This window comes from Protomyctophum bolini, assembly GCF_963924005.1.
Source record: "Protomyctophum bolini genome assembly, chromosome: 2".
NCBI lineage: Eukaryota > Metazoa > Chordata > Actinopteri > Myctophiformes > Myctophidae > Protomyctophum > Protomyctophum bolini.
The window spans coordinates 14,221,394-14,288,893 of NC_137863.1; the positions used below are offsets into that span (position 1 = coordinate 14,221,394).

At 43.4% G+C, this 67,500-nt stretch overlaps 3 protein-coding genes across 4 annotated transcripts; 2 read left to right on the forward strand and 1 right to left on the reverse strand.

Annotated features, from left to right (window-relative positions):
* The first annotated feature begins 14,898 nt into the window (after positions 1–14,898).
* snrpe (small nuclear ribonucleoprotein polypeptide E) lies at positions 14,899–17,809 on the forward strand. Its single transcript, XM_080779779.1, has 5 exons — positions 14,899–15,074; positions 15,675–15,701; positions 15,808–15,870; positions 17,177–17,255; positions 17,566–17,809. The coding sequence occupies exons 1-5, from the start codon at positions 15,021–15,023 to the stop codon at positions 17,628–17,630; spliced, it is 288 nt and encodes a 95-aa protein (XP_080635905.1). The 5' UTR covers positions 14,899–15,020; the 3' UTR covers positions 17,631–17,809.
* Positions 17,810–18,640: 831 nt separating this feature from the next.
* cdc42 (cell division cycle 42) lies at positions 18,641–35,701 on the forward strand. 2 transcript variants are annotated; one of them, XM_080782615.1, is made up of 6 exons: positions 18,641–18,722; positions 27,738–27,871; positions 28,054–28,126; positions 28,457–28,566; positions 28,896–29,093; positions 33,894–35,701. In XM_080782615.1, exons 2-6 carry the CDS (start codon positions 27,767–27,769, stop codon positions 33,981–33,983), a joined length of 576 nt encoding a protein of 191 aa, XP_080638741.1. In that variant the 5' UTR covers positions 18,641–18,722; positions 27,738–27,766; the 3' UTR covers positions 33,984–35,701. The 2 variants fall into 2 exon arrangements, with proteins under 2 accessions (XP_080638741.1, XP_080638742.1); XM_080782616.1 differs by lacking the exon at positions 33,894–35,701 and adding an exon at positions 31,337–33,870.
* Positions 35,702–45,755: 10,054 nt separating this feature from the next.
* On the reverse strand, positions 45,756–67,245 carry wnt4 (wingless-type MMTV integration site family, member 4). The gene is made up of 6 exons (XM_080780779.1): positions 66,612–67,245; positions 49,225–49,306; positions 48,735–48,888; positions 48,278–48,409; positions 47,709–47,851; positions 45,756–46,579 (listed from the first exon to the last, which is right to left on the reverse strand). Exons 1-6 carry the CDS (start codon positions 66,686–66,688, stop codon positions 46,109–46,111), a joined length of 1,059 nt encoding a protein of 352 aa, XP_080636905.1. The 5' UTR covers positions 66,689–67,245; the 3' UTR covers positions 45,756–46,108.
* Between the last annotated feature and the right edge of the window lie 255 nt (positions 67,246–67,500).

Below are 67,500 nucleotides of genomic sequence, written 5' to 3' on the forward strand. Positions count from 1 at the left end.
TGTGTATGTGTGTGTTGAAAAACTGTTGTTGAAAACTCTATTTTCGTGCTCGGACACAGCCAGGGACCCAGCCAGCCAGCCAGGGGGACACATAGCTGTCTATAGGAGTGGTTGCACCACTCAATAATATTTACAGCGGTCAACATGGTCAAGTATGCATATATTCTGCATCACTGCTCAGCATTAGCTTGGTGTTGTCGGGGCGACCCCAGGCTACAACCACCATGTCATTGTACAATGTGAAGTTTGTGTGGCTCATGGGAGGCCACTAGCCAATATAGTTGTTTTAGCGTGGGCCCAGTACTGGCATTCATGAATCATGGGCACTACAGCAATGATACCTCCTCTGGCAGCAGTGGCAGTTGTGGTCTATTTTTTTTGCCATGCATCAGCAGCCTCACCTATACACATAATGTCTTAACTAAGGAAACCGCAACTGAAGTCAATTACCCACACTCAGTTCCTGTGCGCCTCTCTTCTGAGGTTGTCAGTTCCTGGTGGTGCAGATTGGAATCAGAGCACTCGGTTGCTTTCTCTCTCCCCCTCGCCCATTAGATGCCTATCTGCTGCATGGGGCCCACTGCACACTCCAACCATCTGACTCACCCTGCCTGCCACTCCACTTTCTTTCTGACCCTTTTCTCTCTGTCTCTCTCTCAGTCTCTGTCATCCCTTTGACTCCCTGTCCCACTCAAACTCTCTCTCCTTTTCTCGATCTCCTATACCTCCTTGTCTTTTTCCACAACCACAACCCCTCTGTCTGTTTCTATCTCTCTCCCTCTCTCGAACATATTCTCAATCTCTATTACTCTGTTTTTCTTGGTCTCTGTATCTTGCACGGTATCTGTCACTTTGTCTTTAGTACTCTCCTCACTGTTAGTCTCTCTCTCTCTCTTACCCCGCTCCCCCTCTCATTCTGTCTCTCTCATTCTTTCACTCACAAACACGTCCTCGTTAACACACTCTTTTACACAGCAAGCTCTCATTGGCATTCTATGTCCCAACATAAAACAAAATAAGAATACAAGACATAACACAAATGAATACAATGAAAGTTAAAATATGTATGAAATTGAAAGTTTGCAGTACCTCAATACACAGTTTCTTCCTGCTAAAAATAATTCTCACCTGGGCTAAGGACAATATTTTAAACAACGTTTGCAGATCACACAGGTCACTGCATGAGAGTATACATACATGTTTGGGCTCCATCTTGCAACACCCTTATCCCTAAACTTATTTGCCATTTTTTACTATTTTGAAAAACATTTTAAAATAGTTCAACTAGCCGATCTACATCGAGGCATTGTGAGCTTGTAGATCAGCTATTTGAACTATTTTAAAAGGTTTTCAAAAATAGTAAAAAATAGCAAATTAGTTTTGGGATAAGGGTTAAGGGGTGGCGCAAGATATAGCCCTGGCCTGTATACATACAGGATGTGCAAAATTGGCCTTCTCCATGATCAGATTTGTAGAGCAGATACCAGTATGCAAATAGCAGTCAGGGTTTTATTAAAAACAACAACAGAAACAATGAAGATTGTCTTAGTGAATATGTTGCCAATAGCGGTACATGGTTGTGTATAGCCTTATATGAACAATCACTCTCACTATGACATTTGCAGTCATACTATCTTATGACTGCAAATAAGCATCTTTATTCATAATGATAAGGTCACAAGGTTTAATTCCAGCATGAGATAGCCCTTTCAGTTCAGTTCAGTTCAAACTCATTACTGCCCCGCTAGAAGGGAACATTTTCTTTTCCTTTTTTTCTTTTTTTTGCAGTCATAATCAGGGTCAAGTTCAGATTAAACCAACAGAATACAGTCATTGTAAAAAATAAATAAATAAAACATAACAATCTTGACTTTAATCATTTAATGTCTTTTGAGTTTGTTATTTGAGTCGTTTAAAATATACTATCATTTGTTGTAAAATAACCCTTGTTTCTCTGTCTTCAAAGGTTTACAACCTTTAGATCAATCAACAAATGAAGCCAACCGATCAGCAAACAAAAGGTTTGAAAATAAATGTTGATTGAGTTGAGTTGTTAGGGCTTGACAGTTGTAAACCAACAATTTGACAGTTGCAAGCAGCCTGGACCTGAGGATAAACCGCTTCAGATCCAGAGATAAGATGTTTGTGTTGATGCAGAGGAAGTCAAGATCGCAGAAGATGTGCTGGGGAAGTCGGTCAAGCAGCTCAAAAAAGAGAGGACCATTGCAAAAATCAGCTTCACCAGACAAGCCAACTTCATTGCAAGAGGAGCAAGCAGCATGCTTCAAGCGGAGTTAAAGGGGGAGTTCACTAAAGGCCTATTCATAATCCAGTTTTAGGTGATAAGGTGACCACCGCTTAGTAAAAACATCGAGATGTGTTTGGGTGAGCGGTGAGTCGGTTACCACCGCGGCTTGACGTCATGTTGTAGTTTTCTTTCAGACCGTTTAAGAACAATCCCACTGAACCATAGTCAGGCATAGTCATTGATAGTGCCTTCATTTTGCAGGAAAATGGTCTATTACACATTTTATGCCTCTATTTCATTCTTCTTAATGTACAGCAAAAGTCATAATAAACATTTGAATGTGTATTATGCTGAACCTTGAAGCACCTCTCTCCAATAAGGCCTCTGTTACTTCAAGAGTTCAAGGGGCCAAAAATCCAATCAGGACTATTGACAGATGACTTGGATTGGGAGAAAGGAAAACTTAATCGGGACAACCATATAGATTATCACTCATAAACCCACTTGAGGGAACAAAGCACCAAAAAGGCAGTAAAAAACTAAAAGTAGCCGACTAGGGTGTCAGTCAGTGCTCAGGCAGCCTACCAAAGCCATCATGCACCACATGGAAGTTTAACCACTCCAATCAGAAGACTGTCCGCACGTCTCCGACCCAGACCCACAGTACTGTATGTGCCTGAAAGCTCTGGTCTTGGGCAGTAAGTGCGCCATCGTAATTATAGTTATTAGTTATCCACCAGTTTGACTTTGGCACTTTCTTGACAGTTAGATTATGGATAAATTAATATTTATTAAAGTGTCTTTGGTTTGTGTTATCAGACATGACGTAAACGGATCCACCATTGACAAAATAAAAAAAGTTATTTTCACATTGAATATGTCTATTTGTTTGTCTATTGTTTATTCTATATATTATAGTGTGTCTAGTTTCTATTTGATTATCTTCATATTTGAGCAAAACTATATTCCTGTGTACTTCCTGTAAGTCCTTGTAGAATTAAAGGTATAGCTTATACCTTTGTGATTCTGAAGTGATTCTGAAGTTATTGAATATTTAGATTTTTGTTCTAAAATACTAAATAACCATGTTCAGAATTTATTTATTTATGTTTGGGGGTTTTTGTATGTTTTGTTTTAACTTTTTTTAAACTTTTTCTTTTAAATAACCATGAGTGGTAACAATGTCACTTATGTCACGAACCAAAGAGAGATATGGAATCGAGCATGCACACCAAAGGAAGAGCCCATCACAGTCAAGATAAAAACCAACAGTGGAAAAAAACCTCATGCAGATTATTCTGCTTAGCTGACACAATTATGAGAGTGATAAGGCGCAGATCTGCCGATGTGTGCATTTAGATAAGATAACCAATGTGTCTTTACCAACAAGTAAGATGGGAGCCAGTACACAGTGCATACATCCTGACATGGGGCAACCGCATAGAAGAAATAAGGTGAGAATACAAATGACAACTGTCAAAACTGCCGTTGTGTGCACACATCAACATGCATACTATACAAATGTAAGTGTTATAGATGCCCGTGTCCGATAAGAGAAGTTTTCGCATTATTTCTGAGAAGCGGCCTGGACTGCAACACCCCACCCCTGCCATTTTCCAAGCCCTCATCCGCCGAAAGCGAAACAACGCATCTGCACCCATTTTATCGTAAACACGTCGAGCTGAAAGCGTGCAAGCCCCAGATCACAAACACTTCTCTGTACATAACTACAGATAGACCACAATAACCTGATTGAACCGATAGCTTTATGCACTATGTTCAACAGAAATTCTCTTGAAAGCATGAGGCTGTGCTGATCTCAGTGTGACAAACTAGAAGTCGATGGCCGTCTGGGCCACCGAGATGTGGAGCGAGGTGGCCATGGGTCAAAGCAGGTAGAGGCCCTGTTGGCTACGCCTACTACCCCATCCCCCATGCTCCTCACCTTCCACCCACCCTCGTGTTTTCATCCCATCTCTCCGAGTGGCTGGGGTCCACCCTCTAGTAGCCACCCACAATCTGCCCTGGACTGATGGAAAGCAAATAGCAGGCCACATAAAAGGCCTGCTCTCTTTCCATAGGCACACACTCATGCACATCCACATCGCACACACATGCACGAACACATGCACGCACGAATATACACACACAAGAGGGAACGGGCCCTCTGCGGGGGCGAGGGGGTAGAGGTAGTTGAGGGGAGGAGAGGAGGCGAGGGGGGGGGGGGGGGGGCAGTGCCCCACACAAAGGCAGCCCTGAAATAGCCCCCCTCACACAATGAGACCTGCCACTCTGTCTATGAGATAATGTCTAATTGAAAACACTGCAGCCATTGTGCTCCTGTCATCGCTTCTATTGTCCAGATACCCCCACCCCCACCCCCACCTCTCTTTTTCCATTGACGCGGCACGATTGTTCCTTGCCATTGTGGCACCCGCACCCTACTCACTCTCTTGCTCTCTCTCTCTTTCTCTCTCTCTCTCTTTCTCTCTCTCTTTACCTCTCCCTCTCTCCGTATTGTTATAATTTCATTACTTGTTTGTTTTTTGTTCCGCTTCTCCTTTCGCTCCCCTGCATATCTTTTGTTCACCATATTTAGGCACTTTATTTGGATCCACTTCCAGTGTGAGTGTGTGTGTGTGTGTGTGTGTGTGTGTGTGTGTGTGTGTGTGTGTGTGCGTGCGTGCGTGCGTGCGTGCGTGCGTGCATGCGTGCGTGCGTGTGTGTGTGTGTGTGTGTGTGTGTGTGTGTGTGTGTGTGTGTGCGCGCACGGTGTGTGTATTCACCTGCTTTTGTGTCTTGTGTGTGAGCAGGTGTCAGTTTCATGGAAAGATAAAAACAGGAAGCAAGATAAAATAGTTCTATGAGATGAAATAATTCCCTCTCAGTCTCAAACATCACAGAAGGCTCGTTTTATTCCACGCAGCTCTTGATTCTGGTAATGTGAAACATGCCCTTGTGTTTCATTGTCCTGAGACAAGCGGCTGGGAGGGGAAAGAAGCACTGCCATATAAGTGAATTACAGACTGTGCAGAAACAGGGACCTTTGTTGGCATTGTTGAGCCACTGTAACTCAATGGTCTCTGCACACGCGCATGCTTCAACCCAAGCCTATCCACGGACAAGTTGTCATTTAATTAAAATGCATAAGAAATATCATCATCTGTTGAATGGAAACTTTGACTAACCATATTTTGTTTTTGTTTTATAGATTCATGCTATTGGTCACACATTACGTCTCTCGAGGCGGTTACAAATGTTATTAAGCTGAAGGCATGCCCCTCCGGTTATGCAATACCTATTGTACCCATTGTCAGAGTACCCGTTGTACCCGTCTGTCTGTCTCTTTCATGCCCATACATAGAGATCTCTGTCTGCCTGCCTGCCTGCCTGCCTATATCCGTTTCAAACATAGCAAATCCAACCGGCAAGACTGTGGATTGTGTGATATTGACTGCACTTGCCTATTATGGCTGTTATTCTTGTGCTTCCAAACATAAACACATTTCCTATAGTGTTCTGAATGTTACAGGTACACAGTGGTTCCCAAACTTTTTAACTTGAAATCTGATGTCTCCCTGGGACCCAAACTAGCTATTTTTACTACTTAACTGTAATTGTCAAGTATACTGTTGTGGACAACATCCGAGTCCATGTTGTACTTGACAGCCACATCCAACACTGTGGAATTCACTGTAAATTGCTGAGGACAAGCCATGATTGGCACAATGGTGAACTTCATTATGGAGTGGATTCAAACATCTGCAACAATGGTTTGCCATTTCAGTGTACAAGCCCTGACTGATTTTTTTGTATCTGTTTTGTAGACATGGTTGAACCACAAAGTCTCACACTGAGATAAACAAGACAAAATGATTGAGGACAGTAATGTTATCTAGAATATAGAGTTCCCAAAGAAACAGTGTGGGTTTGAGTAGCTCTCTACTCGATAATGATGTATTGACCCACGTGGCGTCACAGCCCGTCACAGGCCTTCAGAGCAGGCCTCCAGAGCAGATCTGCTGTAAAGGCCGGTGACCAGTGTTGCCAAGAGAAATAAGCCAACCCACATCCGAAAAAAAGCCAAAAACATGCCAACTTTTGCGAGAGAAATATCTCCCCTCGAAAAACAAGCGAAAACAAGCCCAATAATATCGCCATATAATCATAAAACGATTTCATGCATTTATCATTATAAATATGTATGTAATAATTAATGTTTTGGTCATTTATTATACTATTACACACATACTTTAGCCAGGGCTTAATAAGTCCCAGATCGATTCTGTCACTCAGGGCCGGCCCTGTCATCAGGCAAGTCAGGCAATAGCCTGGGGCATCAGGAGGGGACGGGGGCAGCAGAGCCCAGTCACAGATACTTTCGCTTTCAAGCGCTGCGCGCAGCAAAACAGCTGAGCTGACGCTGTTTCTGTGGCTGTTCTGCTCTGCTGCCTGCCCCCCCACCCCTGCTACTAAATCCAGCCAGCCAGGGGTGGGGGGTGTGGCCGGTGGAATGCCCCCTCCCCCGCCCCCAGCCTAACCTACAGGGCAAACGGCATGGTGCACTGATGGGGAAAATAAACAAATAAAGTACTGTGTTGTCCACTCGTCGTGGTGTTTTTTTTGTTGGCCAACCCTCTGGTCATCAGGGAAGAAAGAAAAAAAAAGAATTGGATGAAAAACGGGAGGTATGAATGTGATTACTAAACAGTGAATCATGAATAAACTGTCTAGTTATTTGAGCTAAACAAGTAGCAACAAGCTAGCTGCTACTGCATGTTGTGTTGTCATTGTCACTTGTCAGACTTGCTATTAGCTAGCTTATTTAGTTGAGAATGAGTAAATATATGGGCATATAATGTCAAATAAGTTAATTTGATAATTTCCCAAGAGCCCAACTTTATTTGTCCCCCTGAGGGCAAATGGTTTTGTTTACTTTTAGCCAGTAAGCAAAGCCAGCCCATTGATTCAATTTCAATCTCAACAAATTGTACACTCAAAGTAAAAGTAGTAACTTTGAATTTAAATTAGTCCTGTAAGGGTTCATTTGGTGGTTGGATTAATTATTATATATATTTTTTACAGTGATTAAAATTATATGCTATGATACTGATATTATTTTTTAGAATTGAGAGAGGATCACAATAGAGAACCATTTTGTGGAACACTCTCCTATTTAATACTACCACCAATTTATAATCTGTTCAGTACATATTACATTTGTATTATTTAAAAAAAATACCTGTTTTTAATGGATAACAATATAGAAGCTTTAGTCTGTGTCCATTGCATATGTCTGCTGTTACTATATAGAAGTGTCTATTTGTATGTCTCTAAATGTTTTGATGAATTGAACAAGGTGGACCCTGTTGTAAACAAGTGTAATGCTTATTTGGGTCGTCCACTCACAGTTAACAGTCTTTGTATTGAGTTTGTGCTTGAAATGTACTGTAATTCTGCAAACTGTTAATAAATATTTCAATCAATCAATCTGTCGGGAAGAGCCTAGTTGCCATCCCAACAGAAACAATATGTATTTTTAACATTACAGTCTCAGGTCAGGTCAACAAACTGGTAAGAATTTGAAGCGTCAAAATTTGAAGAGTGCATCATGGCACCATGGCGGCGGCGGCGGGGGGCATCAGGAAATATATAGCCTGGGGCAGTATTTTAGTCAGGGCCGGCCCTGCTGTCACTCAATGTGATTCACACTCCCCCAAACCAATGAGTATTTATAGTATATACATTAAAGAAATGTTGGCTTGTTCAATTTTCAAAACAAGCCACGAATTTTTTAAACAAGCCCAAAAAACCACAACTCGCAACTTGGGGAAAGAAACCTTCCGACTCTTCCAAAAACCAAACTTCCAACTTCCGGGAAATAAGCGGACTTGGCAACCCAGCCGGTGATTTCCAAAGTTGTTCTGCCCATCTATCCTGCCTTCTGGTCATCCTCCAGGGTGATTATGGCGCCAGTCTCCAGTGAGGCTCCACCCATCTGGTTGTCCTCCTGTTCATCTTACTGAGTGGCTGGGCATGTCTGGCCATCCTCCTGTCCTCCTGTCTGTCCTCCAGATCAGTTACGTTGGGCCACTGTACTGCCTCCAGGTCATCTGTGTGAAGTCTCCTGCATGCATTGCCCCTGTCCAGCCTCCAGCCAGGCTGTCGGCTTGAGGCCCATAGCTACGGTCTCCATCTCCCATGTCATTTATCTCTGAATCCCTCCCACCCTCCACCCATCCTCCTCACTGTTCCTGATTGGCTTGGTAGGATATCTGGAGAGCTGTCCCCTGAGAAGGGGTAAGTGTCACAATCTGTCTCTGTCTTTTCCTTCCATATCTCTCTCACAAATCAGTACAGTCAGAATGATGCTGTCTGGTCCGGGCAGCTGGCGTAGTGGTCCAGGCACCTAGGCCCTGGCAGAATGTTGTGGGTTCGAATCCCAATCCCGACGACCTTTGCTGAGAGTCACTCCCCATCTCTCTGCATTTCCTGTCAATAAAGGCACAAAAAAACCCAAAAATAAATCATGCTGTCTGTTGCATGCATTGCAGACGTTAGGGGGGAATGGAAGTGAGCCGATGGAACTCTGGGCTCAACCTGAGCTTTCCACCTTCAAGGTCACCTACAGTACAACTACTGTTCTAACAACGCAGCATCCATCAATCTTCAACCGCTTATCCGTAGTCGGATCACGGGGGCAACAACTCCACCAAAGAGCTCCAGACTTCCCTCTCCTGAGCAACATTAGTAACTTCATTCTCTGGGATCCCGAGGTGGTAGCGGCAGATATTAAAGATATAAACCCTCCAACTCGTCCTTGGTCTGCCCCGGGGTCCTCTTCCAGCGAGACGTGCATCGAGGACCTCCCTAGGGAGACGCTCGAGAGGCATCCTAACCAGATGCCCGAACCACCTAAGCTAGCTCCTTAATTCCAAGCCAATTCCGAGTCTCTCCCGTGTGACTGAAATTCTCACCCTATCTCTAAAGTTGCGTTCAGACTTGGCATGATTACATACAAAGTCAATGCAAAGATGAGAATTGCGCGAGCGCGACCTGGCGCGGTACAAACGGGTTGAACCGAGGGCGAATATATAATTATATATATTCAGGTCTGAATGCAGCTTAAGGGAGATGCCAGCCACAAGTCTGGCTGGAGATGCCAGCCACACGTGGCTGGGGAAAACTCATTTTGGCCGCTTGTATCCGCAATCTAACAATGCAGATAACTGTAAAGTATATGGCTACTGGTTTGTTCCAATGGTTAATGCCTTGGCCATGGGCAGTGCATTGTTTAGTGCATGCACCTTTTTCCTGAAAGCTGCAAGCCACCCCATGCCCCCGCAGCCCCGCCCCCTCAGTCCCTCTGCTTTCTGACCCCTCAACCTCGGGAGCAGCACTGGCCAGCGTGTTCATCAGATCCCCAGCGCCACAGCCAAACAACCTCACAATGAAAAATGCCTCCACGTTTCCTAGTTTTCACAAACAGCGGTTCAAACAAAAAGCCCTTATCGGACCTGCATATTATTCACGGTGTTAATTGGAGGGAAAATAAATGTATTGTGCATCTCAGCGGTCCTGTTAAAACAAGATAAGGGCCGCATGAGCAAGTCCAAGGCGATGGCTATTGAATGGATTGTTTTATAGAAAAAAGTATGAACTTGTTGAAAACAGTTTCTCTCTCTCTCTCTCTCTCTCTCTCTCTCTCTCTCTCTCTCTCTCTCTCTCAAATGATGTGACCAATCTGGAAATCCCCCAGTAAAGTTCTCAGAGTGTGTTCAATAAAATCTGTCACTTGTTGATGCTGACATTACTCATGCAATGCATGGAAGCCACAGGTTACAAGACACAATGGGATCATATGGACATAAATAACATTTCGCATGCACGCCATCACGCACGCACGCACACACACACACACACACACACACACACACACACACACACACACACACACACACACACACACACACACACGCACCATATTCTTCTTTAACTACAACGTTTATAACCCTAAAAAGACAAAGATGTCAGGTGGTTTGGATTCTCCAGTACATCATTTGATGCAGCCTACATCTGCTCAACTGCCATAGATACGGATGATAGCTAACTGGTTAAGTGAATTTGGATGTGTATGAGCTTATGCTTTGTTTCATTTACATGTCAGACACTCTCAAGCTTTTTGTTTTCACAGAAAAGCCCACAACGAACTTCACCTTCCCTGATTACCAATTGTCTGTTGCTGCAGCCTCCTGTTCCTGACAATTAGAGTTTTACAATTGCAATTCTTGCTTGGAAGAATAGAGAGTATAAATGCAGAGCAGTTGGATGAAAACTACTCATTACAATGGGTAAGAATTTGACAGTCTGTCCCTCGCCTTTGCCCAATTTTATAGCATTTATTTTAGGGTCGCTAGCCCCTCCTATGCCCAGCTTTGCAGATGAGTAAGGCTGGGACTGAGGCTACCAGGGTGATCAGCTGATTTTATTAGCTGATCACCCCATAGCGATGATTTGATTGGCTGAGCAAAGTACATATTGAGGATAAAAAGTGAGGGCAGAAAAGTGAAGACGCCAATTGTGATTGGCCGGAATGACAGAAAAGTGAGGGCCGGAATGTGATGATGTATGATGAAAAGAGCGCCCCTCACTTCACACGAGTGTGATTTATTGACATTAATTTATACAGTTGGCTGGATTTACCCAGTGACTCGCACAAATAAGCGCAGCATTTGGAAAGATTATGGCAGACTTCGCAGACATGATTACACATGTTTCTATAATTGTTTGAGAACACAGGTTAGAGCAATAACGAGGCACCCCACCCTCTACAGAGGCAAATCCAATTGTCTGCTTTGAATAAACATGTCAGCAACCGTAGAGGTTCTGAATGGCCTTTCACCATGTCATAAGTTGATACCATTCAACCATTGAGGAAGACGAGACAAGACGCCTTCACACAGAAAATAGCACCATAAACAGGTTACCTTACACAGGAGTGTGAATTGATAAATGCTTTACACGGCTTGAAACAACACTATCACAATAGCCTCATAAGATTGTAATCACAGGGCTCTGTTTATCAATGTCCACACATCTACTGCCCCCCCAAAAAATTAAACAAAAGAACAGAACAGAACAGAACAGAACAGAACAGAAGTAGTACTATGCTGTGCAACATAAACTGACAATTGACAAATTTGAGATTGTAAGCATTTGGCAAGGTACAGTGAATTATGTCTGTGCTCTGCGCATACTATGAATATCCTGTCAGTCAGAAAGGCAGCGGCGGAGGCAGGAAAGAGACAGAGAGTGTTTGCTGGCTGGCTGGCTGTACCAGGCCCACAGGGGGGTCAGGTCTGTCAGGTGGGGGTCAAGCAGGTGAGCCCAGACATAAGGGAACAAAGAACCCACCCCCCTCCCTGTCCCCTTCCCCTCAGAACAATCAGTACCAACAGGAACAGGAAGTGATGTAAAGAGGAGGTTGATTTAACCGGGGCAGTTCCTTTTGGCTGGCCCGGTTTAGAGTGGTGGGGGACGGTCGAGTCGAGGGTTAGACGAGGAGAAGGAAGGTTGGAAGGATAGGAAAAGAGTAAAATATATATTAAAAAAATAAACACTGTACACTGGCCATCTGTGTGTGTGTGTGTGTGGGTGTGTGTGTGTGCACGCGCACGCATGTGGGCGTGCTTGGAACCTGTGTGTATTACAGGGGGGTGACATAATATGATAGGCTACAACATGCTGGACAAGGGGAGATATTTTGTGAACCGCTACGCACAAACACGCACGCACGCACACGCACCCACACACACTAAAACACGCACGCACGCACACGCACCCACACACACTAAAACATGCACGCACGCATGCACGTGCGCTCGCACACACACACACACACACACACACACACACACACACACACACACACACACACACACACACAGAGACACACACACAGACACCACCCAACCTCCTGAGCAAATTGAACCCTGACATGATGAGGACATATTATATGAGCTCATAATTCCGGCATCCCATTATTCCAACCATTAGGCTAGTGTAAGGTTAGGTTAGGTTAGGTTAGGTTAGGTTAGGTTAGGTTAGTCGGACCAACGGGATGTCGGACTGCAACCGAAGTGAGCATCCACTCCATACACTGACTAGGGGTCAACCCCATTCCTATTTTAAATAAATGGGATTCGAGCTCATCCCAGCTATAAACTTTGCTTTTAATACTGATATGAACATGGTAGTATGTTGCATATAACACACTACTCACTACAGCCGCCAAACCGCACCAATGATTCGCCATGCAACTCCTTGCAACCAAACAGTTACGAGTAGTTGCATATGTACGTAGTAGTAGTTGCATGTGCAGCCAATAGCCATCCCTGATTATCCCCAGTGGCAGTTGCAAGGATCATTGGTGTCCTCATTTTAAAACTGTTTCGTTGCAAGGAGTTGCGACTAGTTGCATTGGTGTGGTTTGGGCCTTAGCCTAGGCCCTATTTGATTGAAGGTCTCAGGCCTGTGTTGATAAACTAAACAGTCTCATGGTCTGCAGACAGTATCTGCCTGACCTGCACTGTTCCTTGAGAATATGAGCAGGTGTGTGGCTGTAGCCCATTAATCTACCCACAGCACAAAGACAAGCATGTGACACTTGGCAGCCATGCTTGATGAGCGATGTATGTATGCTACCATAAGCCATAGCAGCACCCCTTCCTTTTAAGATTAGGCAGAGAGGGGCTCCTGCTCTGAAACACGACACCTTGGCCTGCTCCACCATGGCTCCTTGCTTCTTTTCTTCCCCCCACTTGCGTCTGTCCTCGGCTGCTAATTCCCCATCACACTTTCTATGTGGATAGCTGTACTGGCCGATGTTGTGTATTAATACTATTGTTAAATGCACACTCAAGGCTGCCGTCCCTGACTTATTACAAGACTATTGTGCACAACAGAGAAATTGTCAATATTCTATTTAGCCAATTATGGGTAGATGATGGCTGATTGTCCTGATGAGGCCAGAATCTACCAATGATTTTCCAGTCATAGAGAAGTAAATACTGACAGGGTAATGATTAACATGTTAAAAATCTGTTAAAATGGAAATCATAAACTTTTGGTTTATTCTCTCTATGTTGTTATGCTTTATGGTGAATGGTGACTGACATCCGTTGACTGTTAATACATTGATGAAAGGCAAGTGCAGAATGTCAATATGCCAGACTAGTGATGTTTTAATCAGTTTGTTATGGGACTGCACTGCCCTCTAATGGACAATATAGTCCTTCTAGTTCTAGTAATAAAATCAACACAGTCAACTGCCAAAGATATTGGAAAACAGTCAGTCACTGCTGCGATCAGTGGAAGCACACTAGCCCAGAATATAGAATATATTGGAAGTGAGCTGCGATGAAGAAGAGAGCAAATTAAGTTAGGCTTTTATAATTACCAGCTACGCCGTGCAGATTTCTGCAATGGGTGTCATCACTTACCTGATGTTTTCTGAGGCTGCTTTGAAAACTGTCAAGTGGCATTTCTTCCTCAGCCTATTGTGGGAATAGGCATGCACGGCTTGGGAAGCCGTGGATATGCACGGCTTGGGATATCCGTGGATATGCATTTCTTTCATGTGGATTCCAAGGGATTCGATTTCCCAAAAGTTGCGTAACTGATCTGACAGTGCCTGTTCCTCTCCGACGCTGATGCGCATCACTTCAATGTCCACAACTTCAGTTATGATATTGTGGTGACTTCTCCTTGCACCAGCCATCCAAATACACTTTCCAGTGCAACTAGTCCTTCATTCAGTCTCTCTATTTTTCCTGTGACCATTTTCCAATATTGGTCTCCGCCAATTATAGGACTCCTATAATTCCACTGCATCCATCCCTATGATTTCCATTAAATGGATCATTGACCATCAATCATTTGATTGAAATGCATTCTGAGAAGGAAGACATGGCAGCATGGATAGCCGGAAATTAATTTGAATTTCATATTTGAGAAATGAAATTTCAGATATTGAACCATTTCAGTGAGTGAGTGATGGATCTCTATTTGCATTCAGAATGAGCCAGAGTCAACCAAATTAAATCGCTCGTGTACGGACAATGTAGCCTATGCAGCAAATATAGGACATGCTGCAACACCTGAACAAATGAATGTGTTGAGATTAGAATGTTGGGCTTAATTTCTGAAGGGAAAAAAAGAAGATGGTTCAATGGAAGAACGAGCTATGTGACAAAGCCAAAGGAAAAGTCAAAAAGTGAACCATTAATTGCGCTTTATAGTTCTAAGATTGAGTTTATATTTCCTGTAGTAAAATCATTTTTGGATTGGAAATGTTAATTGAGAACTTTATAATATAGAGGCCAACGTCTAGAATATATTACACCTTGATTTAGAGAATGTATCTGTACTTTATTTTTTATGTAGGCCTACAGTACTTACCAATATACATACCGGTAATACTGTATGTAGTCAACTGTCAGCTCACCAAATTAGGCCTAATTTGTTTCTGTCTGAAAACAAAACGGCCAGTTGCGCGACCTCCTACCTCCAAGCGACGCTGGTTGTCCAATTCCACTACGGAAGCTCCTGCTTACTACGCGTGGGTTGATGCGCATGCGCATGCGGAAGAAACCGACCCCGCCATTGAAGCAAACATCAACGTGCAGCTTTCGTTGTTACGGGAATTGAATTCAACAGAATAATCTAAAAACGTATTACTGTACTCGTATATACGTGCTACTCAGCGGGAGGGATGGCGTACAGAGGACAAGGACAGAAGGTCCAGAAGGTTATGGTGCAGCCAATTGTATCCTTTCTGGTTTAAAAACGCTACGGACTATTGAATTGCTAGCAACGATAGCAGAGTTAGCTTGTCATTCATCGTCCAACGGAGAAAACCTCACGAGATAAAACTCATCTGGAGTGGAGTCAATTGCTGTGGTGGATTAATGTTCATATTATGTTATATCGTAACGTTTATGTACCTAAATACGTATGATCCGATTCCGGACCTTTCTAAGAAATTAAGAAGTGACTTGTTGATTCAGAAAACATTTAGTCAACGGCAAGAATAAGAATAATATATAACCTGACCATTCGTGGAATTTGGCAACGTCTTGTGCAATGCCTTTACTAAATAAAAAACATTAAAAAAATATATCGATAGGCCATCAGGTCTGTATACAACATACACTGTGTATGTAGTCATTTGTCTTGGTTTCCTGGTTATACAAGCACTTAGCACAACATGGCCTATTGTCAAGACGTGCTGTGCAACAGCTCTCCCTTGAATTATACGAATAGTATGAACAAGCATGGATAATATTGTGTGAGTGTGACTATAGCAACATCTGTGCTATTTGCTTTGATATGCCACATTTTCCCTTGACTCCTTTTTTTTCACCAGAATCTAATTTTCAGGTATTTACAAAATGTAAGTATTCTTATATTTTACTTAATACTTTAATTATGTTTCGTGTCTGTAATTGTCTATTTGAAGTTGATCTGGCGTTAATCTTTTCCTCTTGTCTTTGTTGCAGCGCTCACGGATCCAGGTGTGGTTGTATGAACAGGTGAACATGCGGATAGAAGGCTGCATCATTGTAAGTTCAAATAAAAATGTGTTTAACATTTGGGATAGTGATATTATATAATTGTTGTGTTATTATTCCTGTGTAATTTACAGTGCTCAAAATAATATCACTGAATCAATCCTGATTTTAACATTCCAGACTAGAAAATAAGTAATAACAATAAGTGTGCCACCTGCCAGATATCAGACAGCATGGAGAGACTTAAATATGTGCTCTATCAGGATCGGTTTTTATGATGGTTGATCGGGAGTGGAAAAATCGTGATTGAGGCATCCCTAATGAAAATAGCCTCCACTGCATTATCCACCCTGTGGCTTGTTCAATACATCTCTTCATTGAGACAAAGGCAGCATCAGACGTCTTTTGTGATCTCTACACTGATTCCAACAGATCTTCAACTTTTTTTGTGCACTTTCAGAGCCCATTGATTGTAGAGTAAATATCAACCTAAATAGCATTTTCATTCATTTAAATGGATAGTATTTAACCTAATGTTTACATTTATGTAAGACCCAAAGTCCATTCATTCACTGAACTAGCTGTATTAGGCTGAGGCGCGCCGGTACATTGAGTCTATTCCCAGCAGTTGAGTAGTGTGGTGGTGTTTACCTGAAGAAATGCTTTGCTCACTCGCTATATTTTGGTGTTTTCACTGTTTGTTTTGGTAGACAGGGGTGTTTTTGTATGTAATTATACTGAATCTATTCAGTCAGACTCTGTTTAGCCAGGCCTGGCGTCATGGGGGGCAACTGGACCATCTCGCCCAAGACGGCCAGTTAAAAAAACAATCCTGTAGTTTTTAATTAATAACGTTTCGGCGTCTTAAGAAAGTGGTCAGTGATTATGTGTGGGACTGATGTCGGGAGGGCCTTCAGCTGTATATATAATAATAAATAAACGTTTACGTTTTACCAACAATTCCAATCCAAACAGTGTTTAGATCGCTTTCTTCCCCATGTCTGGTTGTGATTGTTTACCTCCAATATAATTTTGTATTGATTAATGGCCCCTAGGAGTTGTCGGCGAGTCATCAGATCGTTATGTATTTCACACTACAGGAGTCTTTATTTTTATCGACTGTCATATCTGTGTGGCTTTGACACTAAACGATTGATAGCCGACTAGGCATCACACACTGCAAGAGTTCTGTAGTGCAGTCTGCTCGAGTTGACTGGCTGAAGCTATGAGTAAAGATGACATGTAGGCTATTTAATAGACCTGCATTTAACCACAAATGATCAGTTTATGCATGTCTTTAAATCAAGTATCAATTTTGGAGAAGAAAGCTTATGCTCACATTTCTTTCTCATCTTAGGGCTTTGACGAGTACATGAACCTGGTTCTAGATGATTCTGAGGAAGTCCACATGAAGACAAAGAACAGAAAGCCCCTGGGTGAGATGCATGCAGTCTAAAGCTGTCTGTCCTAAACTTTAGTTAACCAAGATTAGAAGATCCCTTGATTTAACTACCGGTAGTTCAACCTATCCCAATTGATCTATTCGTTGATTTATTTATTTTATTTAATTATTCCTTGCAACTAATTTAGTCAGAATGACAGTAAATTGAAAGCTGTCATCATGACAACGAATGTATATTATGTATGAATTGTATATGAATATTCACTCCTTTATGGCCATTAATTTGTTGAATTTCTCTGCCTGTCTTATCCTAACAGTTTTCTCTTTCTGCCTATGTATTTCAGGGAGGATCATGCTAAAAGGAGACAACATCACTTTGCTGCAGAGCGTGGCCACTACTACTACCTAACCTGGTGTGGAAGTTTCACAACTGATGTTTGCGACGCTAAATTTTCTATACTTTTTTTTTGTTTAGTTTTGTTTTGCAAATTAAATGGACATTCTTGTTTATGTAACATGGATGATGTAATCAATGGTTAGTTTTCCTAGAGGTTTCTCAAAAATAAAGCCCTTTGTTTTTGTTTCTTACAGATGTTATCATTATTCCAGTATTTTGCACCTCTTTTTGAGATTTTTGATTGTATAGAGCTACACTGCCATCTAATGGTAGGCAGTAAAATAGCATTCTAATAATGTAGGTCAAACAAAGCTGCAGATTAATCGAGACAACTTAAGATACAATTTGTGATTTTGTTGTATTAAGTTCACAGAGATGGCACAACCTTTAAGAGTGCTTTTAGGAAAAGCCATAGACCATTACAATAAAACTAGCTGAAACCTAAATATTGAAAGCACTGTTTGAAGTTTCAAGTTCTTTAGCTTAGTCCAGTTACCCTGGGTAAACATGGTAACTTTGCTTTGCTTTGAAAAGTGTGGTGAAATGTCCCAATTAAGTTTAATTCTGGCACATAGTTTGTGGGTACAGTTGAACCAAAAACACTGTAAATTGAAGTATTGAACGATAAATGTATGAGATGGAAAACTTAACCCCAAATAAATTATTTCCAAATGTTAAAGAAATTAGCAATTCTTACAGAAAGTCTTACGGTCATAGTGTAAACCATGCTATATAAAATGTTACAATATCTGTCAATGGGAAACTAATGGTATAAAAATGGGATATTTAAACAGTACACTAAATGTTATGTTTCAATGCACATTCCTGCATTACATAAAGTTCTTATGCAGTGGACAAAAGAAAATCCACAATTTTGGTTTCTGGCTGGGGTACTCTGAGGCATATGGGGCATATGGGTGTGAAATTGAAATCATAAAATACATTTTCAGTTTATAGTTAACCCAGATCGTGTCGAACTGGACTGGTGAGTGTTGAACGATGCTGAGTGACGTAGTACGCGACGTGTCCCTGTTCTGCTGAGTGGGAAGCCCCTAGCGTCAGCCTGCCAACGCCCGGCTCACACAGACACAAATAGAGGATACGGTACGGAAAACAAATCTTTCCTTTTCATTCTCTTGTTTTTGTTTTAATGTAAGCGATTAAATGCTGTCTTAACGCTCATAGTTAAACTACTGCGATTATCATGAGTTTGCCACATTGAGGTTAACGGGTCACAATACTAGTTTATGCCTGTCTCATTCAGCAACAGCATCCGCTAACGTTAGCTCAGCTGGGCTAACTAGGTTAGTAAACGACTCCGGCTAAGGGAGAAGTGTGTGTTCACACCGGCTAGCAAAGAGACCATTTGTCAAGGCGTTATTGTTAAAATTCTTAACTTGGTTGTGTGACAGTCATTTATATCATCGGTCGTTTCGTTTTGACAGTAAGGGAGCAACGGCAGTTCTCAACAGCAATAGTTCATGTTAGCTGACATTAGCGCGACGTGCCTCGAGGTGGGGCTGTTGTGCGGTTACAGTACTATGTCTAGTATCGTCGAGCTACTTTGTTAGCTATTTTTACAATCAAAGGTAGTATCATGGACCTATTTGTCAACATGCCACGGCCGAAATGCACAAAATGTAACGTTTGGTTAGAACAGTTGCCAGTTAAGTTAGCCAAGCAATCCAGGCAAGCTTGTTCAAGTCCGGACGATGTGGTTCGATTTGAACGCTAAGACTATAATTAACATTACAATTGTAACTAGTTTTGAGTTGTGGGTGTTGCAATGACTTAGGGATAGGCAAATGTACGTATAATAGCTGCGTATTGCATTTCCTTGAAAGAACGTAACGTACTTTCACGCTAAATGAGCAGAACTTGTAATTAGATACATTGATTATTCATCCATCATTTGTTAATAATTCCTGTTAAAACAGTATTTCATGTTTCTTTGGCTAGTTGTTTGATGTGTTTTGACACTGTAAATGTCGCATCAAATAGGCATAATACCCTAGATCCGTATCTGGGTCAGGCCTTGTGTGTATGTGCATCACTGGGTCTGGGTCTTGTATATGAAAAGAGCTCGTAAGAAAGCTTTCAGGCAAACTGCGGGACCAATCACAGAGGAATTTAAAGTGTGTAAATCTGGTAGTAAAGCAAGTCAGCACCTTGCTGAGTCTGACTGTAGCGCCTGTCGTTTGTGATGTGAGTCAATACACGACGGTATACTATTCATTGTGCAGTTAGAGGAATTAGATGCATCCCATTTTATCATTAATAGCTAATTTGAGGTTGAGTGAATTCCGGGCTTGATGCACTTGTATCAAATCCAGTGCTTATTTCCAATTAGCTATGTGTTCTGTTTTTAAGTGTCAGCATCTGTCAGCTGTCATCCTAGCAAACTGAAACTCAGCAGCTTTCACTGCAAGCCCACATAGGCTGCCCTGCTTTCTGACTGTGCTGGGTTGCTGGCTGGCCTACAAACACAAATGAGTGGATTAAAGTCTGATAGTCATTACTGCAGCTGTGGCCAACCTACCAACACATCTCAGTTTACTGAAAAATCTATCTGCTGCTGCAAGGACGTGTTCAGATACAATCCAGGGACGTGTTCAGATATTCCAGAGTTGTCTGTGTTCATGGATGCAAGTCTTTCTAGTTCTGGGTAGTTGGTTACACATTGTACTTTAAAGTAGGCCACAGTTTGCAAACCATTACTGGCCCTGCGGGGCAGGAAGTGCCATATGCTGTTGCATGGTGAAAATCAAGTGATGATGACACAATGAGCTGCACTTCATGCCTTTTGAGCCATTAGCCTTCCTAAATTGTGTACAAGTCAAATGACTTACTTGAAGATAGTGTGATGTATGTAGAAATTTCAGTTTTACTTGTGTATTATGAATTAATTAACTCATTTGTATTTATTTTATTTACATATAGTTAAAATTGCCACCAGTAACTGACTAACTTGTAAATGCAAACAGTGCAATAGCTTATCCTGCTTGCATTAACAACTTTAACAAGCAAATGCAGGCGCAAAGTGTGTTAGAAAATCTTGAATTGAGGTATAGTAATTGCTAGTAACTAAATCTAGTAATTATTTTTTGATGGGTGCTAGCCCCTCCTATATTCAGCTATTAGTGTAGATTTTTGTCCTACACAAACAAACATTAAATTCCCATTGACTCATGTGAACGAGTACATCGACATGTTACATCATGATGATGTACGATGATAAGAGCGCCCCTCACTTAACTAAAATGCAAAAATCTGGTCAACATCACAATTATCACTGTTATGGAGTTACTACATACTTGGATGCAGTTCTAATTCTGGCTAAATGGGCGGGTAGTGCTTCTAAAATACTTTTTGCCATTACCATGAAAACATATTTTAAGCCTAGGAAATACAATGTCATAATTGGGTAATAATCTTGGTTTCTTAACCATTTAGTTAAAGATGACAACACAGCAAACATCATGCCAATATGGAGCATCCAGTACTGTACAGCAGATTTATTTATTTTACCAGCAAGATTAGTTGTGTGCTGAGTTTACATGCAGCAAATGCATTTATTTGTTCTTTGTTATTGTTAGCATAACAATTAGGGATGGACAATTCATCGGTCATCATCAGCCGACATTGGCCTTAAAATACAATATCGAATATCGAACTAATGATGATGTGAAGTAGCCTAAGATAAAAGTGTTTTAATCGGTATCTGCCAGAAATGTCATTGTTGTATCCCAGTAGTATAATCAGTAGTGTGTTTTCATAAAGCCCTTCTGTGGTCTGGTCACTCTGGTGACTTGGTATCAACAGAGTGCTCAGACTCGCTGTGATCAGGTTTGCTAGATTAATGATATTGTTTCTTTTGTTGTGATGGGATTTGCTGCTAGCATACCAGTAAGTACATGCTGCGGGCAACATTTGAAGAGAAATTAAACTTTCAAGCATGTTTGTCAGCCATGGTCACACTGAAATGGAGAGATGTGGGTATAGCTCCCATTTCATCCTAATGGACTGGACAGTTAACGAAGAGGAAGCTTATTTCTGTTAATCTATTGGCCTACTTGAATTCAAACTGAATCGGAATTGATCTTTTAAGGAGGATGAATTTAATAAACAACGGTTTAACTGTGGTCCAGCACAGTCAAACCGTTGTTTATTAAATTCCCCTCTACCCCACACTCTCTCTATATGGTCACAGTATCTGCTTTGAAACTGCAACCACAGGCACTCTCTGCTAAACCTCGTACATTCACCTACCCCCCAGTGATGCAGAGATGTGCATAGGCTTAGTGCAGACTGCAGACCTATTATGACACTAGAGAGGACAGACTGAGGACTGATTTATTTTAAAGCAAGAATTTTGAGCAAGAATCGTGCAGCACTAGTTGGCTGTCCAATTCATTTTATGTTTTTGCTACAAGAGAAGACTTAAAATTAAGAGAGGTTTAAGTCAAGCACTTTGATGTTGTCTGTTTAAAGCCACAGTAGTTTGCCACATTTTGAATGTACTTGTGGCCAGCATCTACAGACTAAAGACAATAAATATTTTAATGGTAAGAATGAGTCGTGTGAGAAATGAGAATCGTGATCTCAATTCTTGCGGAGGAATATCGAGATTTACATTTGAGCAAGAATCATGCAGCACTACTAGTCTATATATCTCAACATGTTGGGATAGGGACATGGGAGCATTTTGCGCAGGAAGAATGGATGATTTGAGGCTGGGGGTCAAGTTCTGACAAAGGCTTGTAGAAAAAAGAAAAAGAGTCAGACTCATAGGGATGTGGGGGTTGTTGCTATTGGGTCCTGCCTTAGTGAAAGTGAATTGCTGTTAAAGGCATTGGGCATTACTATTAATTCAGCTCTATCAAAGTTAGCTGCAAAGCCGTGCTGAGTTCCTGTACTATGCTGTAGTCTGCAGTCAAATAGGGTTCTTTAAATATTCCAGAAAATGTGTATGCTGCATTGCTGCCTGCATATGCTTTTCAGTGTGCAATGATTTCTACTATCGGGATCAGTATGTGTTTTATAAAAATCATAATTGTGAAAGTTAATTGTCATGGCAGCATTAATATTCATAGATTGACACCTACAGTATGATCATGTCCTAGGCTCCTAGCTAGCTAAATGGTGCTGTGCAGCACAACTAAACAGATGACGTTATGCTCCAGCTTTAAGCCGCAGTGACCCACTGTTGGGAGAGAGGGATGGGAGGTGTGCTCGCCCAATATGTAGGAAATTAGGAACGAGGGGGAGCAAAGTGTCGTCTGTCACATAAAAGAGAGCTTTGCTGAGGATCTAGCAGCCTCATTCCCTCAGATAAAGGACATTTCCATTCTTAGACGTCAGATGAGAAGCTGTTACTTAGCTGCTTGGCAGCCACAGTGCAGGTGATTTGGTCTACTTGCAGCATTACTAGAATTAAGAGTACCATATGTTCTCAGTGTTTACGTTGGTGCAGGCTTGCCACGTAGCACATATAAGACCAGTTCATCAACAGCAAATCATGGATATTTGAGAGGTAGTGTCTGACGTTGCATGAATTTGAAATGAAGTAAAAAAAGATATTGATCAAAAACGCTATCAATATCTGATGTTTATTGCAGTATTACCAATACTTCTTTTCTCACCGGGTCTCTTGAAGACTCTTCACCATTTCCAAATGGGTCACTTCATTCAGCATTCGAGAGAGGCCTTTCGTCTTTTCCTGTGATTGCTATTTAATTTAGTCCATTTAAGGGTCCACACTCCACAGAAAGCATGTTTGGATATCATGTCCAAAGCACTACACCCCTAATAGTGCTTTACGAACTGTGGTATATCATCCACAACGATGCATTAAAAGCAATGACTTTGATTTCGATTAAGAATGGTATGAATTGGGAAATCAGAACCACAGAATCCCTCGAATGTTCAGTGTTTTGATAATCGATACATTTCATCGAGTAAATTCTTAACGCCAATTAATCGATTGATTAATTGTTAACATCCCTCGCTGTAGTGTGAAGGACATTCTGCTCCCCATTTTTCCCCCGGACGATTCATCATCATCATCATCACCTTTTATTTATACTCGGTACAGTTGAGGGCAAGCCCTCATTTTCAGTGTAGTCGAGGTAATTCTCTGGCAGTGCTGTAGGAACGATAATTTTGTGTATTAAATTACAAAGAGAATTTACATCTGGACAGTGGACAAATACACACAGGTACATCAACAAGCAGCCGTAGGGTGAACAGAGCTTGACATTTAAGCACTAACTCATTTGGGTTACATTTTTATTTAATATAATTTCAGGTTCGGCTAAAAGTCAATTACATAGTTATAAAGCGCTGTTATTAGCTGTTTATTAGGGATGCCTATGCACCAATTGATAGACCACAGATTTAGCTTATCACCAAGGTCGATCGATCAGATTTGCATTGCATTGTTCCAGAGTACACTACCTGCAATATTTGGTTATTATAATTGTATGTGCAAATATGGGATTGGACCGATTTACTTCAAAACTGGGTGTTGAGGGAGTGTGGTGATGTCCAGTTGTCCACAACCAAGCCGCCTATCCATAATCCATTCCAATATATGGGCATGTACTGATAACATCAGAGATCTCCATATAATGGGCATAAAAGGGACACAGATGGGTACAATGAGTAAGATTTTTCTAATTGAATAAGACGTACCAAATACCAGGTCAAATACAAGTATTTTAGTTTATTATTTATCAGCATTGCAGGGTTTGGTGTCCATCAGTTGACGGTGCATGATGAGCACACAGCCTATGACATTATGAGATTCTGCCATTAGCCACACCGTAAAAACTGGCTTTGCCGAAATATAGGCACCTATAAGAGGCTCAGTCTGTGTCTGTGTGTCCGGAGCTAATCTGACGAACCTCCAGACTGATCATAGCCAAATCTCCTGTGTAGACAGAGCCAGCAGACCACAGAAGTACCTCCTATAGCTTGTAGATCAGCTTTTTGACGTATGAATATGATGATACCCTGTAATACACATTGGTGTGAGTAACATTTTGCAGTGCCGTGGAAGGCGTGGATGTTAATTTTACAAGCACAAGCAGTTTGTTTATCTGCAAAAATGCCTTGGAATTATGTCTGTGTTCAATAATGTATGACTCTCGAACGCTAGTATGCATAATTACATAACTGGCTCAAAGAGAGGCAAAGCCATGCTGGGTGCAGTATCGGGTGAAGTGATGTGGGCCCTTAAAGTGCCACTCCCCCCAAAATAATAATTATGGCCTCACTCAGGCATGGAAGCCTCAGCATTAGTCGTACAACTCCTGCTGCTAAGATGAACATTTCAGCACTATGCTGCTTATGCTTATGCATACCTCTCTCTATATCTGCGTGATCCTACTTCAAGTCGCTTGCTCTCAGAGAGTTGTTCTGGCAGGCTGGCGACACGCAATGATGTTCAACGTAAACCTGGACATGGCTCTCCAACGCAAACCGATGATGGACCTGCACTGGTTTTGGGATGGGAGGCAGGTGTAAATCTTATATGTAGGCATTGTAGAGCGAATGCAAAAATATGCTTCCAGAATTCATGGACATGGGGTAAAATATCGGGGAGAAGTTGTGGAAATTGCTTGGTAAAAATCATGTAGTAATGTCTATGTCTGTTTGGCTGGAAAATGTGTTACCCAGGAGAGAATTATTAATTCTCTAATTAAATCGGTACATTATGTAAAATAAAGAGAGAGGGCCAGATAGTGTGACAAGCAGGCCAGTTTGAAGAGAAGCATAATGGACTAACGATGCTATGAGATATATAGGGTATGGCATGCTTAGTGTAAAATCGAGTGGCAAAGTGTATTTAACATCATTTAATGCAATCAGATGTTGATATGTAATACTTTCCCAAATATTTGTCTTAATTGGTAGCTAATGAGTACCAAGTGACCGTGTGTGTGTGTGTGTGTGACAGTGTTACTGTGTTGCTGACAGTGGCTCTGGAATGTATGTAATTGGGGGTGGTTTATTGTGTATCCATTAGAACAGCACAGATCCAGGAATAGCACAGCATTAACCAAGTGAGTGAAGCGAAACTAATGCCTGTACACATCTGATCCAACTTGTAGTCAGACAGCATGTCAAATTTATGGACTGTATGTTCTAGGTATTGGATTTTTAACTGCTTAACAGTTTAAATGAAACGTAACCCACTATCTGTTTAGGGCTAATTAAACAAAAACATTTATATATCTCTTATTAATACAAATCTTGTATATTGTAACTCATATAATCGTAGCAATGTTGCACACTTACTACTGTACTGTTCTTCAAAATGTCCGTCAGCAGTCAGACTGGATTTAACGCATGAATTATTCTACAAGCGTTTCATTCTAATGTGGCATGCGCAATGCTTTGATGTCCAGATGCGTGTGCTAGTGACAGCTGAAGCGCCTTTCTATCCAGAGCCGTGAACCAGTTGGATTCATTCAATATGGATCATATAAATGTCCAATGTTGCTGGCTGCCACAGAATCTATAATGTCAAAGTAGGCAGTAAAAAAAAGCTCCTCTAAACCTGGTGTAGAGCAGGCTATATGTATTGTCTCGTTGAGGACGGTATGGGTTTATAGGAATTGAGAGATCATTGGTTGTTGACTCTCACAGAAATTCAAATGGGTCGATTTGGTTCCGTCCGTGATAATGATTTATACAGTCCCAGACAGGTTTGTGTTGTGATTTATACCTGACATAATTATCAGTTTTTAGTCAATATATTCAAAGGATAGTCACAAGGATGTCATTTTGAGGGGGTATTTGCAGTTGGGAACTTGGAAGACAGCAAACAATATTGTTTTGTTGTCGTCGCTGCACTCAAGTTGTACTTGTTGGTGATGACGGCACCTGTTCAGCAAGTAGTGGATCTTGGGTAGATGATGGGGCAAAGTCGCAAGCATGCATGCCCTACGTACTACACACTCGAACATTTATTTTCTGTTTACTAAAGAACTGGCGAGATTCGATAACCCTGGCAGTGTAATTGCACAAACCATCAATGATTAATATATCATATCATACTATACCGGTAATTAACTCAATGTCTGAATGAAAGTCTGAATGTGTGTCAGAAACACTGCCTGCACCAATCGCTCACTTTTCACACAGGCATTAATTTGACCATAATATTATGGAGGTCTTAACGAAGCCCTTTTTCCCATTTAACAAATTATAAATTAATAATTACTTTATTAGTGAATTAAAATGTCCCCATCTACTTACGTATATGTTCCCTGTTGTTTGTGAACCTTTAGCGTGATACTGTCTCGTGTCGCGTTATTGTTCTCCTGGGCCTCGCCGTACCGAAAGAATACTTCAACTGGATTATCACACACCGCCCAGCCGGCACACACTACCCGTCTGTCAGAACCACACACCGCCCAGCCGGCACACACTACCCGTCTGTCAGAACCAGACGAGGGTCCACACCGCCCAGCCTGCACACACTACCCGTCTGTCAGAACCACACACCGCCCAGCCTGCACACACTACCCGTCTGTCAGAACCACACACCGCCCAGCCTGCACACACTACCCGTCTGTCAGAACCAGACCAGGGTCCAGTAATTAGAGTTCACAACAGTAAGAACTAGTTGGAATAATGGAGCTAAGCTTTAGTGTTTTTTTTTTTTTAACAGAATATATTATTTATACACTACAGTCAGTGATGGAGTGTAGACACAATCACATGCAGTGATACGTTTTCTCTTGTAGTCCTATATCGTTAGTAAATTGTGCTGCATCATTGTGGCAAATGACATAATAATGATCCCCTTGTTTGAGATACTGCTTTTTCTTCTCAGATTCTGTCCATGATTCCAACTAAATTGAAAACGGGTCTTTGATGTGTAGATAGGCTATATTACCAGGCAGTAACAGTTCCAACTTGCTTAGCAGTTGTTCTGTTTAATTGTTTAGTGCCATAGAGAAAGTGAGCGGTCTCTGAATGTCATCTCCTGTTCTCGCTCATCTCTTTGTTCTATCTCAAATGCAGTTATCTTGTTGACCACATGTTGTTTGATCCTTCTGCTATAGCCCCCCACTAATGAAATACAACCTGTTTTTCTCTCTTTTCCAGATCTTGAATGAGTTGTGTAAAAGCCAGCTATGCAGACCATCAAGTGTGTTGTAGTTGGGGACGGAGCAGTTGGTAAAACATGTCTGCTCATCTCTTATACGACAAACAAGTTCCCCTCGGAATATGTACCTACGGTCAGTGGATGAAGCCAAGAGATTTATTTGTGTGTGTGTGTGTGTGTGTGTGTGTGTGTGTGTGTTTGTGTGTGTGTGTGTGTGAGACTGTGTGTGTGTGTGTGTGTGTGTGTGTGTGTGTGTGTGTGTGTGTGTGTGTCCACACTGTATTTCTAACCACTTCCTCCCTCTTTCCAAACTAGGTGTTTGATAACTATGCTGTAACTGTAATGATCGGAGGCGAGCCCTACACTTTGGGCTTGTTCGATACTGCCGGTATGTGTTTTCTTGTTACATGCTACAGTTGACGTGTGGTACTCATTCAGAATGCCTACAGTTCAGATTGTAGGTGGATGAGGAAATACAGGTCCATCTCAATGAATTAGAATATTGTGTAAAAGTTAATTTTCTTCAGTAAACTTTTGCAAAATATTGTTGTTGAAATGGACCTGTATATCTGTCGGATACGTTGAAGCGTGTGCTCATACACACTGTGTGTGTGTGTGTGTGTGTGTGTGTGTGTGTGTGTGTGTGTGTGTGTGTGTGTGAGAGAGATTTATAAACTTGTGTATTTTAAACACGTGTTCACTTGTTTGCTTTCTTCAGGTCAGGAGGACTATGACAGGTTACGACCTTTGAGTTATCCCCAGACAGATGTCTTCCTTGTCTGTTTCTCTGTCGTATCCCCCTCCTCTTTCGAAAACGTCAAAGAAAAGGCAAGTCTTTCTTCTCTCTTCTGTCTCTCACTTGGCGTTGCCGCGTTTTCTCCTTTCTCTAAACAAAATTGTAAAATAAATATTATTTTGAAGGCAGTAAAAACGTGCAATGGGAACTTGGGAAGTATGAGGCCAGAAATTCGGTTAGTTTTTTTGTACGGTAGTGCTTTTCTCGTATCCTTACATTTGTCTGTGTTTGTGTGATGCTTAGTGGGTACCAGAGATCACCCACCGTATCCTTACGTTTCTCTGTGTTTGTGTGATGCTTAGTGGGTACCAGAGATCACCCACCGTATCCTTACGTTTGTCTGTGTTTGTGTGATGCTCAGTGGGTACCAGAGATCACCCACCACTGTCCAAAGACGCCTTTCCTGCTGGTGGGGACTCAGATCGACCTGAGGGACGACCCGTCCACTATAGAGAAGTTGGCCAAGAACAAGCAGAAGCCCATTACTCCAGAAACGGCCGAGAAACTGGCCAGGGACCTTAAGGCTGTCAAATACGTGGAGTGCTCAGCCCTCACACAGGTAAGAGCTATGCAAGCTTAGCTGAGGGCCCGTGTCTTTCCATATGCGTATACGGTTTGGCATTCTTTACTATTTTGAAAAACATTTTTAAATGGTTCAAATAGCAGATCTACCAGCACACGTTGTGTCGATTTTAAAATGTTGTCACTTTTTAAAATGTTCATAAAAATAGTAAAAAATGGCAAAGGTTTTAAGTATAAGGGTTAAGGATTTCTTGCGCCACCACCAGCCTTAAACCTAAAACACTTTTGCTACCCCTTACATTATGCATAGGTGTGGTTTGGGCGTTACATTAATGAAACCAATCATCGTGCCATGTGCCTTTACCTGTAAGAGTAAGTTGCGCAATGCGTTATGTCCAGTGCCATCGTACACTCTCACCCTCTCTGCCCATGGAAGAGGCAGTCCGGCATTGATTGCCTTGGAATAAAATCTAATTTAATGCACAGAATTATCACGCACGGATTGCTGGTTATAGAGAACTTGCAACATCAACTTGGTACAGTATGTTCTACAGAGGTTAAAAGGCAAGAAAGTGGTGTAAAAAGGAACATACTGTATGTCCCCTGATCCATATGCATATTGTTCCTCTGTTTCTTATCTGAATGTTGACCATGTTTGATCACTGTCCTGTCTTACATTACTTCATGAGGTCAGGGGGGTTGTTGATTCAAGTCCCATAAAGGTTACATATGATTCAGAAGAAACATGTATAGGCCATACTTGGTTCATCATCATCATTGTCATCATAACCTTTATTTAAGCTCGGAGTACAATTGAGGGGCAGGCCCTCATTTTCAATGTAGCCGAAATAGATGAGGTTAGATCAGGGCTGTGGTTTGCAGATTCGAAACAGATTCTAATGTTACCCTAGGGAAAACATTTGATTGCTCATATAGTTAAATATCTGTTGGGTTTCAAAATTGTTATTGTTGGAAAAACACTCCTTTTCCTGCATGTATTGTGACAGTATGTGTGTTTGTCTTTAGACTTTTAAAACCAAAATTAAACACTGATATTTGTCTATATAGAATAGGTCAGAAGAGAGAGACAGTACAGATACTATTAAACAAGGTTGTGGTGGTTAAGTTGCACATTATTGATTCCTGTGGGGACATTTGTCCTCTGCGCTGGACCCAAACTTTTAGTTGCAGTGACTAGGTTGCAGTTATAAGGGCATTTACCGTGGTCAAAGGAACTAGCATACTAACCTTGATGCCTTTTGGTCACAGAGAAGACGTGCACTCTCCACACACAAAGGTCTCAGTTTGGCTCAATCCCTTTCCCAGGACATTGTCACGTGAAACAACAGTGCTAACCACTGAGTTGCCACACCCCAAATTAAATTCGGACAGTGACAATCCGACATACATTAATATTGCTAGATAAATTACAGTAAACATTTTGTACTAACACCTTGATTGTACCGTCTCAGCTGAGTCTATGAAGATATAGGAGCAGTGACAAACAGAATTATTTTTTCTCTCTGGGACTCTGGGAGAGCTAGTTAATCTTGAACCTCAACTCAGCATGGCCCTGGCCATGTTCTTGTGATTGCCTTCTGACAACTGGTCATGTAACATCAGCTACTGGGAGAAGGAAGGTGACACCAGGCTTACGGGGGGTGGGCTGTGGGGACGGGCCTTGCTGGAAGAGAACAATAGGGGGGTGCGTTGCCGTGTCCCAGGCTGTGGGGACGGGCCTTGCTGGAAGAGAACAATAGTTTCTCTGCTCCACTCCTTCCTTCCGGCCCCCCTGCTGCTGATGTAATATCCTGTTTCCTGTCCGCTGCCCCTGCGGTCTGGGGAGCATCCCTCCATCCACACCTCTGCTTCACAGCCCAGCTGACAGAACTGGTCTGCGTCTCGTCTGTGGCCGCACACACGCCTTCTCTTTTTGTCATGTCTTTCCCACCCACATAATTTAACCACATTAACCCTGGTGTGTATTTTGGGAATGTCATTATAGGAAAACAAATGTCAAAATTTGCCTTCCAAAATAGCAGGATCTACAAGCTCAACAAGCTTGCAGATCGTCTGTTTTCACATTGCCAATATTGCCAATAAGGCTCAAGTGGTTAATTCTATCTCTACAGTCTTCTCTTGTGTTTCAGACTCAGTTCCTCTTTGCTTGCCCATGTTCCTCTTATGTACCCATCTCTCTCTCTTTCGCTGTGCCTGTGATTGCTGTGCTTGCTGTGCTAATAGTGCTGTTGTTCTCTCCCCTCCCCTCTGTCATTGTAGCGAGGGCTGAAGAATGTATATGATGAAGCTATCCTAGCTGCCCTAGAGCCGCCCGAGACCCAGAGAAAGAGGAAATGCTGTATATTTTAAAGTCGCCCACTCCTCTTCACCACCTCTCTTCCTATCCTTGCTATTGTTCTTGCCTTTCTACTCTATCTCTTATCTCCCCCTCTCTTTTCCCTTCATAGCTGCTGCTTTTCAAGTATTTTCGCGTCTTTACAACCAAGTAACCAACATGCCAATCAGCAACCATTTCCTCTCTTCACTTCCTCTCACCCACTGCTACTTTGTATTGAGAGCTCAGCTCACTACAGCTTGTCGCTCTGTTTTCTAACCGAGCTGTAACAATACTGAATGACATAAAAATAACATTTGGCCAAATCAACACTGGTTTCGCTCCTGTGTTAGCCGTTTTGGAAAGGGGTTAGCTTGAACTTATTTTGTATGGACCTCATTAACCTACAAGTAAGGCACATCGGCAGACATATCATTATTCTCCTTAGAGGGTTCTGCTTTTGGCCCTCTCATATATTTGGCCTGTGGCCAAGAGTAGAGCTAAAGCTATAGAGGATGTAGTATGCTGTTTGGGATGTGGCCATTGTTGCTTCAGTTAGCCTAGATTTGCCTTTCCCATTTAATAGCATTCAATGTAGAGAGGGTTTGGAGTGGATGTGGGACTCGTTTCAGGCCTCATAGTATTGAAAGATCTTCACATTCATACAACCTGTGCCTCCATTAACGAACTAATGGTTATGTAATTTTGTACTACTGTTTGATGTATAATTCACAGGCCAAGATGTCGGCTTATGGTTCCTGTTTAGTACAAATGTGGAACTATTCGTTCTTTAGCATGAAAGCATTTAACACTTGTTTTATATGGGCTCATAACCAGACAATGTTTTTTTTTTCTTTTTCTTCTTTTTTCTTGGGAGTTGTTTGCTTCCTGTCGTAAAGCAAAGCATACGGTTCACAATTTCTATGGCCACTCATCCTCTCTATATGACTAATGTGCAATTTACTGCCGTGCATATCCTCCAGTCTTGGAAATTAAGATGATATTTAATACATTTTAATTGTAATAAATGGGTTTGTGAAATTGATTAATAAAGGATAAGTTAACTTATCTCTTGTTCTCTCTTCTTTAGTCCAAAGAGGAGTGTAGTTTAGGACTAGTGTACTCTGAGCTGACTTCTTTAGTCCACAGAGGAGTGTAGTTTAGGACTAGTGTACTCTGAGCTGACTTCTTTAGTCCACATAGGAGTGTAGTTTAGGACTAGTGTACTCTGAGATAACTTCTTTAGTCCACAGAGGAGTGTAGTTTAGGACTAGTGTACTCTGAGCTGACTTCTTTAGTCCACAGAGGAGTGTAGTTTAGGACTAGTGTACTCTGAGCTGACTTCTTTAGTCCACAGAGGAGTGTAGTTTAGCATTAGTGTACTCTGAGCTGACTTCTTTAGTCCACATAGGAGTGTAGTTTAGGACTAGTGTATTCTGAGCTGACTTCTTTAGTCCACAGAGGAGTGTAGTTTAGGACTAGTGTACTCTGAGCTGACTTCTTTAGTCCACAGAGGAGTGTAGTTTAGGACTAGTGTACTCTGAGCTGACTTCTTTAGTCCACAGAGGAGTGTAGTTTAGGACTAGTGTACTCTGATCTGACTTCTTTAGTCCACAGAGGAGTGTAGTTTAGGACTAGTGTACTCTGATCTGACTTCTTTAGTCCACAGAGGAGTGTAGTTTAGGACTAGTGTACTCTGATCTGACTTCTTTAGTCCACAGAGGAGTGTAGTTTAGGACTATGCCTAGTGTACTCTGAGCTGACTAGAGCCCCTGTGGGTGTTCCTTGCATACAGCAGCACATTTTTAGACATCACATGATCAGGCTAAGGGCCGATTCATACTCCTATGAATTTGTGTGTGGATAATATTTTTGGATCGTTGTTCTCTTTACCTCCACTTTCTTGTTTGAATTGCCAATGAATTTGAAGTGTCACAACCAATGTGCACCTCACATTCAACACAGTAACATGTGCTGTGTTGGTGTCTTTATCCTAAAGCCTGAGTTATACTGTACTAATGCCATCCTTATACCAACTTTTCAAGCTATTTTAGTCATTTTACTGGTACAGACACATTTCCCATGTTGAGATACAATCACGAGAGTTTTGCTCGATCTGTTGCATGTTCCTGTCTTTGCTGTTTGGTGTGAGGTGGTAATAGCTGCTTGTGTCAACTCGTACACTGACACTAACAGCTGTTGGCTATTTTCGGTGTGCGGCAAGTTGCCAACCCACACAAATCCTTCGAACACGGACAAAATTATGCACACGTTAGTTTCCGTGAGGTTATTCATTTCTGTACTCGTCTATGAACCGATTAGTTTGTCTGATGTTACGGCACACACAATCCATTGTTCATTAGGTGTTTGTTTGGACCTGATGTTACTTTGATTTGCACAGTGACCTTCCTCCCATGTCTGTCTCCCATTGAGCCCTTTATTTGACCTGTGTGAGAGTGTGTTGTCTCATCATTCAGCCTGTGTGTGCATTTGTGTCCACAGAAAGGCCTAAAGAATGTGTTTGATGAGGCGATATTGGCTGCGTTGGAGCCCCCAGAGCCCAAGAAGAAACGCAAATGTGTGCTGTTATGAGTGATACCGTCCTGAAAGAATACATGACACACGCACACACACACACACACACACACACACACACACACACACACACACACACACACACACCTACCTTATGTACATACATGCACACACATTCTTCCCTTGCCCTCTCCATCCCTGTCCCTTGCTCTGCTAAGGCTGGTTAACAGCTATGTCCTCCAACAGCAAAGACTAAGAAAGAAGATGACCAACTAAGTTTGCGATAACCCTCTGCAATAATGACCTAGATCTGAGTCTGGCTTGGTCGGACAGAAGACAAAACTAACCCTGCTAACAAGCTGGGCTCTGGGCTTTAGTAGAATTCAAGAGTTATGTCGAGTTGAATCTTGTCAGTGTTGTGGCCTATCCACTTCTCATCACCTGGTCCCGACGATCCTTCTCAGCAGCACTCGACAAGTAGTGCTTCTTTGTTTTTGTTTGCCAACACCCGCCCCTCCCCTTCCCTCAACAAACACAATTGAAGTCTGAAAAAACTTTCTTCCATATTCCAGGTGGACTGACTCAGCTAAGCTTTGGCCACCTAGAGAACTGTGCACATCTGAAAGGATTGGATAATTATGTGAAGTTACCATAGTTGATGTCCTACATGCTCTATTAGGACCTATCATTCTGCTCTGTACCGTTCTAATCCAGTCATATGTGCAAGGCGTTCAGGGTGCTCACTAGCGGTCTATTTGGAATGCAGTGTTCGCTGAAGAGCTACAGGAAAACCGATAGCAAAGGGTCTGTGAACGGACTGCAGGAATTGGCCTTTTTTTGAAGCAGGGAACTTTTCAAACAGTGTTAGCAGAACAAGCGGTGTGTTGTTAATACGTTGCCAGGGACCAAGGGGGTGTAGGCAGGATATCGTTGAACCATTGTTGTAACCACACAGTGAGAACGGGCACAACAGAGACACCCTCGTGGTACACCAAGAGCCACATTCGAAGCATGACCTTTCCACACTTGACATGCAACTAATGCTTAACGTCTACTGAATTGCGTGCCATTGTTGTGCTCCGAGATGACCAGATCTTCAGGCTCACAATGTGTTGCAATGCGACACATTGTGATCTTGTAGATCTGATCTTACTCGGGCTTTGCGTGTTTTATCACACGACGCCAGCTGTGTCCAGGCAGGGCGTAGATTCTGTGTGACCGGATGGGCTGTCTCTCTCTCTCTCCCGTCCTAACGGTGTGCCACTGCATGTAGCTGAGCCTTGGTCTCTGTTTTGATGATAGGTTTAACAGATATAATAATAATAATGTAAGCTGGCACACAATGTTGATGTAGGCTCCAGATGTTTTTACCAAAACTTTTTTTTTTTTTTCTGTTCAGTTTGTTTTTCATTTTATATTTTTTAAAAATGAGGTTTACTTTTAACTCCTTTTTACATTTAGTGGGTCGGAACTCACCTGAACTCTTATCTGCCAGTTAACATAAAGCAAACCTGTTTGGTTTAGTATACGTAACGGAAACCTCCAATGGCAGAGAGACTGTTTGATAAAGATTATCTGTGATTGGTTCTTTTGTTTTTCCTTTACTGGTGGCTTAGAGTTGGGTTGAAGTCCAGCCCAAGTCAGTATAATTATTATAACCTGTTATTTGTTTTTGTTTTTTTTGTTTTTGGTGCAAAACCAAATGCTTTGTCTGAAGTCTTTGTTCTTTGTATATGCATACTTTTCAAAAATATTAAACTTATACCTTAATTGCCTTTACTACTTTTGCCTTGCCTTCCTTATGGCGTGATTCAATAATTTTGAGGCACCAGGTTTGAGAGAAAATCACATAACTCTGGAAAGTTGCTTGTGTTTCTTGTCCTTTCTGTCCAAACCGTTACATTGCACAGGTAATTAATTATACTGGTCTTTTAAACGCTTGGTTACCTGTATATCATCTTTACATTTACACAAACGTGTAGGGCAGTGGTTCCCAAAGTGGGGTCCTTGAGGGAGTTCCAGGGGGTCCCCGAAAAAATGATAGTTTGTTCGGGTCCATTTGGTTGCATTTGTACACTCAGTTAAATTAATTTAGATTTTTCAATATATTTTGGGATATATAATATAATATATAATGCATTTCAAACTGTGGGTCCTTGAAATTAAACGGGTTGAGAATCACTGCTAGAGCCGTAAAAATCTTCTCTTATGGGGCCCCCTGTCATATATTTTCAAATGGGGGTCCGCAGGCTAATTAGTGTCAATTTGGGGGTCCTTGACGTGAAAAAGTTTGGGAACCACCGTTTTAAACGCTTAGTTTCCATCTTTACATTTACACAAACATGTAGGGACATGAATTGCCAGCAGGGAGCACTGTCTGCCCAGACATGACTCCTGGTGTTTATACTGCCCCCCTGTGGTCTACACAGGCTGAGCAACGGGCCCTAAAGTACACCAGTACTAAAACCATGGTATCTAGTTTAATGTCTTTCAGTGTCTTCGTAAAATTATATCAGATCAATGGAAAATCTATACGATGAGCTGTGTTTTGATATAATTTGATTGTTCCTGGATCCTGTATGCATCAAATAAGTGGAAATTGGATATTTGCACGTTTTAATTTACATTCCATGGTGTTATAAGTACAGCACCATACAGTACACGTACAGTACAGTAAAGTACAGTACACGAAGGGTTGTCAGTCATGGTTGATGATATAGTTTCTGAAATTATTTTTTCAATAATGCAACATTGCATCATCATATATGTAGCTTACCCTGGCTGTGTGGGTTGGCATATTAAACAGATTACTCTACATGCAGCAGCAACCTATACAGATACAGATAAGGGTACTGTTTTGTTTAAATAAATTTAAATAAATGTACTATATATGTTGTGAATAGAATACCTGCCCTCTAGCCCTTTCTCACACACACACACACACACACACACACACACACACTGACAGGAGACTGATATCACATTCACAGCCTGCACAGATGTTCTGGAATTCCTCAAATGGCTGTAGTGTACATGAGGGTGATCCAGCGGTTGATCTCCGGTGACCCCTATCATTTCCCCTTGGGATGGTAGAGAAACCCTCCTAAACCAAAAGTATTCTCTGCGGGCGCGCGCATGCGTGCGTGTGTGTGTGTGTGTGTGTGTGTGTGTGTGCGGGCGTGCGCATGTGTGTGTGTGCGGGCGTGTGCGTCTGTGTCTGTCTCTCTCCCTGTGAGGGAGTCACACATTCCTTGCGTTTTTGGAGTGCTGTCTGTCAGCACCTTCTTACGCTAAAAGACACGCTGACAGCCATTAATTATCACACAGGCTGAACTAAGGGCATGGCTCCCTGTTCTCCCTGTACACACACACACACACACCCCCCACTCTACCACCTCTGTCCTGCCCCATGTCTCTCTTTCTGTGTCCACACACACACATAACGTTTTTAATTTGAATGACACCCAGTTTGTATGCTTCTGAGAGTACACTCAGACTTACTGAACTGTATAAGCCAAGGATCCATTTGGTTCCTGACTATCAATCATTTAGCTTCTGATCCCCTGGAACCACCTCAAGGACCTATGGGGGTCCCCTGGATCCACCTCAAGGACCCCTGGGTGGTCCCCTGGAACCACCTCAAGGACCTATGGGGGTCCCCTGGAACCACCTCAAGGACCTCTGGGGGTCCCCTGGGTCTCACTTGGAGAAGCACTCTGCCAATGAGTTGCTAAAGGCTGGAATTGGTTTTCAGTGTGGTTGACAGAACAGAAATGTTTCAAGGATGTCCTCATGGGACATCCAATCACCGTCAAGCCAGGCTGAATGTCTCCTCTGGGAGGACCAATCAGAGTAAGGGATGCAGGACCTTTGTCCAGCAGCCTCCACACAGCGACCTGAGTGGGCCCCAAAATATTCATGCATGCGCAAACTCTCTCTCACACACACACACACACACACACACACACACACACACTGACACACAGAGTACTGTGTGTTCTGCACACGGTTTTATGAGCAGAGCATTTTATGGTGATCTCTACAGATCCTGACTTCTGATGAAAAGCACACTGAGGGTTTTAGCAATATATCACAACACAGCGGTAAATCAGGGCTCAAAACCATGAGGTGCATGCACATGCCTGTGCTCTTTCTTTGTGTGTGTGTGTGTGTGTGTGTGTGTGTGTGTGTGTGTGTGTTGCGTTCTATACTGCACCCAAAAGTGCACAGGTGTCTTCAGTGCAGTACATGTTTATGAGATACAGTATTGGGTTAATTTATCAGCTCAGTGATATTTTAGTGCTTATTGTTTTGGCTTGATTGTTTGTCCATCCATACTGTCATCATAACACACAGATACATTGGGTCTCTTGCTGGCCAGAGTGAACGTGCAGTCTGCTTAGCCACAGTGGTCCTCAGTCAACCCTGTTCCATGGTTAAAGAAGCTCGCCAGCATATGGAATGCAATGTGGCTTTCATCAAGCAAGAGTTTGGAGATGGCTCCACGTGCTGGCTGTTGTGTATATATTGCAGTGGCTCTCAACCATTCCTGGATGAGAATCACTTGAATGAGAATCTCAACAGTGTTCGCTACCTACACCCATAAGTCAGATCTGCGTTCATTTTCAGAGTACCACCACTACATTGATCTCGATCTTATACTGATCAGTCAATCCATCGATAGTGTGGCTCGGCTTGGATCACAATGAAATTGAAAACTCGCTTTTCAAGGTATCCAAGAATAAAAATTACATATATTCTTTTAGAATATGAATGTTATTATATTATCATTGAAATGATTTTCAATGATATTATTTGGGGGCCCACTTGCAATATCCTCACCTCCCTCCATGTGGGCCCCGCCCCACAGGTTGTACACCCATCTCATTTTCCCGGCCTATACGTGCCCTGCAGCGGCTAGGATGGTGGCGGTGAGACAGGAACCATCTTGATTCATAACAAGGCCATATATCATCTAGGGAAAGTGTCTCTGGTATGCTGCGAACTGGAAATTGATCTTCTCCCTCCTTTCTACCTCATCTGTCTTTAACTCCGTACACTTATTTAGGGTCAAAACAATATGAAGAATTAAACAAAATGAAGATCTTAAGCTATGCCGAATGCTATACTGTATAGTTAGATTTCTGACAAAACAAGGTGGTATTGTGATAGGCCAGGGGATACATGTACTGTATGTACTGTACATGCAGTAAGTATGAGAGTTGTGGAGTAGAGGCACCTTGTACTGTACGTGTGTGTCTACCTCTTATTTGACAGTCGTCAGGGGTAGCTGAGAGGATTATTTTGACATGCCGAGTTACCGTCGGCTAATAGATACATGTAACACACGTGCTCCGACCCTTTACACACACACACACACACACACACACACACACACACACACACACACAACCTTTGCTGTGCGTGTGTGTGTGTGTGTGTGTGTGTGTGTGTGTGTGTGTGTATGTGTTTAGTGTCCAGGTGTAAGGGAAAGTCCTGTGGTTTCTCAGCTCGACTGCGCCTGCTGAAATCCACCTGTTGACAGACACACGGCCAGCAGCCCACAGCCCTCCACGCAGAGAGGAGCACTAGGGAGAGCAGAGCTGGGATCCTCCATACCAGCATCAGGTGGACGCACCACTGGCAGCTTATGCCCCCATCAACAGTCCCACGCTGGTGGACGACATGGTTGTGGCTTGTCACTTTCACCGCCCCGCTCTGATGCATGTCGGCCTCCTTATCTGATCGGTCCTCTCAGCCTCTGTGGGATGCCAATGACGCTATGAGTGGGGTCACTTCATCTGCCACCTGGCAGCTGGGCACCATCTCATTTCCTCGACTTTCACCACTGAGCGCCCTCGTTTATCTGATTCTTGTGCAGCAGAGTAGCCCTGCCTGTAGCTCAGAAGCCTAATGTCTCCCTTGGCGAGGGGGATTCCCTGTTGGCTGGCTGGGCAGTGAATGTTTGCTCTGCCATACATGCGCTGTTGCAAAGCACTGCTCCTAAATGATGCTTTGTGATATTTCAAATGACAGGTTTACAAATTGGTTTGCTGTATCTGCTATATCTAGGGTGCTTCTGATATCTCCAATTAAACTGAACATGTTTACTTTGTAGGCTATAGGTGATTATGTTTCTCCTGCTTCAATGATTACTGTACGTACATGTGGTGTGCCATCAAATCTTGTGTGTCCTGTACAGTTCTCTTTATACATTTGGTCTTTGGGAAACCTGCAATACTTTTAGACTAATTATACTCAGCTGTATGTCTCATACTCTCATTGGACTATCTGTCTGTCTGTCTATGACAAAACCGAGGTCCATGTTATTGACCCTGAACAGTACATGGTGTGCTGGGGAAGGGTTGCCCATTCAGGAGAGTACATTATGGGCCATTATGGGTCTTAAGCTGCAGCCCATCGCAGCCACACTCTTGTGGTTTATCCTACCAGCTCGGGCAGCCACAGCATTGCAACACTGGTGAGGGAGGCAACCATGTCTCCCTCTATAGGTCCCACAGGATATGAAAGAATGGTCAAAGAAACGTTATGTTATGTCACACTCTAACTCAGTGGTTCCCAAACTCTTCAGGTCGAGACCCAAAAGAGAGATTAGACGTTTGCCTATAGTGCAAATAGCCGATCTACTGTCTGTCTGTCTGTCTGTGACTGTCTGTCTGTATATCTATCCATATACCCCCATTTTCTCTCTCTCTCTCTCTCTCTCTCTCTCTCTCTCTCTCTCTCTCTCAGTCACTCACTCTATCTTGAGAATGGGGTCAGAAATTCTGTGGTAAGCCTGGCTGTACAGACGGAAATCCCCTCTACCTGGGGTGGCATGCCGGCTACAAGTGGTTTACAAAAAAACAAGAAGAAAGAAAAAGGACATTGTCCATTTGTGCAATTTGTGCTATCTTAAATTAAGTTACAGCATGTTGTTTTTTGTAAGAGAACCTCTCCCCCCAGGTTGAAGCCTGTTTACTTCTTTGTTGTATGGAACATCAAGCACGTGATGGCTCCGAGTCCCAGGAACTCTGCTGCTTGTCTATTGCACAACCAGCCCCCACCCCCCAAGAAGCAGGAGCAGAGATATGCAAGAGAAAAGAACAGTGAGAGATACAGGGAGGGGGGGGGGGGGAGTAGTGGAGTGATGAGGTGGGTTGGTAAGTGAGGGTACAGGGGAAAAAAGAATTGCAACTGTCATCACAAACAAGAACCATCTGTCTCATTTGTGTAACTTGTTTTCTTTTAATATGAGAAGTATGCTGAAGAGATCTGGGAGTTTGAGAGAGAGGCCTGGGAGGGCTGGGCCCTGGGCTAAAGCCAGACCCCTTCTTCTGGGCTTCTGGGAGCGAGTGGCATTAATATCCAGCATTTTTAACCCCTTCACCTGCACAACACACACTGTGAGGGACGTGAGAGAGAGACAGAGACAGACAGACGGACAGAGTAGTAGGTAGTGGTGGTGGTGAGGTCTGAAAGTGTCAGCCATAGGAGCCTAATTGCGCCAGAAAGTTACGTGGATATCCCTGAGCTGGAACATGTGAACCGCAGCTCCTGTCTGCTCGGAGCATAAGTGGTTTATATACGAGAGGCTCTGGTTACTGTGCAGATCTCGGATTGAATGAGAGATTAATGGCATCCACAAGTGACTATAGCTGTTCAGAAAGCACTAAAGACTTTTAGTAGAGCTGCGGTCTGACCCTAATTGCTAATTGTCTCCCTGAATATATCCAACTGGATTTATTTCTGTCTTTGTCTTTGAATCTAGTTATGCTGGTCATTTTAACTCACTGATACATTAATGAACACAGTATAAGCGTAGGTGTTTCTCTGTTGCCGTGTAGGCTACAACACATGAAATATGAATTGGACTGAATTCAAATAAAAATAAATAGTAGTTTTTTTCTACATAGGCCTAACTTTCTTTATCTTGATGTCAGACCATGCCACATAAATAATCTGAACAAAACATGGCCTGCTAGTTCTAGAGTTTCACGTCAAACAGCTTAAGCACTACTGTGGCTATATACGCCGCCCATATATCATCACAAGAGGAGGCGACTGAAAACTGAACCGTGTGCCCCCGAGGTCTCTGAAGGTATACTGTACATGCAACAGGTGGGTGATCAGACTATATCATTATGCCCCAGAGAATGTCAAGTTGCAAGGCAGGTATTTTCATCAGGCAGCGATGACAGCACCTCTGGACCGCTCACAGGTCGCTCCCCCCCCCCCCCCGGGGTCATCCCTACTGTATGTTCCCCATGCAGGTTCCCCACTTACCTTAGGGTTAGGTTTATTGTTGTAAGTGGGGAACAAAGAACCTTTTTTGCAGGGTGTGGAACATAGAACCTATAGGGAACATAGGCACAGTCCCCTTCCTTTTTTTGTATGTACAGTAGTGTAGTGTCTGCTCCTCACATCCTCTCATTGCTCCACATACTCTACAGCGAAACCAAGCAAATGAATGTGGCACGTTTGGCTTTTTTTCCTCCCCTCCAGAGTCATGGCGTTTAAGATGTCTCTTGTCTCCGCCACAGCAAACCACAGGAGGCATTAGAGCTCCCTGACGGACTGACTTATAGGACCACGTTCGTAGATATGCAGACGGGAGCCCACAGACATTCCCCATCACTGTGAACACACCACCATCATGCCCAGCCAGCAGCGCCGGTCACCAGGGGGGGGCCTAATTAAACGCAGATCTCACCAGGCCTTAAACAGAGACAGGTTAGAGTTACACTTTGACCACAGGCCAGCCGTGCGAGGAGGGGTGTGTGACTCACAGATATTGAGAGAGAGGAGGAGAGGAGGGGGGGTTAGAGAGAAAGCTGTTGATATTGATAGAGACAGAGGCAGGCGAATGAAAGAGTGTCCCATGTGGTCTGCATTTCACTGTAATCCCTGCTCTGTGGTATGCTGCCTGGCCTGTAGGCTGTGCTCTGTCTGTCTGTCTGTCTGTCTGTCGCTGGGTCGCAAGACACATTTCACTGCGAGCTGACAATAAAGTACTACCGATATATCATATCATCTGTTTGTCCGTCCCTCCCTTCCTGTATGTCTGTCTCCCCTTCTCCCTCTCTGTCTGTCTGTCTGTCTGTCTTTCTCTCTCTCTCCTGGTCCAGGCCCAATCAGTCAGACCCTCTCTCCCCCCAATTGTGTTTTATGTGTCAAGAATTTGTGGAGAAGGACCTGGAGGGTGTAATGTACCTCATATGCTATGTTCGCACATAGCCACGCATGCATACTCTGTGTGTGTGTGTGTGTGTGTGTGTGTGTGTGTGTGTGTGTGTGCACAGTGTGGATGGACACCACACAGTGTGGCCACATAATAACATTGCTGAAAGACACAGGAGAGGAATGATTTTATTGAAATATGTCTGTGTCCGTCAGCAAGTCTGGGGAGGGAGTGTGGTGGTAGAATGGGATCTGCACATCAGTTTCCAAGTCTAGCAATACAACTTCTGTGTATACAGTAATAAAAGACCACAGTCTATTGCATAGTCAAGATACAGTGTGTGTGTGTGTGTGTGTGTGTGTGTGTGTGTGTGTCTGCGTGCATGCGTGTGTGTGTATATATATATATATATATATATATATATATATATATATATATATATATGTGTGTGTGTGTGTGTGTGTGTGCGCGAGAGTGCACACGCACTAACCTCAATGTGTCGTCATGGCATTAGGTGCAAATAAACCCGTCAGTTCCATACATGGACACACAAGGGGGCCATAGATGGTCATATGCTGATGACATCAGCAGTCTCCAAATATGGGCATGGAAGGGAAAATAATTGACAGATATAAGAGATCTCCATATATGGGTGCAGGTCGGATCGGCAGTGCGACATAGGTGTGGTCTATAGTTGCGAACGCAGTGAGCACTTACTATGAGACCTAGCAGATCATGTCTGTCTGTCTGTCCGTGTGTCACGCTTTTGTGCCCATATATGGAGCTGCTTTGGGGACTCCTTATATGGTTATGGCTGAGTCATGGTGACATGAGTGTGATGGCGTGGTCCAACTTGTAACTTATACTTAACTAGACTCTAGTTAAGTATATACAGTATATGTTTACTGTCTGTCTGTTAAGAGTATTATATAGTTATATTACAAACATGATGTACCCCCCCCCCACACACCGACACACACACACACACACACACACACACACACACACACCGACACACACAACACATCTCTGCCATATAGCGTAGTAAGCGTACCCTCTCCAAAGAAACAGGACTGAAAGGAGTGATTTTTTTTGACACAGCATATATTCCATATTAACATACATTCATAGGCAGTATAGTGTCGTTCAGTGTATAAGTCTTTACAGATCTATGTCTCTATAATGATAGCATGTTGTTATAGGAAAGCTGGGCGTTGTGGTGGTACATAGGTTAGTCATACACAGTTGGGTTCCCAGAGGCCCTGACAGTGGCACGGGGCAGTACTGCATGTACAGTTGGGTTCCCAGAGGCCCTGACAGTGGCACGGGGCGGTACTGCATGTACAGTTGGGTTCCCAGAGGCCCTGACAGTGGCACGGGGCGGTACTGTATGTAAATGAGGCCCTGACAGTGGCACGGGGCGGTACTGTATGTAAATGTCTCGTAGCTGTCGGGTGGAAACCCTGTATGTCCAAAGCCGTTCCTTTATTATTCCTTTTTTTATTTTTGTATTTTAAAATGGAGAAAATGGGTGATCTACAAGCTCACTTTCTGTGAGATGAAGTAGGGCTCTAATTTATGAAAAACAAACGACATAAAACTTTGAAGCATGGAGACACAAGGTTTATGCCTGAGAGCCACGGTATAATGTGTCTGTCAGTGTGTTTGTTTGCGTGTGTGTGTGTTTGAGAATCGTGTACACGTGCACGCGTTTACACGATCTGCACCTGGAAACTGTTGCTGCTGAAACTTGGTGAAATGAATGTGTGGTCCAATGTTTGTTGCTCTATATGGGTGAGAGCTCTATGTGCGCTTGGAGAGAAAAGTGCTTCAGTCATCATGCGTGGTGTCCATGCCCATGCTCTGGCAAACCTCAGGCAAACTCCCTTTATGTGTGTGTGTGTGTGTGTGTGTGTGTGTGTGTGTGTGTGTGTGATGCCTGACAGCGTGCCACACACCTGTCCCCCACCTGTTAGTGCCTTAAGGGCCAGGAGAAAGGGATGAGACCCTGGCGACAGTGGTCTGTCACCATGACACTGATAACCAAAGCGATACAGTAAGATACAAAGGAAGAAAGATGAATGCATATAGCAACCTGTGTAGGCCTACAGTACACGTTGCTGTGTGTGTGTGTGTGTGTGTGTGTGTGTGTGTGTGTGTGTGTGTGTGTGTGTGTGTGTGCGTGTGTGTGTGTGTGTGCGTGCGCGTGTGCGTGTGCGTGTGTGCGTGTGTGTGTAGTTGGAGCAGCATCAAAACAATGCAGCGTTGGTAAAAAGAAAAAAGAAAGGCGGCCACTTTGACGTTGACAGCAACTGAACCTCAGCACAACATATAGTCATGTACACTTGGACCGCGAATTGAATCGTGTGAATAAAAAATAAAAGTATTTTCTTGCGTTCCTTTCGTTTGTTTGAGCGTCGCCTGGAACCCACACAACAGGCTTAGCTCCTCCCTTTGACATCCGACGTTTCTCCAGATGAGTCCCCGAAGCAGCAGCAAGATCAGAGGGCAGACTGCCCTCCTCTACCCCCCCCCCCCCCCCCCCCCCCCCCGAAAAACCCACCTCCATCCTCCCCTCTGGTCATCAGTCTATCCCACCCCCCACCTTCCTACCCCACTCTCCACAAAACCAAATAAGTTAAAGCATTACAAAAATAAGAAAAGCATCAACAACAACAACAACGAACATCTAAAGTGTGAGAGTGAGGGACGGAAAAATGAGAGAGAAAGAGACGTTCTCCTTATATTTACATATTCGCCTGTAGGTTATTGTTGTTGTTTTGTTTTTTTGGTTGTTTTTGTAGGAAATCCCATGCATAACGTATCAATATCCTTTATGATGGTATAGAATGAACAGCACTGCCTAGGACCTCTGTCTAGTTGGTGCCAGTCTGTCAGTCTATCTGCCAGTCTGTCCACTCCCACTCCTCCTGACCAGTAGCTTGGTGTGGGGGTTTCCGTGTGTGTACATGGGCGTGAATGTGCCCCCCCACACCACCCGTCACCGGCAGGTATGCATCTCTACCATTTTGCGGCACTGTTTGCACTTGACGTAGCAGCACCAGTGGAACTTGCAGCTGCACCTGTCCACCACCTCCACCTCCTCCGTCTGGAAGCCGCGGCCGCAGCACATCAGCTCGCAGCCGTCGATGGCCTTGGAGGTGCGGTTGCACTGGCGCCCCGCCGTTCCCAGCATGCCCGGCGTGCGCGGGTCAAAGTCACAGAAGTCCGGGCTGGGGTCCAGGTAGACCAGGTCTTCGTCCGTGTGCGGCTTGAACTGCGAGTTGCGCGGCACCAGCACCTTTGTGGTGCCCACCTTGCGCTGCTCCACCTCGGTGGCCCCGTCGAACTTCTCCTTGATGACGTTGCCCACCTTGCGGAACGGCGGCATGGCCTTCCAGCATGTCTTCACCTCGCAGGAGCCCGACACGCCATGGCACTTGCACTCCACACGCATGTGCGACAGGATGGCCTTATAGTGGAAGAGCCCAGGAGACATTGGGTTAAGTAATGGCAGCAGTTCATTTACGGGTTTCCTGAAAATACATTAACTGAATAACAGGATTATTATTATTATTATTATAGTACTTATAGTCACAATAATATAACGTAATAAGTTGTATAGAACAATTCAAAGTACTTCACATGAAATCTGAAAACACTACATAAAATGAACTAAATATTCAAAAGTATGTTTAAAAGTGATGTAAGTATGCCTTTGTCAAGAAGTTAAAGCTCTATATTCTGATCGCAATCATTACGATAGTGTGTGTTCAGTAACAATAATCTCTCCAATTCTTTAGTGAACAGAAATGTACAGCTCTCTAATCAAGAGAGAAAACTTTACAGGTCTATAATCAGGAACGATAACAATTTTGTCTGTATACAAAAAAGACAAAATTGGAACTTCAACAGGAACTGGAGCACATAAAGGTGAAGCTGATAAATTATCTTTGTGAAGTTCTCTCTCCTGATTGGATAAAATTGGTATCTTGATCTGAAAATGTATTTTCTGTTGACTAAAAAGCTGGAGAAATGGGGAGACACAAAGGAAGAGTCATGAGTTGAACTGGTTTATTGAGAGTATTGTGAACATGAAAATGTAATATGAGACTGTGTTATGTGTACTTGAATACTGACTGCTTCTGTTCTGTCTGTTCCAGTGTGTTCGGGAAAAAGAGTCACCAGGCTACCAGAGCACCATATATTGGTCTGGACTGGACCACAGTGAAATGGCCAGGGGTTGTTTAAGTTATGTATTGGAGCTGCTAATGATAATGGAATATGTGGTTTATCTGGCAATAGTGGGCATAATTGATATTTACTTACTGGTGTAGTGATATAGATTTATAGGCTCATGTGATGTGGGTTATGTGGGGTTCAGAAGTGTTGCATGGTTAACCGGTAATATGGTAGAGTCTGCACTGATTGTTTCAGCTGCCTATAAAAGGCTGCCAGGGAGCACACACCCACTCAGTGTTGGATTCAGTGAGAGGGCTTAGTGGAGCTGCACACCAACATGCCCCATTTGTTTGCTGCGTGTATCATGCCATTTCCCATGCTGTGATTTTTAAATGATGGGGCCAGTAGCTCTTAGTTACCTTCCGGCCAGCCTCGTTGTTATGGAGGTTCATCAGGGCCCGACTGGAGGATTGGCCCTTACTCCTTTCCCTCACGTCCACAAAGGACTGGGAGAAAGCTACTCCATACGCAATGTTATCACTGCAGCCTGACCACTGGAAGCCTACATAGAGAGAGAGAGAGAGAGAGAGAGACGTTGCATTTCACTGATTGTATTGAGAGACAGACAGAAAAACTCAGACAATCAAGCAGAGGATTCAATCCTGGTCCAGATGGATGTTAGCTTGGAACCTCACTCTACGCTCTTAGCTCCGAGAAGAGGTTCCGTATCAGGATATGCCTGCATCAGTAGAACAGGGGTTGAGCCGTCCAAAAACAGTGCCGAAAACCCTTTTCGCAGTATCGTCTCCAAAAAGTAAAGATATTTCTGGCTAAGATTGCATTGGGAAAACATGGTACTGGCTGACTTCATAAGCTTTGTAAGCGGTTGTTTCACCCCTGTCCCCAGATAGCATCAGCAACATGTGAGTTGAAACTTTAAATGTAAGCCTCAAACATTGAATATTGAGTTGGAGTTGAGTTGAGTTACCCTCTGGACTGACTCCATGGACGTTACGGTCACAGCCGCATTTCTCCAGCTCTCCACTGCTGCACGCCCTGGTGACGGCAAACGCCACGCTAGCGGCTGAGATGGCATACACGAAGGCGGCCTCACGGGTGCCTGTCAGAAAACACAAACAAGCATAATTATGAACTTGTGGCTAATTCACAGCTGAGCACCAACACCTTCTGAATACCCCCAACATTTCGTTTGCATTGCAACTACAAATACAATATAGTGATATAGTGGCTGCAGGAGAGGCTAGAACAGTGCCAGTGAGTTATCATAATGATTATAATATTGGTTGTAATAGTCCAGATCAATCCCTAACCCTTCAAAGTTCTTTGGAGCAACATATCAAACCCCTGATGTTGGGGTTTGTTGGGGCAGACAGAGGTTGCTCTGAGTATTAGCTCAACACCTGACACGATATATTATATCTTACCCTGGGTGACCACCTTGCCAAATACGGGCATGGTCTCGAGAGTGGAGCAGTTCCACCGCCTGTTTCGGAACTGGTACTGACATTCATCTATGGCCAGCTGGGCCCCACGACGCACAGCATCCATTACCTCAACACTGCGCTTACAGATCTGCACCTGCATGTGAGCACAGAGAAACAGCTTCAGTGTGATGCTGGACATATATATCCATGCAGACAGTATCAAATACTGACTATTGAAATGTAAACGACACAATTTGTTTATTTTTGGACCACAATTCTCATACAAGACGATTCTAAGATGACCCAATCCTATTGTCCATAGAGAAACACTTCTGTGGCCCAGGCCATGAGCGAGTAACGCCAGGACTTCCGTGCTCATATAGCTTCATGTCACTGGCTTCCATTGAACTTTAATCCTAGTCTGTAGCTTTGACGCCGCTCGTGTGAATGCATATTAAGTTAACGTGCTGAGGAGGGAGAGTGTGTGTACCTGTCTCTGGATGAGACCTCGCAGTCTCTCACATGTCTCCTCATCACTGATGCTTCCCACAGAGGACAGCTTGGCCAGGTACCTGACACAGAAACACAGCACAGCAGCATTATGTAGCGTTAATATGCAGTCCTACATGAAGATAACCTTGTTAACCCAATAATTTAACAACGTTTCCCCCCCAGATTGATTTCAGCTGTTTCATGTGATGATAAGATAGAGAAGGGCAAAAGGGATGCAAATTGATCATAATTTATTGGTCATATTCAAATTCCTGACACAAACAAGAAGGTATTTTTCCTATACTGTGATACTGTATCATCATGAATGTTCTAGACTCGGTCAGAGACTTTAGGCTTCAGAGGGGATCGAGATCAGAGGGTAAAAGTCGAGATCAATGGCTAACAATGGATAAGTGCAGTTTGTTACCAGTAAGAATAATGTTTGTGGCCTAGGCCAGCCGAGCGGTCCAGCCTGGTAATCCAGGCTGACAGTGTGTCGCGGGTTCGAGTCCCGAGCCCGACGACCTTTGCTGCGTGTCTCCCTCTCTCTCCCCCTTTCCTGTCAAACACTGTGAATCTATCAATAAAGGCAAAAAATCCCCTAAAAAGTATTTAAAAATATATAAAAAAGAATAATGTTTGTGTCAGTGAATGGGTTCCCGAGTACTGGCTCTGCGAGAGCTTGATTTAGGTGAGTCGAGCGTTTTCACAACAACACCATTGTTCCTATAGCGGAGCTGGCCAGAGGTGTGAGGCTAGGTTCCCATGACGTTGTGAGAATGTATTGTCAAACTCTCTCTGCTTGTGAGGACGCTGAGAGGAGGAAAAGTGGCTTATCACCCAGACCACCTTTAGGGCAGACAGGTCAGGGAGATATATAAGCGCATACGCACACAATCAGAGATGGGAGAAAATGACATCCGTCTAGTTGCCCTGAGACAGACACACACGCACGCACACACCTCACCTCACCTCCTTCAGTCTCGTATCTGCAGTGTGAACCTCACCTTACAGAAATAGGCTGTCTCATAACTTAAGCCAACTACAGCTCTCCCACAGAGGAAATGGGTCTTGATTACTGCACTGCTATAGCTATAGCAACTCTCAGAATGGGTGAGTGAGTGATCAGTGATGTGAGAACATTCTTGGAGGAGTCTGGCACTGGAAGGTGTTCTGCATGAAACTAAGGGACACACGTTATGCCCACCTGGTCCCAACTGCCTTCACTAATGAATACCAAAATAGTGAAAATACATTTAGCACTCATTATATCCACACATGACACACACACACACACACACACACACACACACACACACACACACACACACACGCCCGCATCACACACACACATGAGAGTGCGCACACACGCATGAGCACACGCAAGCACGCGCACACACACACACACACACACACACACACACACACACACACACACACACACACACACACACAACACCCTCTCATCTCCTCCTCTTCTGATAATTGCTGCCTCTCCATTTCTCCCTTCCTCCCTCTCTCCAAGTATGTCTTTCCCTCTCTCTTTCTCACTCTGGCTCTTCTGTACCTTTCCTCTAATCCAGACAGTGTCACCATTCACCACTCAGCGCTATGATAACCTGGGTCCCCACCACTCAACCCACATCACAGCACTATGATAACCTGGGTCCTCACCACTCAACCCACATCACACTATGATAACCTGGGTCCTCACCACTCAACCCACACTATGATAACCTGGGTCCTCACCACTCAACCCTCATCACACTATGATAACCTGGGTCCCCACCACTCAACCCACATCACACTATGATAACCTGGGTCCTCACCACTCAACCCACATCACACTATGATAACCTGGGTCCTCACCACTCAACCCACATCACACTATGATAACCTGGGTCCTCACCACTCAACCCACATCACACTATGATGACCTGGGTCCTCACCACTCAACCCACATCACACTATGATAACCTGGGTCCTCACCACTCAACCCACATCACACTATGATAACCTGGGTCCTCACCACTCAACCCACATCACACTATGATAACCTGGGTCCTCACCACTCAACCCACATCACACTATGATAACCTGGGTCCCCACCACTCAACCCACATCACACTATGATAACCTGGGTCCTCACCACTCAACCCACATCACAGCCACATTTCAACCTCACATCCTCTTGTCAACCTCAGGGATGACCTCACTCGCTCGCTCAGTCACAATATCCAAGCAATATCTCCAAATGATAAATACTGAAAAAAGGATACAAACAAGTCGATAATCGACTAGACCAGCTCAGTGGCTAGAGTGTCCACACTGAGCTTGGGGGGTTGGGCTTTAATGCCAGGTCGGGTCATACCAAAGACTATAATTGGCATTCAGCATCAAGGGTTGGTAGAGGGTACTGTATGTCCCTGCAACATACAAGAGTTATGTCCAACGGGTGTACTTGTACATCATGGCTGGTGGGGATGTACTTTACTTGTACATATAAGAGCCACGTGGCTCAGGACCCATTGATTCCCAAGGCTACGTAGTCAATACTCTGGGATGCAAATGTAAAAGTCCCCATCTACCGATTATTGGTCATGATGTTACCCTGACAATCAACTAACAACCAATATCCTGACAACCTTAATGGTCAAAGGAAAGCAGAACAACTTTCACCCCAGTCAGGAATCTGTTATGAGGACAAACCTGGAGTCAAGTTAGGACTTTTATACCCAGCTAAGCTTCAAGTGACGCACAACGGAACCAAGAAAGCTTTTACTGATCCAGAGGAAGCCTGTGTAGTCCTTCTTCGGGCCAGGAGAGAATTTACTGTTTTCCCACAAACACACTCGTACAGTAGCCTATACAGTATGTGCAAGAGAGACGAGGTAATGAATCAATAAGACCCCACGGCACGCCGTCCGGCTAGCTTGGCAGCCTAGGTGCCCAGACGGTTGAGCTAACCGTCCAGGCCATGGATTTGTGCTTTAATAAGAAGCTTTTGTAGCAAATTACAAATGACTGTAAAGCTACTCTGGGGATTAGGCAGTTCATCACTAAGTGATTAGCTAAGATTAGAGGGTTATTTGTGTTAACATTTGTTTTGTTATTTGTCTGTTGTAAGATGATTTATTCAGGATTGAATATAGATAACTGATAAGGTGGGTAGGAGCTAGCCTGGGAGGACAGGTTATGTGATGCTACTTTATTGCATCTTATTTATACTTTTTGTAATCTGTGTTTTACGATTGTTTTGGGAAAAAAGGAAGAGCACATCGTGAGTCAGTTGTACCCTACATGCACCGTATGTTTGCTGAACTGCTGAAAAAATATATCTGAAAGAAAAATGTATGAGAGTGGGCACGCCGGGCAGAGTTCACAAATGTGCGACAAAAAGTTAGACAAAAGACAAATAACCTTAATCAGTCCTTTCTTGGGAAAATGGGCTTTGACACTGCATAAATGCTCATGTGTGATGGTGAGGACAGACAGAGACTTAATTGTTTGGTCACTTTGGTGGTGTCCACAAAAATGCTAATAAAAAATGCTAGTAAAGCTAGTAAAAAAGAATGCTAAATAATTACTTTATTGAACAACGACAATGTTTCGATCTTGATAGATCTTCGTCAGGTCAGTATGGTATATGGCTGTTATTCTCCACAAATCCTAATCTTTCTGCCCCCTATGCCCGTGGCCGTATGCATGTGAGATACGGAATAAGTACAACGATTTGGGTTGAGTTCAGTGCGATCACAGAGTAAGCATGGGTTTACATCTAAGCCATGTGCACTGTTTGATCCCTCCCCCCCACCTCTGTTGTGATCCGTAGCCTTGGGCAGGCTGCAGTGTTTGGGTCCACTCAGCCAGCTGGGAGAGTGTCAGAGACTGATAAAGAAAAGGCCATGAGAACAGACCTCAGCAATAACACTGCAAACACACTAAAGGAACATACCCCTACCAGCCCTTCCAGACCACTGATACCACACACATACACGTGTATCTGTGTGTGTGTGTGTGTGTGTGTGTGTGTGTGTGTGTGTGTGTGTGTGTGTGTGTGTGTGCGTGCACACACACACACACACACACACACACACACACACACATACAGCTGGATGGCACACACAGCTGGATGGCCCCGATGATCCCGGTGGCCTGACATTCACCCTGGAAACATTTAATAAACATCGGATAAGCTATTTTCCAGGTGATTTTGTTGTGTGTATGCGTGGGAAGAGTTCAGTGTGTGCGTGTTTCTCTTTTATCTGTTCATTCTGGAGTATTCTCTGGGCTTCCCAGACCAAGATTTGCAAGGACAATACAGTACAGTACACTCTCTTCCTCTCCTCTCCTCTCCTCTCCTCTCCTCTCCTCTCCTCTCCTCTCCTCTCCTCTCCTCTCTTCTTCTCTCATGGACAGCATCAGGCCTGTAATGGTTGCGTGCTTGGTGCTTCCATTTCAGAGGCCTAAGCCCAGTGGAGCCAGTGGTGTTGTGAGGTCTGCAATGTGTAATGCAACACAAACACACAGCGGCCCACCAACGCACCACAACTCCAGGTGGATATTCCTCCTGCTCAGAGCACATCCTTTAGCTTTTGTGGGGCCCTGAGCAAAGAATCCCTCAACTCAGGGGGTCTACCTACCCCCAGTGTGCATGGTGGAAAATAGCTAAATACCCTTATACTCAAGAACTAATATGACCTGCTATTTTCAAAATACGTTTATACAGTTGAAAACTTGAAATGGGACATTCTGCATATTGAGTACTTTTATCTTTGGTACTTCCAAGTACATTTTGAAGCAAATACTTTTCTACTTTTACTCAGTACATTTAGAATTCCGGAATTTTACTTGTAACAGAGTATTTCTATTATTGCAGTTAAGTCAAAAAGTGAGTGAGTATACTTTTTCCCCACGGCATAGATGGCTGGTGTTTGGACAGTGTAGGAGAGCGTACAATTGACACAGTGGCAACGTGCCTCAGCAGAATCTACAGTAAAAACACTGTTGCCCAAAATAAAGCTTCTCACGCAAGAGTGACCCCCCCCACCCCACCCCCACCCACTTTTTACCCCTCCATGCAGAAAGTCAACTTCACATAAACGCTGGTGTGCACTGTAGCGCCTCACTGCTTCTCCATCATCTCTAATGTGTATTTATGTGAAAATATCCTGTCGTTTACCTTTCCAGCTCTGAGTACACAGGAGAGGTACACAGTGAGAGGTAAATATAGCGTGGATGGGAAACGCCAAGAAGAGCACAGTGAGGAAGATTCTAAGAAACATCTTGGCTTTCTTGAGGGAGTAACTCATCCATGGCCCGGCCTGCATGGTGGTGACATTATGTGCACGCAGAATCGCAGATGCAGAAGGGACACACGCACACACACGCGCACACGCGCACACGCACACACACACACACACACACACACACACACACACACACACACACACACACACACAGACAGAGAGCGCATAATCCCTTCCTTGAAACCAACATATACAGTGGACCCACTGACCAAGTGGTCTGTATTTACTATTATGTCACATTGTTTGTCACGCAGGCTGTGTGTGACCTAAGCTCACCTCTTGTGTCCCCCTCTCACTCTGCATTGGACACATTAGTCATGCCTAGTGTGGCCTGTAGAGGGCAATCTGATCTCATTTTCCCCCTTAGGCCATATTACACATGCACCCCATATACACACATGCACCCCAGTGCTCACTTTAGACAGAGAGGAATATATCTTGTGTTCTTATAGTTTATTGAGATCAGAAGATATCGGTAAATGATTCATTATCAAAATAAACGAAGACATTACCAGGAAGACTTTGTTATGGCTTGATTGTGTCAAAAGTTGTTTGATGTATATGTAATGTGACAGCTTCTTTGGCAGATGATGGGCACTGACATGGCAGTTGTCTATTAGACCTACTACTATATGGTACTCGCCGCGTGCTAATCTGTGATCAAAGTCAAACTGTACCCGGTCGTTCGCTGGCTTCCCACCGCTGTCTAAACTCACACAATCATGACCATAATTATATTTTGTAATTTTATCTTGCTGTGATGAGAAAACAACTTAATGTAATGACGAGTTAATTTATTCTCAACAGAACAAAGGATAAATTGTCCCCTCCGCAATGCCTACTGTGTCGACCATATCAGTTTATCTTGCCATTCCTCTCTCTGTCTACGTTTGGAATGGAGCTGGCCTGGTCATAATTAATAATCATAGTCTCCAGGTGCACAGCAACAGTAACAGAGATTCCAGTGAATCTGCAAGAGTGATTATTTTTTTCTTTTTTTAAGCTTGTACAGTATGCACTATGCAGCCATACAGAGTCTTAAGGACTGCTTGACGTATGAACATCAAGCTTTATTCGACATGTTCACAACATGCACACATTATGACACTATACACACTGAAGGGTGCTCCTAATCATCATTGTGTGAAGCACACATATGCATTTGGCCACGGGCCCCTATCTTAAAATATCTTGTGCCAGGGACGCATTGTAGCTTGTAGATCGGCTATATTTCAAATATATAGCCGATGTAAAGGGTTAAAGTGATTTTGATGCTATATTACCTCACTTTGCCGGGGACCCCCTGGAATCCCCTCAAGGACCCCTGGGGGGGTCACCGGACTCCACTTTGAGAACCACAGGGTAAGGTAAAAGATTATAGTGGGTAATTAGCAGAGAGATAAAATGAGGAATTGATGAAAAGAATGTATAAGAGCGGAAAGGTGCAGAGAAATGAATGTGCAGCTGCAGTGCTGACCCAAACTCACTGGCAAACTGAACCTGTTGACCCTACTGTAAGCCTCAGACTCCGTTTATGGGTGCTGAAGCCCTCAGACTCCAAACCAACACAACCCATAGCGTTGTGTCTACTTAATGTTAGCAGCCTGAAAGCTGGACTAAAGTGAAGACTTAACATGCAGGCAAAAAGTCAAATTTCTGGTCTAATTCCTAACTAAGGTGAGAGAACATGTTACTCCAGTTTTAGCTTCACTGCATTGGCTTCCGGTTGTTTTTAGGATTGATTTAAAAATAATTGTACTTGTTTATAAAGCTCTCAATGGTCTCGCACCTTCCTATACCTACAGTACATGACAGCCTGCCTAAATATGTCCCAAACGGCCCCCTCAGTTCTTCCACTGCTGGCCTGCTCGATGTGTAACTAAAAAACACAGTGAAGCAGCTTTCTGCTTCTACGGGCCGACGGCGTGGAACAAACTCCCACTATACCTTCGACAGGCAGCCTCTGTAGACATTTTTAAAGCACAGCTCAAGACCTACTTCTACACTCCTTGTTAAATTCCTTGTTATTCATGCCCTCACTGTATTGCATTACTGCTATTATTTTAATGTTTTATACGTTGCTTTCCTTTTCATTCTTTCTCCATTGCTCTGTAAAGCACTTTGAGCTGCATTTCATGTCATGAAAGGTGCTATTATTGTGGTATTATTATTGTTATTATTAGTCTTCAACTCAGTGACACACTGACTTACGGTTTATGAATACAGTCAATAATGCACAGATGTATTTCTCAGTGTCATTCTCATTAATTTGCTTTAATTTGGCCATAATAATTTTTATTTAAAAGTATTGCTGTTTTTATAGTGGATGTTGCATTTGAGAGAAAAACAAAAGCATTTCTCTGAGGTTAAAATTTGAAAAGAAATGCAGAGGGAAAACAAATCCCATTTACTGATCACGTATAGGTCAACACATGTATACAGTATATACTTTGGTATACATGTATACTTTATATACTTTGGTGTTCCCCAGAGGTCAATACTTGGTCTGCTCCTTTGTTTCCCTCTACGGCGTAGAGAGTCTACGCCAAATCTCTTGCCAAAAATAGCTGATGGATATTATTGTCAGCTTGTAAATCTTTTGGTTTCGCAGAATTTTCACCCCAGAATAGCGATGCTAGGTTTCATACGGTTAATCTTGCCTTCCGGACGAACTAACGTAATAGGATGAAGAATGCCAATACCTGACAATGGATGAAAAAATAAGAAGAAAACTCTGCTGACATTGTTGGCAGTATGACCCTGGGGCGGGGGCCATTGTGTAAGGGACTAGGTGGATCTAATAGAGAGCCATAATGCTTTAAATAGCCTCACTGTCATGTATTCAATTACACACATACAAAGTAAAAGGTAGGCAGGGACGGGGGAAGGTGGTGGGGGACAGAGTGATGCCTAATTCATACTCCGTTGCACGATGGCGTCGCATGCCGAAAATAGTCAACCTACAAGCTCACAACAACGCGCCGTGGATGCGTCAACGCCATTGTGGATTTGGCTCGTTTTTGTGAGTTTTTAGGTCTGTTATTATGGGTGAGCGGCGATGCTGCCTTACGACGAAGTATATGACTTGGGCCTGGAAGGGAAAAAGGGAGCACTTGATGGAAAGACATGAAAGATATAGAGACGAGTGGATGCGAGGGTTAGTATCTGGAATTATTTCAGAAATTGACAAGCGGCTGTAGAGAGGAAGGGGATGTGATGGAGGGGTGAAAATGAAAGGAATCCAATGAATGTGTCCCTGCTTGGAGAGATGACAGACGATGGAGAACAATTATCACAATTATTGTGCAGTCAGAGGTTTTTGCCACTCTGGGAAGTGTGTGTGTTTGTGTGTGTGTGTGTGTGTGTGTGTGTGTGTGTGTGTGTGTGTGTGTGTGTGTGTGTGTGTGTGTGTGCAAGCATGTATGTGCATGTGTATGTGTGCGTGTGTGTGAGCGCATGTGAGAGAAAGAGGGTTGTGGTGTTGGCAGAGTGTGTTATTTTTAGGGGGAAATGAGCTCTAGTGGAGCCAGCAGCATATAAATATACCCAGACACACGCGTGGGCACACGCACACACACAAACACATATACACACACACACACACACACACACACATTTGGGAAAAGAGGCAATAAAAGCCGTGAAATTAACCTCCTGCCTGGTGTTAGAGTCGTGGCCCCAGAGCAGTATAGAAACTGTGGCGTGTGCGTGTGTGTGTGTTTGGCATGTTTGGTACTAGAATTTCGCCGGCCTTCGGCCGGCGAATCCTAGTTACATTGCAGCACAATATGGGAAGAATGAAATTGCGAGTTGACAGACTCCACTTCATGTTTCAGCTGTGTTTTTAAACTCAGTAGTGTGCCCTGCACATGTAGTAACGGATGGGTTATAAATTATTATAATAACAGAAAGTGTTTTTTATTTCTCATAAATACGCAAACATGGTGAAACAACTACAGTCACAGAGAGCAGTGGCAAGGTAGCTGCTGCCTGCTAACGATGCAAACAACAGCCTTGCCTGTCGTGTGTGTGTGTGTGTGTGGGGGGGGGGGATAGCACTAATTTTCGACATTTTACTGTGTCATAAATATTTACATCTGTAGCCTATATTGTGATTACATTTGACCGTACATTTGACTCTTGTGTTATATTCTTGTGAAATATTCAGTAAAGTATTGTGGTGAAATATTCACCCCAAGTTGATAAGATATGCAGAGAATATAATACCAAGAAGCCCCAGTTTGAAATGCATTAGGCCACAGACCCCCATTTGATACCATTTGCTCTCTGGGAAAATCAGGGTCCATTTGGTTCCATTTGTATGCTCTTGGAGTATGATGACTGTGCTAACAGTATTATCATCAAATATGTCTCAGTTTGAAGATTCAAAAAAACATATTTCATATGTGTGAGCTTGTAAAGTCGAACGTTCAACCTAGAGACAGTGTTGCCAAGTCTGATCATTATAAGCTACTTTGGACTTGTTTATCTATTGGTAGTCCTTGACATGGAAATGTTTGAGTTCCACTGCTCTGAAACAACATTAGACAACAAAGTGTGACAGTCAACACTATAATTGATTATTTTAAGACTAATTTCCGGACCATTTCTGATTTACCTACTTTGAACTGGCCTATTAACATTTTTATAGACCTGGTTGCTTGTTTCACTCTCACATCCACGATATGTGGCAACCCTGGTCCCTGGTTTGTTTTGCGTGTGGATGTTGTTTTGTGTTGCTGTAGCATCTTTAGCACAGTATCTATCACAGGGTGCAGCAGCTGCTGCTGTCATGAAAACGCAAGTTTCTGTCCCAGAAGCTCACGTTAGGTCTGCGCACACTGTACGTTGCTATGGCAAGCTGTCATCAAATGCTGCTAACGTTGTGGTCAGCACTGTTAGCATGTGTGCTATCAGGCAAAAGCTGAGATAGATATAAAACTACTGGCCAAAATGTCATACAAAACACAACCCCTCAAATCGGAATGTGATTGTGACCTACAGACCATCATGATTTGCTTGCTGGACCTATAAATAATTTATTTGCATTAAATTGCCACTCGCCTTAGCCTGCATGCCTATTCCTGTGTGTCTCTGTGTGTGTGTGTGTGTGTGTGTGTGTGTGTGTATGTGTGTGTGTGTGCGCGTGTGCGCAAGACAGACGTGCGTGTGTGTGCAGGCTGAGAGCTGCTGACTGTGATTGACGTGTGAGCTGGATAAATCAGTGAGAGTTGGAAAAAGCGCACGCAGAGCCAACTCGCAGGCAGTGCCTCAGGCCAGATGCCTGAGAATCGGCACAGGATTCTCTGGGTCACCAGTGTTGGTGTGACACACACGGCTTCCACATTTAGCTTCATACTGGGTGAAAGTGGCGTTCCACAAATTATTTTTCCCCTCGGAATTCTTATTCACAATGAGATGGAGTTGAGGTGTTTGTGTTTGCTTGCTGGAGCTATAATTAATGTATTTGCATTAAATGTCCACTCGCGCATCGAAGTAAAAAGCAAGATGGCCGATTGTGAGACTGAAAAGTAGCTGTGGGGGCGGGCCTGGAGGGCCTATGAGAACACGGAGAAGTGTTGCCAGGTTTGCGAATTGTAAGCGAGTTGCAGTGTGTGTAAGTAGCGTGGTTAAAGTCCTTGTTTGTGCCGCTGTTGGGGCAACAGAACATGTCGTCCAGTTTCTGTCAACCGCTTTTGCACGTGACCAACTCCACAATTGTTAAATTAGATAGGTCCAACACACTGTATACGTTCAAACTCAGTCCACAACAGTGAAATCCTCAGTGTTGATTTGACCCAGAGAGTGTAATAATATACCCACTTGTTGTTGTTTTTCACCAGGGTAAGTCACATTTTCAAGTGGGCCCTGGGACATATTTCAGCAATACCAATGACCAGCAGTGGTTCCCTATGGAGACACAAAGGAGACTCTTTGTGTCTTCATAGGGAACCACTTCTGACGGTCATCAAATGATTGGCTTAGGAATGTGACAAGAACAAAACATATCCATGAATTTAAGTCTCCGTGAGGTGAGTAATCGATAGAAAAAAAGTATTGTTGTTGGGTGACCAATTAGGCCTATTTACAATCCTTGTATTAGGGTTTTCTACAATATGATTCTTCTCTGTCTTTTCTTACATGATGTATCTCTCTCTCGCGCTCTCTCTCTCTCTCTCTCTCTCTCTCTCTCTCTCTCTCTCTCTCTCTCTCTCAATGACTCCATCCATCCCAGTTGTCTCTCCATCCTGAACTGTGCTGGTTGATAAACCTGTCCCCAATGTGGCTGCCACTAAACCCCATACATTATTGGGGCTCAGGGCCCCAACAACGCCTGGCAGCGTGTCGCGGGTTCGAGCCCCGATCCCGACGACCTTTGCTGCGTGTCTTCCTATCTGCAAATAGGGTAGCTTAAGTATACAATAGTGCCTAAGTGGTTCATGTACATGTTTTGTAATAATAATCTAAATCTACAAACTCGCTTGTAACTAAATCACAATATTTGCCACTGAGATGTAGTGGAGTATCAGTAAATGGAAACACTCAACAGTAAAAGTGTGGTACATTGACATTGTGCTTCAGTAACAGTACCTGAGCAAATGCGCTTACTGGAAATATAACATGACACCACAGCAGGGATTTATTGTGTGTTGGTTCTTCCTTGAAATAAAAACGTCTGGGCTTCCGAGGCTAGTGTGTTGGTGATAGGTGTGTCGCCCATGAGCGTGCACATGTGTGTGAGGCGCCAGAGTGCAGTGCCATGCCAAGGTCTCGGCTGGCTCTGGTTACCCATCAGCTGCTATCTCTTTAGCACCTCGGTGCTGTTATCCCATGGCGTCTTGCTCTGAACTGAAGTCACTATAGCAATAAGCATGTCAATGAAATGCCTCAAAATAAATGCAATAACTTATTTTTATACTGCCTCTTTAGTTCTTCTTTAATACATTCTCTATACAAAGTGTTTTTATTTTTGCAGGGAGGGATGTATGAATAGAGCACACACACACACACACACACACACACACACACACACACACACACACACACACACACACACACACACACACACACACACACACACACTGTGGTCTGCATCTGGCTCAAATACTGACAAAATAATGTGCCTTGATATGAAAAGGGTATATGTTATAATTTATATTATTCTGAAAGACAAAATTGGTCAAAGTATGGGCCGGACACTATGCAGCACTGTGGCAGGTGATTTACAAAGTATAGATGGGCCGGAAACTGTACAGCAGGGATACTCAAATAGATTTACCTGTGGGCCACATTACAAAAATGGCAAGGGGCCAGGGGCCAGTAGATAAAATTACGACATTAATGATACTTGTTAACTTCTCTCTTTCAATTGCTTTATTTTCGCAAAATGTATCAAAGTACAATGTGTTACAATGTGTTACATTTTCTTGCATAAACACAAAGAGCTGTTTCCATAACTGCACAAATTATTGCACATAACATGAGTAGCTGTTATAATAACATAATAACATAACATGAGTAGCTCTTTGCCTGCCTGCCTGCCTGCCTGCCTGTCTGTCTGTCTGTCCATGAGTAGTTATTTGTCTGTCTGTCAATGAGTAGCTGTCTTACTGTCTGCCTGTCTATGAGTAGCTGTCTGCCTGCCTGTCTATGAGTAGCTGTCTGTCTGCCTGCCTGCCTGTCCAATTGTCCATGAGTAGCTGTCTGTCTGCCTGTCTGAGTAGCTGTCTGCCTGCCTGCCTAATTGTCCATGAGTAGCTGTCTGTCTGCCTGTCTATGAGTAGCTGTCTGCCTTCCTGCCTGTCCAATTGTCCATGAGTAGCTGTCTGTCTGTCTATGAGTAGCTGTCTGCCTGCCTGCCCAATTGTCTATGAGTAGCTGTCTGTCTGTCTATGAGTAGCTGTCTGCCTTCCTGCCTGTCCAATTGTCCATGAGTAGCTGTCTGTCTGTCTATGAGTAGCTGTCTGCCTTCCTGCCTGTCCAATTGTCCATGAGTAGCTGTCTGCCTGCCTGTCCAATTCTCCATGAGTAGCTGTCTGTCTGCCTGTCTATGAGTAGCTGTCTGACTGCCTGCCTGTCCAATTCTCCATGAGTAGCTGTCTGTCTGCCTGTCTATGAGTAGCTGTCTGCCTGCCTGCCAGCCAGCAAGTTGGTTAACAGAAAATAAATTGTTATGGCTGAGTAAAATAAAATACAATAAACACAATTTGCCTGAAAATAGATTACCCAGCTATGACCTTTTTCATGAAAAAAAATGAGTAGTGATATGGCTGACTGAGTAAAATAAAACAATCTACCTGAAAATAGATAGCTATAACTGAAGAGCAATTTCCGCAATTACCATTTCCGCAATTTCCAGTTCCGCAATTTCCTCAATTTCCATTTCCGCAATTTCCATTTCCACCATTTCCGCAATTTCCGCAATTACCATTTCCGCATTTCCGCATTTCCGCAATTTCCATTTCCACCATTTCCGCAATTACAATTTCCGCAATTTCCATAATTTCCATTTCCATTTCCAACTATTAATGGCAGCTGGGTTTCATCATTCAAATAAAATAGAATTCTGTCCGTTTAGCTATAAAATGATACACAGTATATGTCTTTCATTTGCATTGCATCTCCCCCCCCCCCCCAAGCTTTTATTTTCGTTCGAGTAATAGTACAACTCTAATAGTATTACTTATAATAATGTAATTAAAGATAACTTCATTCAGATTTATTTGTTTTTATTTCATTTTCCAGATTTTTTTTTCTTCTTTTTTTTTAGATTTTCATTGGTGGGCCTGTCATAATGGTCCCGCGGGCCTGATGTGGCCCGCGGGCCTGAGGTTGAGTATCACTGCTGTACAGCACTGTGGCAGGTGATTTACAGGACACTGTGCAGGTGATTTACAAAGTATAGATGGGCCGGACACTGTACAGTGTACAGCACTGTGCAGGTGATTTACAGGACACTGTGCAGGTGATTTACAGGACACTGTGCAGGTGATTTACAGGACACTGTGCAGGTGATTTACAGGACACATGTGCAGCACTGTGCAGGTGATTTACAGGACACATGTGCAGCACTGTGCAGGTGATTTACAGGACACATGTGCAGCACTGTGCAGGTGATTTACAGGACACTGTGCAGGTGATTTACAGGACACATGTGCAGCACTGTGCAGGTGATTTACAGGACACATGTGCAGCACTGTGCAGGTGATTTACAAAGGGAAGGTAGCTTGTCAGTAGCTGCTTGTTCTTTGAAAACAGCATGGATGGCTCAAAATAACAGTTACTCAACTCTCAACATCTCAAAGGTGATGAGCCATCAACTTGTAAATAAATGAGCATATCTAGCCTATACTTTCCCCAGGGCTTATATAGTTCTAAATACATAAATCAACTGCCACAAAGCTGCAAGAATCAGGTCAGATGCACTGCTGTCTTCTGTCTGACTTTTTTTCTTTGAAGGATGCCAGATGTAATCCCTTTGCTTTAGAGGAGCTCAAATGAACAATTAGGCTACTGAATAAAGCATGATTTATATCCTTGTTGCGAGCAAGAGGAGCTCATCATGAGATGTAAGCTTGTAGGCTATATAGGCCTATACACGCTTACATCTCTCTCTGGCCCTATCTGCTATATTTTCGGTCACAAATGTCACATCTGTTTTAACTTGAAATGAGACTGCTTCACGAGGATTCATGTGCTATTCTGCCAGCTGCGTATTTGTATTTTGAAATAATAGACCCATTCCAACATAACTCATTACTGACTGTCTCCCTCGCTCATATATGCCCATAGCATTGCAGCACCATGCATGCATGCAGCCACTGCCAGCCAGTCGTGGAGCTGCTCGGGAAATGGGGCTGCAGGCACGCACACAATCACATGCAGGTGCACCACATGCATGCACTGAGAGGAGGAGGACGGGAGGAAGGCGCTGACACGATGGACACAGTAAAAGCAATATCCGACCAGGCTGGAATACATCATTTTACGCAGCGTGCTATCCCCCCCCCCCCCTCCCTTTTTATAGCTTTTGTTTCCTTTCAGTTCAGTTCATAAAAGTATTCAAATCACACAAATTATTAAATAACGTAAATTACCCGCTGGCTGACAGCATAGGTCGTTGGATTAATTGGACATTATTTTACAAAATATAAAAAAATAAGCATTCATCATAACCTCATTAACTATCACCATAAGCCGTCTCCTTATTTTCCTCTTATCCTTCTAATTAACCTACTTATGATGATGATGATGATGATGATTAGGCTTAATCATCATCATGATAGGCCTATTATTATTAGGCTATTATGTAAGGGATAATATCTGGCTAGGTGCACGCACTGCACGGTCATTGTCGGGAGATAATTCACCAGGGCAGGGAGTCACCCAAAAAACAGACCATCGAGGGCTAGGGACTGAGATTGAGTTGTGTGTCTTCTGTAAATATGATTGACAATTTTTAAAATGTGACGATTGTGATGATTGTGATCGTTTGTTATAAGGCTAGACAAAAGTGCACGCTCACAGGGATAAGCCACACAGAGAGGAAGAAATAACAAGTAGGCTATAAAAACCTGCACGCCAGGGTCTCTGAAAAGTCTGAATGTTCTCGCCAAACTTGAAATACTGCGTGCCGTCATACGTCTTCTTCCACTATTATGTTTGCCATATAGCCTAGGTAGGCTATATGTCAACATGTTTTTAGTAGGCCTTCAAAACGATTTATTGCATAAAACGATGCTCTTATATATGTCTACACCCCCCCCCTATACCTTACCTGCTGCCGTTGGAGAAGCGGCCAGCGGGCTAAGAAAGAGGAGCCACATGTTGAGAACTCCTGTGGACATTTTATCCCAACCAAATAATCCCATTCAACAGACTATATAGCAGCTATAGGCAACGTGCCCGCACATGTTGTGTCACCACGCCTTCTCGCTCCTCCTCGCAGAAACACCTGAGCCGTGCATGACACACAGTTCACGATTATTATTTGGGCAAGCTTTAATTTGTCACAGATTCTGACGAGAATATCATATGACACACAAGTTATTCGACTGTTATAGGCCACCTGGAGTGCATGCACGGAGCAAATCTGGTGATGTCGCAACTCGCAACATGGAAAGTCATAGGTAATAGGCTTCCTGCTTGCATTGCATAATCGTATATGCCTACTGTTTTGCAGTTTAAAACTAAGTCGTGGGGGGGCACATTTCAATTACAATTTCGATCAATGGTGTAAATTAAGTGCAGGGCTCCTGGGGGGAGTCGAAATGGACCCTCGGTCTGTATAGCTATATAACTCTCAGCTGGAACCATAATTTTGGTTTTTACTCTCAGAGTTATGGGTCCTTGACATAACCACTTTAAGCTTAAAATGATTTCAAACTATAGAAGTGAAAATGGCAGCAGAATAAGTTAAATAACTAAAGGAATGTAGCCTACAAACCCATACCTCCTCCCAATGTATAGAGCAGGCACGCACATGCGACCAACCCGACCGGCCCCTGAAAAGAGGTGGCTTTGCAGTAGCCTATAGCCCTATACACAACAATATCTATCCTTCTATTCTGGGCATGTGTTATAACCTGAACTGACACAATTCTGAATGGTCTCTTCTCTTCTCTTCTTTCAGGGCAAAACTCAACTCACCTCAACACCTCATGAACAAATAACAGGCTATAATGATAAGCCGGTTCTTGAGTGAGACCTTATCTGAACTAGAAAACAAACAAACAAATAAATAAATTAATTAATTAATTAAAAAAATGTCTAGCCTAGGCCTACTATATGGATGCGCCTAAGCACAGAGTGGCTAATTTAAGTATTGTTTCAGTGTAGTATACGACTGAGGATGGGCATAATTAGGTGGGACCACTGAGCTGCGACCTGTTGCCGTCTCAGTCTATACAGAAAGAGAGCGATGTTGAGGGATTCAGAGAGGATGAGGTCGGACACTGCGGGAGGAAGGTCGTGTCTGTCTGACTGAAGTGAAGACAACAACACGTGGATCTATGGATGTAGGCGGCGGAGGAGGAGAGAGCAGGGGAGTTAGTGAAGTGAACAGAGTGGGACTTACAACCAGTTACTGGCGTTGGCCGAGAAGAGCGCCAGGCAGAGCATCAGGAGGCACCGTAAAACATATTCCGCGGTCATGTCGAGTGCTGTACCGGGGAAGGAGAGGAGCGACAGCTCGGTGAGAGTTGACAGAAATAATCCTGGGGGTGAATGAAGTCGGCAGTCTCTCGCAGCGTCCCAGAAGCAACGTTAGGGGTCCAGAGCAGGGCAGCTTTTAATCCATCGTCACACATCCACCAAGCGAACATCCACCGGAGAGGTGGGCAGAGAGAAACGCGCAGCTTCACGGCTCGTCTCGTTCGTCCCCCGGGAAAGAAAGAGGGATGCTGCTAAAATAGGATCGAAACTGTCAGCCACGGTGGCGAACTTCAGTCAAACTGAATCGGGAACCTTCTTCCTCTTCTGCATATACTTCGTTTTCGCGTAACAGCACCGGGCGCACTTGGAGTGGCAATGAAATACATGAACCTGAGTCTCTCCCTCAGGTGACGGCTCTGACGGGCTATCTGCTGCGGGAACGCCGCCCCGGTCCATTCAGGCTGTGCTTATGATTTGGGTCCGCCACGTCCGCTGACTCCGCTCCCACTGATACACACATTCGCGTAAATACGCACGGGGTCCACTCCACGCCACGGTGTCTCGGTGCGTTAGACTCCTGTCTGTATGACAGAGGACAGAGTGTGTGTGTGTATACTGAGTACTGACTGCTTGAGGGGCGGCGCGACGCTATTGAGAGGTACGGGAGTGAGATGGGAGTGAGTTTTTTGGGGATGAAGGCGGGTTCAGTGCGTCGGGAAGGTAGTCAGTCTACGTGCGCGCGCGCTCGCGTGTGTGTGTGTGTGTGTGTGTTTGTGTGTGTTTTAGAGGTCTCCCGGGAGGATGCAATAGCA

Bases quoted from the DNA above. Each gene is read 5' to 3' on its own strand.
- snrpe (XM_080779779.1), top strand. From the start codon at position 15,021: ATGGCGTACAGAGGACAAGGACAGAAGGTCCAGAAGGTTATGGTGCAG. The intron at 15,702-15,807 runs GTAAGTATTCTT...TCTTTGTTGCAG, and splicing joins TTTTCAGGTATTTACAAAAT to CGCTCACGGATCCAGGTGTG. The intron at 17,256-17,565 runs GTGAGATGCATG...TATGTATTTCAG, and splicing joins AAAGAACAGAAAGCCCCTGG to GGAGGATCATGCTAAAAGGA.
- cdc42 (XM_080782615.1), top strand. From the start codon at position 27,767: ATGCAGACCATCAAGTGTGTTGTAGTTGGGGACGGAGCAGTTGGTAAA. The intron at 27,872-28,053 runs GTCAGTGGATGA...TTTCCAAACTAG, and splicing joins CCTCGGAATATGTACCTACG to GTGTTTGATAACTATGCTGT. The intron at 29,094-33,893 runs GTAAGAGCTATG...TTGTGTCCACAG, and splicing joins AGTGCTCAGCCCTCACACAG to AAAGGCCTAAAGAATGTGTT.
- wnt4 (XM_080780779.1), bottom strand. From the start codon at position 66,688: ATGACCGCGGAATATGTTTTACGGTGCCTCCTGATGCTCTGCCTGGCG. The intron at 49,307-66,611 runs GTAAGTCCCACT...TTTCTGTGTCAG, and splicing joins GCCAACGCCAGTAACTGGTT to GTACCTGGCCAAGCTGTCCT. The intron at 46,580-47,708 runs GTAACTAAGAGC...TTCCACTATAAG, and splicing joins ACAACGAGGCTGGCCGGAAG to GCCATCCTGTCGCACATGCG.